The sequence below is a fragment of the Crassostrea angulata genome, chromosome 6, assembly GCF_025612915.1.
Source record: "Crassostrea angulata isolate pt1a10 chromosome 6, ASM2561291v2, whole genome shotgun sequence".
NCBI classification, from domain to species: domain Eukaryota; kingdom Metazoa; phylum Mollusca; class Bivalvia; order Ostreida; family Ostreidae; genus Magallana; species Magallana angulata.
In genome coordinates, this window is record NC_069116.1 from 4,214,522 (window position 1) to 4,286,610 (window position 72,089).

General features: G+C 34.0%; 4 protein-coding genes across 5 annotated transcripts; 2 read left to right on the forward strand and 2 right to left on the reverse strand.

Annotated features, from left to right (window-relative positions):
* Positions 1-3,031: 3,031 nt before the first annotated feature.
* LOC128186897 (uncharacterized) lies at positions 3,032-6,410 on the reverse strand. Its single transcript, XM_052856862.1, has 3 exons — positions 6,140-6,410; positions 5,262-5,966; positions 3,032-3,534 (listed from the first exon to the last, which is right to left on the reverse strand). The coding sequence occupies exons 1-3, from the start codon at positions 6,171-6,173 to the stop codon at positions 3,125-3,127; spliced, it is 1,149 nt and encodes a 382-aa protein (XP_052712822.1). The 5' UTR covers positions 6,174-6,410; the 3' UTR covers positions 3,032-3,124.
* A 222-nt stretch (positions 6,411-6,632) lies between these two features.
* On the forward strand, positions 6,633-8,362 carry LOC128186898 (uncharacterized). The gene is made up of 4 exons (XM_052856863.1): positions 6,633-6,789; positions 7,477-7,619; positions 7,788-7,955; positions 8,247-8,362. Exons 1-4 carry the CDS (start codon positions 6,758-6,760, stop codon positions 8,336-8,338), a joined length of 435 nt encoding a protein of 144 aa, XP_052712823.1. The 5' UTR covers positions 6,633-6,757; the 3' UTR covers positions 8,339-8,362.
* A 6,868-nt stretch (positions 8,363-15,230) lies between these two features.
* LOC128189549 (probable cytochrome P450 49a1) lies at positions 15,231-26,044 on the forward strand. The gene is made up of 10 exons (XM_052861204.1): positions 15,231-15,369; positions 19,596-19,743; positions 21,273-21,498; positions 21,718-21,899; positions 22,105-22,292; positions 22,398-22,559; positions 22,988-23,151; positions 23,684-23,765; positions 24,035-24,241; positions 25,496-26,044. Exons 2-10 carry the CDS (start codon positions 19,596-19,598, stop codon positions 25,691-25,693), a joined length of 1,557 nt encoding a protein of 518 aa, XP_052717164.1. The 5' UTR covers positions 15,231-15,369; the 3' UTR covers positions 25,694-26,044.
* A 9,421-nt stretch (positions 26,045-35,465) lies between these two features.
* On the reverse strand, positions 35,466-41,745 carry LOC128190926 (iroquois-class homeodomain protein IRX-6-like). 2 transcript variants are annotated; one of them, XM_052863190.1, is made up of 6 exons: positions 41,467-41,740; positions 40,891-41,085; positions 39,918-40,036; positions 38,933-39,219; positions 36,135-36,722; positions 35,466-35,773 (listed from the first exon to the last, which is right to left on the reverse strand). In XM_052863190.1, the coding sequence occupies exons 1-6, from the start codon at positions 41,509-41,511 to the stop codon at positions 35,739-35,741; spliced, it is 1,269 nt and encodes a 422-aa protein (XP_052719150.1). In that variant the 5' UTR covers positions 41,512-41,740; the 3' UTR covers positions 35,466-35,738. The 2 variants fall into 2 exon arrangements, with proteins under 2 accessions (XP_052719150.1, XP_052719148.1); XM_052863188.1 differs by lacking the exon at positions 35,466-35,773 and having other exon boundaries at positions 35,824-36,722; positions 41,467-41,745.
* Between the last annotated feature and the right edge of the window lie 30,344 nt (positions 41,746-72,089).

Below are 72,089 nucleotides of genomic sequence, written 5' to 3' on the forward strand. Positions count from 1 at the left end.
TTACATCTCCGCTAGTTAAGGGTTTCCGATACACTACGCTTCTCATAAACATGGAGGTTTATTGATTTTAAACTTTATCTTCATTAATTGCTGGATAAAATGTGTTCTAGAAATAAATGTGACAATACAAAAAAATAGTTTGTGTCTGCTGTTGCAACAGTTAATATGCCTTAATAGAGATCCCTCATAGGATTAATTTTCGATCCGCGCCTGAACTAGTAATAGCATCAATAGTGCATCAATAGTGAAACAGACTATACTATTTATAATGCAGAATGTTCCTTGAAAATGGCTCGATATACTAAGTTTAAATTCAAAACAAATACCCATTCATTTTTTAAAAAAGCATTGGTAATGCATCAAACATGGCTATGATTCAGAACTTATATTTTCAACCACGTGTAGAGTGGTAAAGACGGACAATAACTCTGTTCTGAATATCATTTAAATGACATAAAGCAAAATTGCACAAAAATCAAATGAACACCTTCCAAATGTATGTTTCAAAATTGTTAAAATACGTTGTAACTTAATTTCTTTTTTAGCCTTGAGTATGATTATATATTTTTGATTCTAAAGACAATGGATTGAAATCAATTTTTACATATTAATATTAAGTCATTCTTTTCTGTTTTTGAGAAAATATTTCAAATAAATAATTTCAGGGGTGTTTCGTACTACTTTAAATGACAATGACATTCGTAGGGGTGGTTCAGCTTGGATAAAATGAAGTGAACGACAATGTCAACGGACATGCAAGTCTCATTTAATGTCTATTGTTGCTCAGTTATTTTCTTCATACGAGGGTTGTTCGGAAATTATTGAGACGTTTTCTCTTATTCTTTTAGTAAAAAAGATAAACTCTTGAAATTTCACCAACATTTAAATCAGGATAGAGATTATCAACGTGAAAAGTTTCTTGTCCATGGCTTGAATAGATCGTTCCTGGTAAACTGACCAACGTGCCTTTGTCCAGTGACCCGGCGCAACCGTAAACTTTTCGCAACGTCATTTTAACGCTTCTTATTGCTCCTGTGTTTTAAACACCTTACAAACGAACGGAAATAAGAATTATTCTTTATTTCTCATCTTTTGTTTTTATTTCAAGATGTCATCATTTATATTTTCTATAATTCTCTTGTTTTTTTAGGGTAAAAATCGAGTTATTTTTACCCGAAAGTCTAATTACTGTGAATGTCTCCTGCAGTCATTTTTTATATATTTTAGAACTGTTGACAACAGTTGGTGTGTTAAAAGTACTTGATAATTAATCCGTTTGGCCTGATTCTAGTTTAACAATCAGTGAAAAAAATGATGAGCTGAGGCTCTATACATTGTCTTGTCAAAGTATAGTTTTTAAGCAATTGCGTGGCCTTAAAAGGTCTTCTTCTGAGATTTCCACCAGTTTGACGGTTTTCAATGCGCCGCCTTGACGTCAAAATGTAATGTAAAGTCGTCGTCAGATTTCTATTGTTTGGTAAATATATATGTACCATATCCGTATTTCAACTCGAACATCAGTGAAACTTAATCAAAAGTTAGTCGCAAAGAATAGCAAAATGAACATATTTAAATTGATTTCTTTTATCATTAACTGTAATTCTACGGACACTTATAAAGTAGATGTTTAAGTCGTTAAATCTCCGAGTTTATGGCTGCGCCGGGTACCCCGACCACCGACTTGTTTATCTACCGTCGTAAACAAAATATTAAATATTCTTTTAATATTACTTTGTTTTATTATTTGTTGACGTTTCGTCAGTATCTATGCCAATTTTCACCAAAATTCGTCAAATAGAAAAGAAGATATTCGAGTTGTCTCAATAATTTCCGAACAACCCTCGTATTCTTTACTTTCTCGTAAACGCCATGAACCAATTGAGGAATAAAGACAAAATAGATGATGTGCACAAAAATGTACTAATTTGTTGTTATCTAAAATGAATGATAATCGGGTTTTTTTTAAAAAGACTTTCACCATTATAGAATTTAGACTAATATATTAATTATTTAACAAAAAATATGATCAAAGTGTAACGGACTGCTCATCACTATCCACAATGTTAACTTTTTGGAGTTTGCCTTACAACTTTATCTTATATAAAAGGCAGGTTAAAGCTAATTTAATTTGAAGTCATTAAATTAAGTTAAGGCCAATTTTGATTTAGTACCAGGTATCAATCATTCCAAGGTTCCTGGTGATGTACAAGTAATTTCGTTGATTCTTTTCTATGTATAACGAATAAAGCTTCCTAATTCGCCGTTGATGTTGTGGGCGAGTTGTATCCATGAAGTCGACGAAAATTAAGCCACCGCAAACTCCAAAGTAATTCTAAAAATGTGAATCAAATAGACGAGGTGATATTTCAAACAACATTTCGAGACCGAGGAGGTTATCCTGCAACATTCACGATAACAAGAACTTTATTTCTATTCTGCTACTAACAGCTCAGTATTTCTACAGATCATTTCTCCTATAGAGAGACGATCTAGGTCATTTTGACAGCTGTTCCGTGTAACCCCAATGGTTTTGTTAGTAATGTTTACATGTGTATCGATCAAAAGAATCACATGCAGACGACAGAATTTTTCTTTGGATTTTTAATACTCTTTACTTATTTATAAAATATCTTTGAATCATGTTCCTGATATTTTAAGGGCAATTTAATACGATAATTACTACTACACGTTATATATTTTATGTAAAAACACGCAGTGAAAATGTGCTAGGGAGGTCCTAGGAACAGCCGCATTGATCTCTTAAAAATGAACATTTGAGGCAATACACATCGTTTTGACTGGAACTAACACGTGAAATAGACATGGTTTTAAAAAATTCTACGGTTTGAAGTTGTACTTTCGTGATCAGTGCGAGACAAATAGGTATTTCTGATCTGATAATTTACTGATGACGTTCGTGGTATATTGGAGAATAATGTCCGCGGCATCTCTTTGATCTCGGCAATAACTGTAGTAGAATCTACCATAATTTTGAAATCAAATTTTGCACGCTCTAGAGCAGTGTAAAACTTAAACTTTGAAATGACAACAGAATAGAAATTCACTCACTCAGGTGACTGGTCAACTTCTGTTTTAATTTTAATAGATCAGTTATATAAATTCCCTAGTAAGTGACTCCCTTTTTTACAAAAAACTTGACGTTTGACTGCATAATCAACGGCACAGGAATGACGTCAAACAGCAGACATTTGTTAACATCAGAACCTGATGTCGTGAAAGCAAATGCCATGCACCCACCTACACGAATACAGAGGCGCGCACATGTTTTCAGATCCACAACTTTGACGTTGCCAATAGTAAGTGTCCCTGGTAATGGCGCCCTCTTGTTTTCAGTTAACCGAAAATATCCATCAGATTTCCCGCTTTGTTCCCACCGGAAGTGATCTTTGAGATCTCTCCAATTTTTTTCGTTCACCAAGTGGCTCATTGTTATGATCTTGTATTTTGAAGCTGAATCCGGATTCACAGTTTCACATCGAATTCTTGATTTCTCATTTTCCCGTACAAAATTGACTGAAAACATAAAAAGAGAATTTTTTAACAAACTGTATATTATACACTTCTTTGCTTTTAGAATTATCGTGTTCGTTGTATCTAACTAATTTTGTGTGATGTGAGGTACGGCCCTCAGTAAATTCACCAAAAAATTATATCGGAATGTTTATTTTATTATGCATGACTGTACTATTGATTTTTGTACTCTCATACATGTATAATCCCTTTTCATCCATTTGGAATATAAAACAACCAGATGGGAGTTGTCAATCATTATCTATGGTAAGCTTAGGGGTACATTTTCTAAAAGCAATTCCCGTGGACTTTTAGCCTCGCCCCACATTTCAAAGCATTTTAAAAAATACAAACGCTTAATTACATGTAGGTTCATTTTCTTCTTCACATGATAAATGCATTTCGTCAAAATGTATCTATAGGTGAAAGGAGAAAATTTACCTCAATGCGCCCATGTTTAACTGTATAAAAGAAGTTATAAACTGATGTGGTTTACATGGTGTGGACTCGATTAAAGCTGACATGAATTCATAAATACGCATTACTTCCCTTTTATCTCCGACTACCGCCATATTAGTTGTCGATTTCTATTGTTCTGCTCATCGCTACACACACCCTATATAAGGCCGAGAGCCCTCGTCATGCTTCACCCCATTCAGGAATTTCACACACCCGAAGACGTTACCTTGGACGAAAAAACTTGTAAAAACGCGTTTTGAACAAAAATAATATGACAACCACTTCACTGGCAAGATATATCCAATAAACGACGAAACAAGACAGACTGAAATCCAGGCGCAGATACTTCAGAATCCTCGATAATTGTAGACCGTTTTCCTGTGTATGTTATAACATCGCACATGCGCAAACCACACACTGTGGCAGATAGAGCAATGTCAATTATCGCATGGATTTTATAAACGGGGAGTTTTTGTAGGAACGGATAGAAACGTTGTTACTTTCTTGGATTTACTATCATTTATCTACTGTGTTGGATGTAGTGTCGCCGGGGTTTTCAAGAAGATGCAGACGTTATGCACTCTGTATGAACGACACACGTGTTCGATGTGCATGCGAAGTAAGGCAGCACTATCTGTGCAAAATAATACAGATACCTTGGATACCTTGGACATCAAAAAATAAATATACTTTGTATTTCATTGATTGTTGTTTTCTTTATTCTTTATTACTACATTTTACTACATGCACAATGTGTAGTTCATGCATTTAGAAGTCCGTGCAACGTGAATGTATATACCCCAGTGGCGGTAGAGGAGCGATCGAAACTAATATGGCGACCAAATGCTTTTATGAATTCATGTCAGCTTTAACCTTTCATAAAGTTACAAGTCTTCGCGTGTCATGTGACACCATTTGATAAGCGTGTTCGATGTGATTATATTTGCCATTAATCTTCATCCATGCGAATGCATTATTTGTACGTTTCGCGTTTTATTCTAACAGACGTTATTTCTGTTCGCTAAGTTTCCCTTCAATAGTGAGATTGAGGCGATAATTCTTTTTATTTGAAAAATATCAATATCAAGGTAGATTTTATTTCAACTTATAAAGGGCCGTTGACATATATTACGGGATCATCAAGATAATTTCTCATTCAAGCAAATAACTATTACTTAGTATTATTGATGACATACTTATAATACAAATCTTTTGATAATAGATTCCTGTGTCATAGAATTCCACTTGATACGTAATGTAGAAACTGTTACCTTGATATCCAAGGTTCCACTGCTCTGGAAGACAAAACTTCTGCGTGGCTATGATGTCTTTTGGATTAAGTGTGTGTGTAAATATCTGGAGACAAGAAATGAAGCCTTCAAACTGCTGGTCACCCTCGGAGTTCGGTGGGTCGGTGTTTCCTAGAAACAACTGACCGGTCGCCGGAAGTGAGACCTCGTCTTGAAATTCGTCGTCCTCGTCTACGACCCTCTCTCCATTAACGTAAACAGTGATCCGACCTGTCTTGTACGCTCTCTGAAAGATCACATGGGTCCACGTGTCGGGGACAGCAATCCCATCAGCCACCACGATCCCTGCCGGAATGTCGTACTCATCACGGAACGAAATGACCGCAAAACCCTCGAGTGGATCAAAGACGACTCGAATTTTCTCTGCAGAGTCTGAATTGTACTGAAGAATGGTTCCTTTTGGTTTGCCTGAGGATCTGATGTACATGGAAATTGCGAGGTCTCGAAATGAGTTTTGTTCGTTTAACAGTACCGACAGATGTGGGGTTGTAGGGCTTTCTATTCTTATAGCTTGATACGGAATGTTTACGTCATTGTCTCCGAAATGAAAACAGTGATTTCCCGGCTTCTGCATGCTAGGACCTTGCGAGAGAACTTCTAGCAATCCTGACTTGTCACCCAAAGGCCATTGAAACAACGGGCTGGGAGCTGTCTCTGCCACAATGCCTTCAATAAAAGTTTATATGAAAATAGTTACTGTATTGCTTTCATTATGAATTTACAAAATTGTATAAATGCACATACATGGACTAGTAAATGATAATTATTCCGTTTTACTCAAACCTTTGAAGTATATTAAGTAAACTTCTAACCTATATTATATATTTACTATTGCCTACCTAAAAGAGCAAAATAACAAATCCACCAGTGCATCCTGCAAAGTCTGTCCTTTGGTTTGGAGGAAGCTGAGTTTTGGATGAAGCTGAGCGTTCACTTTATTATAAAGCTTTGAACAACATATACATTGTAGCGTCAGTTTAGCAACATTCCTGCCAGCATTACCCAAAGAGGATTGGGACTCAAGGAGACAGGGAAACAGACCATTCCTCTCTGCCGCATTCTTAATGAATTATTTGATTGATGATAAACCGTGATTTGATCAATCGGAATAAAACAATAATGTACATTGTAGAATGTAAAGATTTTCTTTATATAAAAAAAAGAGAAACGTAAACTGTGTTGATTTGTAATTTCTAAAAAAACAAACAAACAAAAACCCAAAATGTGGCTCTAGTCTGTAAATAATATCTTTAATTTGAACCTCAGCTTGATGGTTCTTTCATACACTCACGATGTACGGTAGTTACATGTATTACTGAGTATTAGGCATTCGCTATCAGTACTGGTCTACTTACATTAGTACTGGTCTACTTACACGTACAATGTAGTTCCCAGAGCGACGCACTGGCCCATTCCTGGTTCTTATCTCTATAGTTGACAAACAGATTTCTATCACGATGGAATCCAGTCCTGTTTTTGTAGCCTGTGTGTAAGTTTTTTTTATCTTCTGAATGCGTTAAAAAGCATTTCAAATTGTATGCTGTCTGATCGACTTTTGTCATTAAAACTGGCCTGTATACATAGGTAGATCAGAAATACATAGGTTACATTATAAGTTTATACTTCATTCAAATTAATTGTAAGATTTTAAGTTTTACACTTATCTATTTTTAGAGGATTTTTTGGTCGCCCAACTCTAAAATATACATGTATTTGATGTTTTTGATAAGAATAGCTCTTAATTAAGATTAAGTAATTTAGGATAACATTGAAGTCAAATGTTTGAAACTTTCCTACACTAAATGACAGTTTATGGCTAAAAAATAACATATCAATTCAATATTTTTTAGTTTTATCCGATATAAAATGGTTTGGGGCAGTTCACGTTTATAATGAAGCGTAAATTGTTCCAAACCATTTTATATCGTAAACATCTTATAAATTAATTATTTGTAGATAAAAAAAAAAACTGATACGTTTTAGACGTTAGTCTTACTATGATGTTGGCAACATACCATACGATGGAAATTTTTTTTAACCAATCAGAAATCGCGTTACAACCAGAAATAAATTATAAGTATTTAAGTAGATATGATGGATAATTTGATGACCATACAACCTCCTTTATGTGACGCATCTGTGGACACTGCTATATCCTCTGGTTTTCTTTGTTCAGGCTGATCCTGTCCGCCCTAGGGGTCAGGTCGGACCACCATTGCCCCGCCCTGTTTGACGTTTATGACAGGGACCACCGGGACGGTCTCAGTTTTGACGAATTCAAGGGCATTTTTATACCCACATTTGATACCGAGTTTCCAGGTATAATAATGTCTAAGTTTGTTATAACTACGATATCATGGATAGAGACTCAATACGGTTCAAAAATTTTTAGTCCGGGAACGCTTAGTATTTCTGTATACCGTAATATTCGGTCTGTTTGTTGGAAATGTATTGTTCGAAGTGTAGTAGTGTAATTTTTGTCTTTAGCCGATGGACAAGTGTCACGTGACGAGATGATCAACGGCTGGAGAACCGGACACTGTGACATCCAGGACAGGACCGCCGGTCTGCTGATCTTCATGGAATCGGACGTTGACCGAGACATGGTTGTCACGGGTACCGACTTAAACAACATATTCCAGGAGTTTGATCACGGTGAGAACGGGTCCTCAGACTCATGTTTAAATTGATTACATACACCAGAAGACTGTCAGTTCTGAACATTGCGGAACTCTGTAAAAAAGCTGATTTTTCTTATGTTTTTGTTATCTTATTTGCATCTTAAACGCAATCATGCAATTCAAAGTTATATTTATAAGCATGTTGACTTCCTTAATTAATATTCCCACTAGTTATTTTGTTTTGTTTTTCATTTTTTATTCCTGTCAGGGGTTACTTGCGCAGTTTTAGAAGCATTTTAATTTTTCTGAAAACATTCTGTTACAGACAGGAATCAACACCTCTCCGCCAGCGAGTTTAGGAGTGGCTGGAGTAACAGATACGGCAGGCATTCATTGTATTCCGTCGCCCATCACTGATACAAATAAACTTCTTTTCTTTTATGAGATTTATTTTGGATTAGATATATGATATGATATATTTGCTCAGCAAAACACAACAAATATCAGTCTAGGAATTGAATTCCAGATGAAAAGATAAAATCGCTATTCATCCTTAATCTTGATTTTATTTCAAATAATGTCCATATTTTTACTTTTACAACATGTATCTTTGGTTTAATTCATTTAAGGTGGAATAACTCACCTGAAAAAATTAACTCAAATTAACAGCAAATTATTTGATTATAAAAGATATAATGGTAAATAAACTGTAAATATGTTAAATATTCGAAAAATTTGCAGTTTGGGGATAAAAAAAATATTTAAAAAATTCAATTCAGTAAGTAAAAACAAAAGCCCCTGCAGGATTCAAACTCGGATGTACGAATAACAAGGCTGACACGTTATCCACTCAGCTATGGAGTAAGTTATATGTTTCCGTCGATAAAATCCTTTTAATAAAACGAAAAGTCATTTTAATCAGAGGTCAGCCATTGTGTGATGATTTGTTATTCCACCTTAACTGAATAGTATGGTGTTCCGATGGGGCCACTTCGACCTTCGCACTTTCGCCTTTAGGTCGGAGTGCGAAGTTGCGAAGGCGAAGGTGCGACGGCGAAGGAGCGAAAGTGCGAAGATGCGACGGCGAAGCGCAAAGATGCGAAGGCGAAAGTGCGAAGTTGCGAAGGCGAAGAAGCGATACTACTATCGCACCTTCGCCATCGCAACTTCGCACTCTCGCCTTCGCATCTTCGCGTTTTCGCCTTCGCCTTTTTATAATTGTGGAGCTCTCTATCGTTTAAAGACAATTTTAGCTGTATGAAAGGACATAGTATGGTGTTCCGATGGGGCCACTTCGACCTTCGCACTTTCGCCTTTAGGTCGAAGAGGCGAGAGTGCGACGGCGAAGGGGCGAAAGTGCGAAGATGCGACGGCGAAGCGCAAAGATGCGATGGCGAAAGTCCGAAGGCGAAGGAGCGATACTGCTATCGCTCCTTCGCCTTCGCAACTTCGCACTCTCGCCTTCGCAACTTCGCACTTTCGCCTTCGCCTTTTTTGATAGCATTCAGAAAGTCTCGGTCGATTACATAGAATTCGATGTAGGCACCGTACTTGCCAAGGTTTTCCGATTAATCCATGATATAATTGGTACGCATGCGCTAGGCCATTGTGCTTACTATGAATGTTTATAAATATTTTAATGTGTATATGTGACATATATGTTTACCAGTGCTGACTATGCTTAATTATATACTCCACATAAAAATGTAATGTCCGCCATAATGTATACATATGCACTTCCAGACTCCTGTCACTTACCAGCTGTCTGTTTATCGTGGATCAAACACAGTACTGTAACATTCTGATTTCATTATGCGACACTCCTTGCTCATGTATGGATCTAGAGGGGGAGAGGGGGTACCCCCCCCCCGGAAAATTAAATATTAATAACTTCACACATGCAGTAAAGGGGGATAGAGGGTCCGGATCCCGTCCCCCCGGAAAATTTAATTCTATTAATTATACATAATAAAATCTCCAAAATATGTCTCGGAACCGACAAATATAATTATCCATCGACCCCCCCCCCCCCCCCCCCCCCCCCAACCCCTAGAAAAAGTTATGGATCTGCGCAGGTTGTTGAAAATAAATTCTAAAAAGTTCATCGTCTGCCTCAGATGTCCTTTTATACATCTAAAATAGTCTTTAAACGATAGAGAGCTCCACAATAATAAAGAGGCGAAGGCGAAGGCGAAAGCGCGAAGATACAAAGGCGAGAGTGCGAAGTTGCGAAGGCAAAGGAGCGATAGTAGTATCGCTCCTTCGCCTTCGGACCTTCGCATTTTCGCCATCGCATCTTCGCACTTCGCCGTCGCATCTTCGCACATTCGCTTCTTCGCTGTCGCATCTTCGCACTTTCGCCTTCGCAACTTTGCACTCTCGCGCCTCGACCTAAAGGCAAAAGTGCGAAGGTCGAAGTGGCCCCATCGGAACACCATACATCTGGGGCAGACGATGTACTTTTTAGAATTTATTTTCAACAGCCTGCGCAGATCCATAACTTTTTTTAGGGGTTGGGGGGGGGGGGGTCGATGAATAATTATATTTGTCGGGGGTGGGGTGGGGGGGGGTGTCACGAGACATATTTTGTAGATTTTATTATATATAATTAATAAAATAAAATTTTCCGGGGGGGGGGGTGGACCCGGACCCTCTCTCCCCCGTTTACTGCATGTGTGAAGTTATTAATTTTCCGGGGGGGGACCCCCTCTCCCCCTCTAGATCCATACATGAGCAAGGAGTGTCGCATAATGAAATTAGAATGTTACTGTGTTTGATCCACGGTAAACAGACAGCTGGTAAGTGACAGGAGTCTGGAACTGCATATGTATACATTATGGCGGACATTACATTTCATATGGAGTATATAATGATTAGGCATAGTCAGCCTGGTAAACATATATGTCACATAAACATATTAAAATATTTATTAACATTCATAGTAAACACAATGGTCTAGCGCATGCGTACCAATGATATCATGGATTAATCGGAAAACCTTGGCGAGTACGGTGCCTGCATCAAATTCTATGTAATCGACCGAGACTTTCTGAATGTTATAAAAAAGGCGAAGGCGAAAGTGCGAAGTTGCGAAGGCGAAGGAGCGATAGTGGTATCGCTCCTTCGCCTTCGCACTTTCGCCATCGCATCTTCGCACTTTCGCTCCTTCGCCGTCGCACTCTCGCACTCTCGCCTTCGCAACTTCGCACTCTCGCATCTTCGACCTAAAGGCGAACACCATACATCTGGGGCAGACGATGTACTTTTTAGAATTTATTTTCAACAGCCTGCGCAGATCCATAACTTTTTCTAGGGGTTGGGGGGGGGGGTCGATGGATAATTATATTTGTCGGGGGTGGGGTGGGGGGGGGGGGTGTCACGAGACATATTTTGTAGATTTTATTATATATAATTAATAAAATAAAATTTTCCGGGGGGGGGGGGTGGACCCGGACCCTCTCTCCCCCGTTTACTGCATGTGTGAAGTTATTAATTTTCCGGGGGGGGGACCCCCTCTCCCCCTCTAGATCCATACATGAGCAAGGAGTGTCGCATAATGAAATTAGAATGTTACTGTGTTTGATCCACGGTAAACAGACAGCTGGTAAGTGACAGGAGTCTGGAACTGCATATGTATACATTATGGCGGACATTACATTTCATATGGAGTATATAATGATTAGGCATAGTCAGCCTGGTAAACATATATGTCACATAAACATATTAAAATATTTATTAACATTCATAGTAAACACAATGGTATGTAATCGACCGAGACTTTCTGAATGTTATAAAAAAGGCGAAGGCGAAAGTGCGAAGTTGCGAAGGCGAAGGAGCGATAGTGGTATCGCTCCTTCGCCTTCGCACTTTCGCCATCGCATCTTCGCACTTTCGCTCCTTCGCCGTCGCACTCTCGCACTCTCGCCTTCGCAACTTCGCACTCTCGCATCTTCGACCTAAAGGCGAAAGTGCGAAGGTCGAAGTGGCCCCATCGGAACACTATAGAATAGTACATCTTTGAAAATTTGAAGTTTGCACGTCAAAACGTTTTATATTCGAATTAGACTTTGCATTAACGATATAATCTAAATAAGGGTTTGGATCTTTGTAAATTCAAGGGAAAAAAACATCAAATTTAAATTTTGCATTAACAATATGATCTAAATAAGGGGTTGGATCTTTGTAAATTCAGAAGGAAAACCTATCATTAACCATTAATAAACATAAAAAATCACAACTCACGTATAAGGGTTCTTCAAAAAGGCCATATACACTGTTGTAAAATACATACATGTTAAGTGTATTGAAATATTCATGATATAATTAAATATAAGGTATATCCAGGTCATTTCGTGATGATCTGATTTCGGAGTTTTTTCGCGATCACAGTGACATAGCAATATGCAGAAATTATATCCAGTATTGTTTTCTATTAGGAACTATTAAAATCACATATCTACCACATGTTCGCATATTTTATGCCACAAAAAAACCCCGGAAAATTATACATTATGAAGCTATTCTGAAAGGTAAAGATAAGTCAGTCGTTAATTTGGCCTCGTGCGCATTTTTTTGGACGTTTGTAACACTATCTTACTAGACTTGGTACAAACGATATTCTTTTAACTTTTGTAACACTATCTTATAAAACTAAGTACCAATGAAAGTAGTTTCATCAGTTTGAGATGATTAACGGTTTGTTATTGTCATTTTTTCATCAGTGCAACAACCTTAATATATTGGCCTGCATCATTTGATAAATGACGCAAGAAGAGCCTTGAGCAAACCATGAATGGTTGTACTTTTATAATGCAAAATATCCCTAAATTGCCCTAGTTTTGGTGTCCCATATTTAAATAAAGGTTTTTATTGTCTTACTAGGCCTTTTCCCTTCATTCCCTTCATTCAAATCTTGAAACCTATTTGAATTAATCTGTCTGGAATAGAAAACCAAACTTGTACTGTTCTGTGTATATTTAACGTTTCTTTTTTGTAAATAAACGATATAAAATCTAAATCAACATTTGTAACGTAAGGTCATGCATGGCTGAGGTTTATGCTACATTTATGCAATTTTCATTTAATTTTGATCATTATAAACCGCCCTGACAGGAAATTCATAGGTCTGTTTAATTGTTGTTTTTTAATGTAACTTTTCATTCGCGCAATGGACATAATTCTGCCTTGGAGACTATTTTGGATTATCCTCCATAAATCACACAGGCGTTGTTTCGTAACAAGGACAAGGGATTGTACTTGTTTGACAGGGTTCTTATATTCTACAGGGGATAGGCAAAATTCAAAGAAAAAAATATTATAAATCATTCAAAGGATTGTTATCTATTCACTTAATATGAAAGTTTATTATAATGTTGCATTTAAGAGAATCAAAGCGGGAAATAAATATAAACAGTAAATTCAGATGGTCCTTTGGTGATTCAAACGGCTATGAATTGAATTAAGTTACGCTACTTGCATTGCAGATACAATAATAATAACAATGCCAACATTATATGCTCCGTGACGTGAACATGGTTGGTGTGATACTATAGTATAATATAGAAACAGCAAGACTGAAATCTACACGCCCTGTTTATCGATTGGTAAAACCTACAGCGACCTAAGAAAAATGACGGACTGCACGAAATATTCCTGATGATGTCCGACTCATAGTCCCATGGGAGACAATTTGGCTGTTTCTTTCAGCTGATATACTGATTAACATTATATCAGTAATTTAGTGAATTCTACTAACTTTTTACAATCAATTTATTGATTTGTTTAAATAAGATGTAAATATAAACAATGAAATACTTTTTTGATTATTCTTGCGGGTTATGAAGGGGGCAAAATTGCAGAAAAAAAGTTGATTTTTTTCTTCAATGTCGCCACTTTCATATCCCGCAAGAATCACCATAGATAGCATTTTATTGTTTAAATAAGCTCGACTTGAGTCCCCACGAATGCAACTACAACAAGTACCCTGAGAGTATTGCATAAGCAATACACGTCCCCTACCAATCGCAACTTCTCGGGCCTTTCCGGCAAGCTCGGAAAAACACCTCGAATGTATTACCTTGGCGTCCATAACAGCCCCCCTTTTTGTAAAACTTGATATAAATAGAACACATTTTACGATCTGTTGAGATGTGAGCTATACTTCATTAAAGTAAACGATATACACTAAAATATAACACAGAAGCGACATACAAGACTGTGTAGCCGATACTTATTTTAATGGGAAGCGACTCCATTTTGTATAAAATTCTAACATCCGGTGATGTTAATACATTCGAGGTGTTTTTCCGAGCTTGCCGGAAAGGCCCGAGAAGTTGCGATTGGTCCCCTACCGGTTTGTGGAAATTGTGAAAACGATGCACTGTTATGCAGAATATCGAACCCGAACATTAAAAAATTGGAATATAAAAAATTAATTTTCTCGAATTAAAATATGTCAACCAGACGCTACAAATGTGTAAACTTGATCTGTAGTTTGACATTTTGAAGCTGTTCAGCAAATTTCATATTATTCCTCAAACGCATGAAGAAAAAAAGTGTGGAAAACTGAAGTGGGACAGACAGACGGACGGACAGACGGACTGACGAATGCAGAGGGAAGCTATAGTCCCCTCCGGTGAAAACCGGTAGGGGACTAATAACCTAGTCAGTTAGACGTTCCCATGCATTGACACGGGTACAAAACTACAACTTCTACAAGAGTATGCAAAATGCCAACTCTACAGTCTGTCCCAAGATATTTTTGCCGCATATTTCTTAAATCATTCGATATTTATAAATACCTCTTGGTTCAGACGATTTTCATTCAATAGTGTGAAAAAATCCCAAGATTTCACCTTTCAAACGCCCCCTCTAGCTAGTCGGGTATCAATACACGGCTAAAAATAAAAAGTCTACTGGAATGTTCCATTGCTAAGGAGATGAAGACGCCCAGATGATAGCGTTGAAAAATTGCGCAAGGCGTCCCGATTACTTCCGAATGGAGAAAAAATATCAACATTCCCCATTATAAATCTCCGTAGGAAATCTCTTTTTCGTTCCTGTGAATTTTTACGAGGAAAAAATGATAATGTGTGAATGAAGTTATCTTGGAAGTTTTCCCTTTCATCGATTTCAATTGCACTCCTGTCACAGATATGTGTAGTTTTATAACAAAAATTGTTCAAATATGCAGCATAAATATCTTGGGACAGACTAGCAGGAAATGACGCCCATTTACGCAAATACAAACAACTGTGACAGTCATTCATAATTATGATTGTAACCAATGTATTTGACGTTTATTAATGCAGAAGATACACGCCTTATTCAATCGCAGAGTCCTTCTGCCATTGGCCGAGGAGTCTGGATATTAAACATGCCGTTAATTAGCCGAGATGAAATAACCAGGGGATCAGTCGGTCTCTCTGAAGAACACGTTGTGGTATAAGGTAAGTGGTGGTTTTTTTTATCTGTATATTTTTTTTTAGTTTAGAGATTTAATCATAATTAAGCATATCCTAACACCATTAATTGATAAAAATGAAATTTTAAATGTGATGTACACGTAATGGACCCAATTTATTTGGAAATTTCTTTGAATGAGAAAATGTTATCAAAAGTACAAGAACATGACATTAAAAATAAATACAAGTAGTAGAATACATGTATAATTTAAAAAAAATTGATAAACGCTATTCATTTAATTTAAAAGCATTGCTATTATGTATTGTTACGTCAATATTTCTGGATTTTTGGTCATTTTAACAAAGTGTATTTAATAAGGATTAAAACAGTGATATCTAATATGTACCCGTAATTTTATATATACAGCATTAAATAATGAATAAAAAAACGACTAATGTTCTTAATTGATCTCAAAGGGAAATTCCAATTAAGTAAGCCAGCATAACATATAACATGACTTTTTATATTATTTGCCTTAATTTTTTTTAAATACTACAATTCAAACATAAGCAGTCGGCACATCACGTATCAGGAGAGCAAATGCAGGTTTTTTGGTGTTGTTTTTTTTTCACATAATAATATAGGACCTTTTGTTTGCCGTACACAGGCCAATGTTTTATTTTACACTCATTGTAAGAGGGCGAATCTAAGTCTTGCTGAATAGAAAACAATTTTTCTTAAATGTGTTGATGAGAAAAATACTGTATGTATTTCTGAATGTGTCTGTGCGAATTCAAGACGGAGCGAAACCGTATGCAAGGGAAGAAACTCGAAAGATAAAAACAACGGGGAGAAAATGCCACAATATACAGTATTTTTTAATATATAATAATTTAAAAAAAAATAAACATGTACATAATAAATCTATTTTTAATTACTTTATTGTACCAGGCTTATGAACCTTAACAACTTGTTAAAACAAATATGTATAGTACAGAAAACACGCTATATCACAACAAAACATGGTATAATAGCACAACAAACATGGTATAATAGTACAACAAAACATGGTATGATAGCACAACAAACATGGTATACTAGTACAACAAAACATGGTATAATAGTACAACAAAACATAGTATAATAGTACAACAAAACATGATATATTAGTACAACAAAACATGGTATAATAGTACAGCAAAACATGCTATAGAACAGCAAAACATGGTATAGCACAGCAAAACATGGTATAGCACAGCAAACATGGTATAATAGCACAGCAAAACATGGTATAATAATACAACAAAACATGGTATAATAGCACAGCAAAACATGGTATAATAGCACAGCAAAACATGGTATAATAGTACAACAAAACATGCTATAGAACAGCAAAACATGGTATAGCACAGCAAAGACTGGTATAGTACAACAAAACATGGTTTGATAGTTCCGCAATACATGGTAAAATAGTACAACAAAACATGGTATAGCACAACAAAACATGGTATTATAGTACATCAAAACATGGTATAATAGTACAACAAAACATAGTATAATAGTACAACAAAACATGGTATAATAGTACAACAAAACATGATATAGTACAACAAAATATAGTATAATAGTACAACAAAACATGATATAATAGTACAACAAAACATGGTATAATAGCACAACAAAACATGATATAGTACAACAAAACATAGTATAATAGTACAACAAAATATGATATAATAGTACAACAAAACATGGTATAGTACAACAAAACATGGTATAATACAACAAAACATGATATATTAGTACAACAATACATGATATAATAGTACAACAAAAAATGATATAGTACAACAAAACATTGTAAAATAGTAAAACAAAACATAGTATCGTACAACAAAATATAATATAGTTCAACAAAACATGATAAAGTACATCATGACATGCTATAGTGCAGCAAAACATGGTAAAGTCCAACAAAATATAGTATAGTGGAACAAAAATAGTATAAAGCAGCAAAACTTAGTATAGTTTAACGAACACGGTACAGAAAAGTATTGTATATAACTATAGCATATCATATTTATAGCATACCATACCATATCATACCGTAGTATATAGTATAGTATAATACAGGACAGTATATACAGGTGGTTGTATTGATTCAACAAACAATAAGAAAATAATAAGGTTGTACACGTGTGTCCTTTTTCATAGGTCAAAACTGCTAAACTAAGCCAAAAATTAACTTTTTTAATCATATATTATTCTGGCTCATATTCATTTCTTATTCAAATTTTGCAATATTTATAGATATTTGTGACAGATCCAATGATCGCATATCTATAAAGACTGATATATTAATAACAGTCAAAAATGATGATTTATTTTCTAATACAAACATTGGTAGTGAAGCATGTACTTTAAAGAAAAAAAAAAAAACAAAAGTTTAAAGTTATTACTAAGTTAAAATTTGAATCTGATGCCTAAATTCATGACATTCATATATCTATATCAAATTTTTCGTAAATTTATTTCCTTACAAATGTCTCATCATATTGATACATTATATTTTTTATTTTATAACGATACCAAAACAACATAGCATATAAGAAAGTAGTGGCTTAGTAAACAGTCTACCCCTGGCCAATTACATCGTGCACTGGCATATTTACAAGTTTATTCACAGATCCAACCACAGGTAGAAAACAGGTAGGATGCATGTAACCGAGGGTTGAATAACTTTACGGGTAGAGGTCAATGATCTGAAGTCTGGTATGTGAATTGATAAACAAGGGCATAGACTATCGACTTGCCGGTCTGGACGAAGCTTACGTATATACATTTAGGAATGATTAAACAAATACAAGTATGAATATGTACATCGTCTACGTACACATATAGCTAAATTTCAGCAACGAATAAAACTATTCACAGTATAATTTATTTCTATACAGCTTATCTAGGATGATTAAAATAGAATTGCAGAATATCTTATTTCAAATTTAAAGGTATATATGTGGCGTATTTGGAGTAAAAATTTTGACATGAGTTTGAGTAAAAATATACATCATGCTTCTTTTAATTAGACGTTTCACAAACGCTAGGCCCTTAAAACATGTTCTTTCTTTAGTTATTGTCTCTAAACTTTGCTACACATCTGATGAATATTAATGTGATCCGCCTTTTATAACGCCATTGCGCATGAGTGCGGGAAAACCTAGTATTGAGAACACGACGGAAGAAATTAGAATCACCTATTTCATGTCTTAAATTGGATAATTCTTATATCAGATGAGCATTAGTATTCCGATATTCATTCATGTAGAACGATATAAATTGTTTATTATTGTGTGATAGAAATGAAATACGATTTTAGGATCATCGAGACGGTAAACTGGGTAAATATCCCCTCTCCCTGGGGGATGCATGTACTGAGAGTGTTTATTTATGCTTTATTCAAAAATTCCTCTAAACGAAAATCCACTTGTGGTTTATAACTTATAAAGAAAAGACATGGAACACATGGAGCACGAACCTAACTAGCAAAACCCCTTTAATTCCTATTCCATCAATCTACATGGTCTCCGATGACAATCTTCACTTTGTCCCTATCCTTTTCAGTCTGTTTCGGGGTTTTTTTTTCGTTGCCAAATCTATCAGACTTAACGGTATTATCGTTCTCGTCGTCGTCACCAAATGAATGTCACGTGATTCATTTAAGGCGGGATAATTCAAATCTTTAGTATTTTTTACCGTGCCGGTAAAAATTAAAAAATATATTTTTATTTTTTGTGTATCTTTGTAATGCGATTGAATTATAAAGCGTAATTTGTGTGAAAGTTCTATCTTTTAGTATAGAAATGAAGCAAATAATCAGATCGTATCATTGCTTTTCACTACAATACGCCACATATACCTTTAACACTCTTATGATATTAGTCAAAATGTAATTGTACAGTACGCAAAAAACTAAATACTAGTAGTCAGTTGTATTAGTTATGCTATTTTTTTTGGTGTCCGCTGCTTTTTTCTATTGCCTTGGAACGCGTAATTTTATTATTTAAGTCCAACATTTAAACATATCTTTAACAAACGCCTCTCTACTAATTGAGTCATCTTATAAGATATCTACAGATATAGTTTTAAATACATTAGTTTCTTTTATTTATATAATTAATTGTATTTGATGTCGTTTTGAGAATATTTCTGCTAGGGTGAAACATCTTCAATTTTGTACTTTAAACATAACAAAGTCCGGTATTTCCTGCAGATGACCCTATTTACTCCACGACGAAGGATGTTTAACCACGCGTACCAGGTTGTTAAGGAGAAACCTAAATCATTTGATGCCATTCCCGGCCCCTCGGGTAGATATAGCCTGTCTTACATAGGGCATGTCTTTCACTTCAAACCTTTTGGTAAGTTTCTATTTTTTATCAAAATGGCCTGAAAAGAACAGAATCTAGTTGGACCAATTCATGGAGATTTTATACTTCATAATCATTGGTAAGTTAAAGATATACCATATAATTTTAACTGTTTTGTGTAAAGTATTCCTTGTTTTGGGTTTACGATCCCGGGTTTAACCTCACGAGACAAAGTCGAGTGAGGTTTCCCGGGTTCGTGAATCCCAAACCATGGTATAATTTACACAACACTACAAAACAGTTAAACTATCTTAAATGTATGAGATATCTGTTTTATCCTATGGTTAATATATTAAATCGCTAAACATTTGTCTTAAAGCACAAAAATATCCCACTGAGGGCCCCAATATCTACGTCACCATCATTGTATCTTTTTCAGAAAATGTGCAAATGTTTGTGTAAAAATGCGCAAATGTTTGTCATGTTGACCTAGCTGTAATTCATTAATTGCAGTCAAATTGACTATTTATAGTAAATCTACATGCATATCTGGGTTTTTATAAGTCCATCCTGTCACTTTGGCAATGGAAGCATCATATATATGTTAAAGAGACAGTACAGCTTAAAGGGACATGGTCAAGATTTTGGTCAAACTTTATTTTTCTGTTTTGATTATTTACAATACTTTAGGAATGCATTTCTAATGATCGAATGAAATTTGAGAGTCAAACGTTGAGATATAAGCAAGATACAGGGTTCACAGTTCTTTTTCATGGCTCACAGTTCTCATGTCCTGTTTTTGTTTATGTAGGTTCGATATACCAGTATAAAGTCTTTTTCAATCTTCTTATTTATTTCAAGCACCAATAACAAATTCTAACGTTTTAAACATTAACATAGGTCTAAAACTGGGATTTTTACTTCAATATTCATAATGTAAACAAGAGCTTTGTTTTCATAGCAAAGAATTGTAAGCTCTGAAATTAGCTTAAAACTCAACGAATGACACTCAAATTCTGGTTGCCTATTAAATAAGCCATACTGAAGCATTGTAAACATTAAAATCGAAAAATAATTTTGGCCAAAGTCGTGACCATGCCCCGTTAAAAACATGCTTGTTTTACTTCAGATATACCCATTGTATCTATAAGAAATAGGAAATAACGTTGATTGTGACAGTTCAAGTACAAAAAAATCCCATTCAAGAAATAAAAAAGACATTTTTCTATCAACAAACCCGTACAGGAGAATTTTTGCAAGCCCTACATGGGTTTTGTTTATAATAAATACGCATGCGTCATGGTATAGAAGGTGGAACCCCGTAACACGTTGCGATTTATATAATTATGGACCATAAATAATTCATTGAATTATAAGGAATGAACTCAATGTCTACCTAAGTTATACTCGTATAACCTGGGTTGGAGCAATACTCGTATAACCTGGGTAGACATTGAGTTCATTTATCAAATATAATTTGCTACGAAGTATGTGAATAGTTGCGTATTTCTTCCCTTATCTTTAGTTTATTAACTCATCATATGGTGAATAAGTACAAGTCATCTGATCACGTGTTGTAGGCCGGTTTTTACCGAGCACTTTCACCGAGCTCCTCCGATACCTCCGCCGCGAGCACGGTCCTGTGGTGAGACAGAGGCTTGGCCACCAGTGGATGGTTTTCCTGTTCAATCCGATGGACTTCCAGCGACTCCTGTTCCAGTACGAAAAGTACCCTATTCGACCGACCCCCTCACTCATGTGTGTTTACGCCCAGAGAAACAACGTCCCGTTAAGTATGGCGTTTCAGTAAGTTTACCTTTGACTTTGTCGACATAATTCTTGAAAGTAATGAAGTTGCAATAATTGAGTTAAGCCAAATATCTGATCTAAAGTTAATATTTCTTATCATACGACAGATATTTCAATAGCAAAAAACTGACATTTTATGTACAACAAAATCATATAACATAAGTATACAATATAGAAAAGAGACTGATATTGCATATTTTTTTTCCAATTGAAAAGAAACAATGAAAAATGGATAAAACTACGACAGCCCATCCAGGAACTTATGCTCAAGCCTAATGCTATTTCCAGACACTTCAGATGGATTGTTGAAATAGCGGATGATTTTATAAAATTCCGGATCGATGGAAGCAATCAACTCCGGGATACGCTGTCTGAGCTGACACGACTATCAGCGGAGAGTGAGTAACCGCCAGTCCCTCATTCCTCGTCATAAAGTGGGCCACTTTTTGATTCAAATTTTTGTGTATTTTTTTTTTTGAGATATTGTTTACTATAATACTAGACAGTATTTCTCAATCTTGATGATGGTGAAAAATTAACCTATTTAATCAATAAATAATGCTTACATTAAACAGACTTCAATTGTAAACAAATATTTTGCAGGTTCTGGAATGCTTTGTTACAACACAAGGCTGGGTTGTTTAACAAGGGATCACCAAGAACTACTCTCCAGTATTCGGGACGTCCACTACTTTCTGGGACAGTCGTTTGATCGATTCCCGTCCTACTGCTTTTACCCCACCAAATTCTACAGAGATTTTGAACAATTTTATGGCATTGTACGGAAAGCGGTGTGTATAGCTCCTCCAGTTATCTTTCTTTTTATACAACATGCATCCAGAAATGATTTCAGAAAGATAGATAACCCTCACTTGTATTGTTTTTACCACAGCTAGACTTCGGAATTCATGGACGACTGTCTACAGACGATTAACTACAAGCTTGCTCTATCTGTTAAAGACTTCACGTTTATGGAACAATTGCTATTGGATCCCAGAATGTCACGTGACGTCGTGGAGAGCGCCATCACGGATTTGTTTATTGCAGGGGTGGACATTGTAAGGAATCACTAAAATACCATAAAAATACTAAATAAACATTTTCTATTTATCTGGTATTCTTTTAAAAAATTCAAATAATATTTATGTACACTCGATTTGATTCTCTTCTTTGTGAATCAATAACCGTTATTATTATACCATTGCTCCAATATGTGATGAATTCTGTAACCTGTGAATTTAAAGTTATGTTTTTTTGGCGTTTTTCATTTTATGCCTTCTATAAATATTATTCTTGCATTTATTGTCATTATAAAACTTTCAAAAATCATTTATGAAAACATAATATAAACTTCATGTACATGTAAGCTCGAAATTAAGGCATTAAACTAAAAACATACTATTTTATTTATCGACACTATCTATGATATTGCTCGATACTTTACCCCTGTAAACTTTGGTGATATATTAAACTTACTCTTTTTTAGACGGCAAACGTCTTGTCGTTTGTCCTTTATGATTTGGCCAAGAATCCTACAGCCCAAGATAGACTACACACAGAAATAAGACAGAGGTGTGGAGATGGCGAGCTGAATGAGGCGATGTTTGCTAACATGCCGTACCTAAAAGCTTGTATCAAAGAGTCACTGCGGTAAGACTTACAGGCAATATCTCAACCTCCCGCAAAAATCTTAAAAATGGAGGATTTATTTTATGAACACTTTGTACTTATCAAAAAAGGGGGAAAGGAATGTCATGTATTCAGAATTTTTAAATGATTAATTCAAAGACAACGGTTGTTTCTTTAATTTATTTGATATACTCATTGGTAGTACATGTAAGTAACGATGTCTGATCAAAAGGACAGTCAAGTACAATTCTTTTGTATACAACTTTGGACATAATCTTACATGCATAAGCTAGAAATGTGTATTTTCTTAAGGTATACGGTCTTGTTGAGTGTTAAAAATGTGTGACCACTATATTAGTCAAACATGATTTATTTGTCAGCATCAAATTCAATATAGCATGATCAGAAAGTCATTAACAGTTTAGCATTGCTTGTATGACCAGTTAATTTTTTTTTCAAATCTTTAATACGGATCTGCGATAAAAACATAGTTGATGGTTGATCATGAACATCGATGATCATACTTGTATACATTTTGTTGACTTTGTTTCAGACTTGTGCCCCCTGTACGGGACGGTATTCGGAGAGAGGTTGAGAGGGATACAGTGGTGGCCGGATACTCCATCCCTAGTGGGGTAAGCGGATATAGGTGGTCTCGTGTCAAATCGTTAAATCTCAATTTTCTTGGTGGGTGTAAATACAAAATTCAATATATGACAACAGATCTCATAGAGTACATTTTGTACTTACATACAACCAACTGTAAAGTAAATTCAACATGTATAATATAAAGTTATTATAATTTTACAGTTATTTTGCCATAATCAAAAGATTTTATCAACCATACTAGTAGTATCTCATGTTGAGGAAGTACATGTAAAAATAATAGTACTTGTCCTTTTAGACGACTTTGGTATTGTGCAACAGTGTTATTTCGTCGGATGAGGACCATTTTCCTGACCCACTAGCCTACATCCCCGAGAGATGGTTACGGACCCCGGGGACACGGGCCACCATTCACCCATTCGCCGTACTCCCGTATGGTTTTGGGAGAAGGAACTGCGTGGGGAAAAGAATCGCGGAGCTACAAATGCATGTATTCATTGTTAAGGTATTAGTCATTATCGCCTTTGATAGCAACCTTAGACAAATTGTTGGTGTTTGTTCATAATATTGATTCTATTTCCCCACCTCAAACTGTAGGATGACATCGCAAAAAAGGAAACAACTGTGTCTAATCTTCAAATAAAAAATGGTGTGGATCGTAGTTACTTTACCAAAAAATAATGAGACGAAAAGAAAAATTAATTGCTTCTTAGAAAGATGTACGAAACTTAGTTATCCTGTACAGGTAACTTGTTTAATCAAACTTATTTTTAGATATAGGGTTTATTCAAGAATTAATTCAGTTCCACATTTAGATAGATAACAAACTAAAAGTATAAGATGATAATGATCCAAGCCCTGATACTTCATCTACATTTGTGCTTATAAAACTTATCATACAATTTTTGGAGTCCAGCACGATTCTGATTGTTGGCATATATTGCAGCATCAAGCTCTTACAACTTTTCATAGTACATGCTTATGTTAAATGTAGCTTTTTTAAATTGTAGAGAAATACTATTAATATTCGTAAATATTAGAATTTTTAAATGTCTTGTGTATTTTTTTACAAAACGTTCAGGTCAATATTTTTAAAATATGTTTTCCTATTTAAAAATATTTTATTCGATATACAGAATCTATGATTTGGCTTGTCAGATGAATTCTTATCTTATCATTTGCTTTCAGTAACTGATAATTTTCTGATCTATCTAATATGACGTGGTACTATGAATAAATGTACAGTGTAAATGAAATGTAAATAAAGGCTCCCTTAAAATGGATTTTATATCATTTTTATATAGAAATTAATTTTGCTGAAATTCTTTGTTTTATAACAGTTGATGTAATAGAATAAAACAGTAATATAATAATGGTGTTGTTCCTTCAACAAATCTTAAACAAACACGTTTTAAGATCAAATTCACTCATCAGACCATAACAACTTGAGAAATTTATCATTATCCATAATGGGAAAATGAATTTTTCAAATGGACATTACATTCTCTTGTATAAGCAAAATGTTTTAAACAGATCGCAAAAGAATTTTAATAAGGTATTTTGGTTAATTGTATCTTCCTAAGTTCTTCTTTGATTAAAATATTAAGTATATTTTGCATTACTAACTTACAGTGTTAATTTTCTATATGACAAATCTGTTTATGGGGGCTAATTTATGTTGAAAAGAATATTATACGTGCACCATTATTCTTTAATTAATGCAGCAACTCCTCTTGATTTTGACCACTGTTGATTTCAGCTTCTTCAGCGCTACTCTTTGAGTCTTGCGGACCCGGAAGAGGAACTGTCCTACCACTACATGTTGTTTGCCACGCCCTCTCGGAAGTTCTCGATCCTCCTACAGAACAGGCTCCAAAGCAGTGATGACGTAAACATCTCACGCCGGAAGAGACCCTGTCAGTACCAGCATCCAGAAAGTAGTCCTTTGTCGTTCTGACACTGAATAAATCAGTGAAAATTACCATGTGATATTCTGTAGTATTACTTAAATTCCCGGTAATTCCGTGCAGAACTCTTCTCATACTAGAATCAGAATTGGATTATCTTAAAATAGTTTGTTTACTGAAATGTACAATTTACATGTGTTAAGATAATGTGTGTTTGTTCGTTGCACTGAAGTGCACAATCTCAATTTTCATCGAGCGAAATGGTAATAAATAGTTGTGTGTGACGTTTTAATGAATTTAAATACAGTTATTGAGAACAAGAGTCTTACTGAATTTGTAGAAGATTTTAACTGAACTCAGTACAAAAGAGCGTTTACTTACTATGAGCGCTTTTCATAGTGTTGTGAGATCGAAACGTACTATATATGTGTGCCAATTTTTCATTGAGGATTTGAAGTAAAAAAAACATCAAAAAAATTTGTATGAGTTGAAGAATTACAATGTATGCATAAGTTCTCCCTACAGAAACACAGAGATACATGAAGAGATAGGCGAGTTTGTTTGGTGTGTCTGTCGCCGGAGTGGAGCGTCTACGCGGGCCGTAATGAAGTGACGACGACTGCTTTCTTTTAACTGGCTTCACATCCATCATCTACATAAAGCCCCTTACTAAGCACCCCATTCACAGCTAAACATTCATTTACGGATTATTGGATTTGACTAGATAACTTTTCTTGACGATTGATTTCCACATAACACAACTATACCAACATCAAACCCCTTCATAATTTATAAAGATTTTCATTTCTGATTCTCAGCGGGGAGCTGGGTTTAATATTCTTTTTATAAACTTGTCAATTCACTGGGATTCATTTTACTCTTGTCGCCTTACATTGAACTTCAATAACTCCCATTCTGCAGCATTTGTAAATTTACAAACCAGCGGTACGGACCGCAAATTCATGTCATTCAAGCGTTTGTAATTTGTGTAAAATATCCTTCATGAAAGAAGAGCTTATGAGACCGCGCCTGGATGCTGTCGTCATCATTGTGCGTGCTGCTCGAACTCTCGGCGTGACATGTCTGGGATTTCGTTGGGAGTCCGGTGAAGACGAGAGAGACCGAGGGGTGTGCGGAGGGGCAGGACCCCCACAGGCAGGGACTGGGTCGTCTACATGAGCTTTCCCACTTTTAAATATATTCAATGTTTTAACATAAATGTTTCCACAGAAAAAAAAACCCATAACGGTATCTTTTCAAGTGAACAAATACAAAATACCATCTATTTAGTTGAACATATAAAATAGGATCTGGTCCAGGTTGTGATTTCTAAAGTTATCCTTTTACAAACGCCTTTCTGTTGCAACTACGTGATACTAAGGTTAGTTGTGGACCAATTAATCAAAGTTGACAGCAAAACAATAAGTAATTAATCAAGGTGTATCAAGGGTTTTGTTACCCTTTCTTGATTATTTGTCTGCGCATGCTCATGGTACATATTTCACTCTGTATAATCGATACCTTTGGTTCTTGCTAGATTATGGAAACATCATAGTAACATTACAATGCTTCATAATTCAATCACAACTTTATTACAAACGTTATTTTTTCAGTTATAATTTCAATGATCTTTGGGTTGACTGACATTTGTCTGTTTAACCAAGGAAATGCAAGAAAGTATGACCTCGACTTTTTTATAGAAAAAATCATCATTATTAAAGATAACCCTCCCGCTTTCGATTGGTGAATATTGTTCAAACATAAATGTAAACCTTGCTTTATTGACAGATAGAGTAAGATGCGTTCGTGGTTGATTAGATTGATCTTGTGATGTTTTAATCTGCTTTTCTGGCCTCTTTATTTGGTACAGATATCAATTACCCCCGCCTTTGGTCTGTGATATATGTACGCCGTTTTCTTTCACTCTACAGCTCACTTCCTTTGAGTTACATTAGCTCACACTGTGTGCGTACAAATGACGAGGACAGCGCCGGCGCCAGCATCCAGACACGAGTGCGCCTTCCGAGGTAGAAACTATTGCTGGTCATTATTGAGTCTTGTTTACCTTGCCGAGAGCTTGCTAGGATAATCCGGAGATCTGAAGAAGGGGTATGAAGCTTATCAATGCCTTCATCAGGGACATTATGCCTGCTTCGCTAGAACTTCTGAAGGTTCAGTGTGTAGACCTACCTCTGGGTCTCGAGAATCTCCTAATACCAAATAACTTTAAAATGGTTTGTTAACTTTGGATTTTCAGTTAAATAATTTAATACATGTAGTCATATTAACTCCACAGTTCATGAAATTCGTGTGTTTAAGATTTTTAAGTAATGAAATAAATAATAGCTATATTACGTGTATGTATTCTACTAGACACTCGCTAATACCATAGGCCTTGTATATGTGAATAAATATTCCATTCTGTCATATACTTAGTGAAATGCAGTACATACGTAGTTACAAGTCATTTTCACATTCGTTTTCTAAAATTGAGTTTTACTGTTGCAGTTTTGCATTTATTTCATATCTACGATAATTATGATTAATGTAAATCTGTAAAAAGTATATTTCAACATGCTTCTAATGTGGACATTCAATAACGTCTTAGTCTTAATTAAAGTTAAATTTGAAATGACGATTTTTTGCATAAAAAGTGGCCATCTGTCGGCGTTAGAGACTACCTAGTGATGCTACTGCTCTGTCATCATAGTTATGGAAATTATGATGGCTGTCGTCTTCAAATGGCAGTGTCGGACAGAATTTCAAACGCTTTGACGGTCTCGCCATTTGTTGTTCACAGTGGGTCGCGTACAAAATGTAATAACGTCGAGCAAAACGCCATTATCTAAGATTCTGCAGACTCAGTCGTGTGCAATCCGCCGTCATGTAAACATTTGAGAAATTGCACATCCGTGAAAAAATTAACTTTAGTTTCAGGAGATTTGCGTTTCAGAAAGAGACGTCTAATCTGATTGGTCATTGGACAGACCCTAACTCTGTTTACACAGTCGTCTTTTCAGTTCCATCAACCGGAAGGGATCAACTAAAATCTGATCTTTAATTAGATCCAAAAAGCTCTTTTTATAGCCATTTTCCTCTTAAGCCCATAATTCTTGGTATGATGATGCTCTCCAAACTGAATTCAATTACATAATAATGCATTAATAACATTGGCTATTAATAATATTCATAAAAAGCCAACGTTTAGATTTTAAAAATCGCAGGTGCTGCTGTTAAAAAAGAATTATGTTTCAAAATCCTCTTCAGTGTACGAATTATTTACTTCGATTTGATGACAATTCCCAACAGGTTGGGTCAGCAAGCTGCAGTGTATGATCTATAGAGAATGTAATACTTATTGACAGCTAAAGATTGGCTACTCTAGCCGTCACCGATGTACAGAAACCGACACCGCCATATCGAATAATTATACAACGTTTTGACGTCGTTTATCTTTGTAAATAATAATTCAATTACCAGATAACGACTAGTCTTTGTTACCTGAAACAATCACCTGTGCTTAGAAAACTGTTAGATAGCGGACCGACACCTGAGCCGCCACTTAATGATAACAATTTGTATTGCTTAAACCATTAATCTTGGGCCACGGATTCATTAGTTCCCACTGCACGCTGAATACCTGTAATGTTGGAGGCTGACCATGGCTCGGGTTGCTTTTAGACGTTCAATTGTTCGGCGTAGGTGTTAAATCTCAGTCTGATCCTTTAACATCTAGTTAAATGTAACCAAATAATGGAAACATGTTACTTCTCCCGATAAGATCGAACACTATTGACGATTTATATCACTGTTAGACAACGCGGCTTTGAACCGATGTCATTTTGAGGTTTCGATTTACTAAGGGGCGTGAAGTGTGCTTTGGCAATTAATTCACAGCAGGTAATACAGACAGGTAACGGGAGATAATATCGAATCCTGGAACAGTTTATGAATTATCATGGCCAGCAAACACGGCCATTTCCTTTCTGGAATCTGGTATCCGAGAAAAACAAAGTGGAAAAGCATGTCTTCTCCCGTGTTTTGCATTGATTTTGGTTTCATGGAACAGGACCGTGATGCGGCAATGGAGATCTAGAGATCAGGATAACACCTTGTACTTACATTACATGTACCTATATTCTGTCCATGTTTTGGTCATTGATTAATGGTATAACAACATAAAGCATATCACGCGATTTTTATTCATTTTGCACAAGTCTGCGACCTCATATTCAAAGACCAGTGAAAAGGGTCTTTCATTTAAACATTTTGCCAGAGAAAATTTTACGTTTCGGTAAGACGATATGCCTATAACCAGTTATTTTAATCTTTATACATTCTTAAAGAATATAGATTTATTTAAATATAAATCAGTGACCAATAAAATTCTAGTTCGAACATAAAAACCCCCCAGAAATCCACATACAGTAACTGATATTTTGTGTAAGGAAAATATGTATTAGGACAGCTTTTAGCTTAAAAGCAAATAGCTATTTAAATTAACATTTAATACTCCTTTCTTTTCATAGAATTTAACGTTAAGTAAACAGACACAAACAATTCACCTCTAATCTGCAATAAATACATGTAATAAGTTGTAATATATGAGTATGTCTCGGAAATACATAAATACAGCATTCAATATTAGAATTTTTTAAAAATTAATTTTCAGAGGGAAGTAATAAAAATTAAGAATCAATGGCTTTTAAATATAAACCAATGTAGATTTACTTTTTAGTCAAGAACATTTAGATATTATATTTTGGCCAATACTAGTAATACAAAAATTTCATAACTTACTTACATGTAGTGTAGATATTAATATATTTTAAATGAATGATTTTCTTTCGCCAAATAGTTATTTGCGGGAAAAAATAACTTTGTTTAATTGGTCAGCTCCCAGGCAGGCATGTTGCAACGAAGAAGGGGGGATCGAGGTCCCTCTCCACAGAATTATGTTACAATAAATGTAAATGTACCCCCCCCCCCCACCTCCGGGATTAGGAAATTGGGGTTCGTTGGAAATGCTGGAACTGTAGAAAAGGTTGCCTTATTCTACATGTCTTAAGACAGTCCCAAAATCCCCTCCCAACAAAAAATTATGATTTTACAGGATGGTCTAAGGACAAGATAAGTGATGCCTCAATGTTAGGACAAAGTTATAGCGATTCATAAAGTTAGGAGAGCTTTGAGAAACAGACTGAAGACTTGGTGTGAAAAAATTTCCAAAAGCAATATTCTATACTAAGTGACAAAGAAGCGTCCTATTCGTTAAACTAAACATAGCAAAGCAATTTATATAGGAAAAAAAATATTTATTTATTCATTTATTTATTTATTTATTTATTTATTTATTCATTTATTTATTTATTTATTTATTTATTTATTTATTTATTTATTTATTTATTTATTTATTTATTTATTTATTTATTTATTTCGATTGGTTATTTAAGAAATATGATATGTTTATAGAAAATTGTTTTGTTATTTTCTATTTGTATATTTTAGAGATGTCCTTTGTTTTACGGTCTGGTTTTACAGTCTATGTACACATGGTATACCCCCTCTCTCTCTCTCCCTCAGTCTGTTTATTGGCCGTACACACGGTATACCTACCTTCTTTCTCCCCCCAGTGTATACTTCCATGTACAGCCCCCTCCGTCCGAGAGAGAGTATCACACACACCACCTCTCCACCCACCCTCGCTACCTGCTACCTGTATACCAGGTGTCACAAGGTGTGAGGAGTACCCCCCGCTGCTGTCCTTTACACCTAGAGCCTATAGATACAATGATACATGTATATACATATTGTTAAAAAATTATGTTAGTACACTATTTTTTCTCTCTAGAAATTATCTTAATTAGAAATTTGTTGAATGAAATTAACACTCCTTTTCAAAAAATACTATGAACGTTTGTTATGAAGAAACATCGGTAGTCATGATATCATTTACATACAATATCGGAACATATTGACGTTTCTCTAGTGATCGTTTCAATATTTATGAAACATGTCAAGAATGATGTTCTTTATAATTATCTTTAAATAACTTTTATTATAATTAAACATTTTAAACACAAATATCGTAACATTAAGATTTCCAAGATTTTTATGCATTAACCGTTTCTATATCTATTACAATGTTTTAAAGTCTGTATGATTATCTTCATACCTTTTTAAAGTTTAAACTTTTTAAACATTTGACATGTATATGTTTTAAAATTAAAGTTTTTATTTAAGATTTTTGTGTAACAAATGTTTCTATATTATCACAAATGTACTTGTAAATGTGTGCTCAGTGTAATTTTATGATGATCATCTTTACCATAATTTTATATAAACATTCCTGCTCAGTGTAAATATATCTATTAGTAAATGCAGTCTATCACACCCAATCCCATATCAACACATTGCTCTAGCTGATCAGCTAATTTAATATTTGGAATCAGTTGAAATAATGGCTGAAAGGTGTTAATTTTTTAAACATATCTTTATTCATTCTGTCTTTATTTCCTAACATAGGAGATTGCATGAAGAATAACATTTTAACACAAATTAAAAATACAGCACATGAGTGACAAAGTTTATAGAAGTTATAGTGAAGAAAAAGGAATATAATGAAATATGTACAAGACATGTACATGTATGTTAAGATTTTTTCAAACGATTTGGGATTATTTAAAAAAATTGAGAATATCAAATCATAATTAAACTGCAAACCAAAACCTGGAGTTGTTATATAGATAAATGATTCAGAATAATATTCTGACTTTTTCCATTATTGATTGGATTCACATTGTAGTGGATTGCATATTTAAAAAACTAATTAATATGAGAAATATTTAATTGATGTTAACACTTATTAAGTTTGAATTCTTATGACTTCCTCGGAGAATAATTAAATATTACATTAAATAACCTGTCTACATGTATGTTTGTCAAAGCTTAAGAAAATAATTTAATTTGCATTTCTGTTATTTTTTTCCTCATTAAATACTGATATGGTTCGAGAGAAATGACTAAATAAATTATTGATTTCCTCATTCTGAGAGGCACAGATTCAACTGAGAAATAGCGGCATCTTTTCTAAAGATGTGGTTGGCCCTGAAAAGGGCCGTGTATAGATATGGATGTTCTGTAGATCAGAACTCCTCGCTCATCTCGCTCTCCTCTTCCTGCTCTAGACCAAGTTGTACAAGCTGCCCCAACTCCAGTGATTTTCTTTGGACGAACTTGGCGTAGAACTTGGCGACCCCCAGGTAGACCTGTAGCCTCAGACAGAGGCTCCGCCGGAGGGTGGTGGAGGTCCCCAGCCGCTTCATTCGGTGGTCCGTGGCGCTAACTTTGTCGTGAAGGATACGACAGTTCTCGCAGGCTTTTATTATTTCCTGTCTCAGATGCAGGATTTCTTTGAGGACAGAGTTCCCGGAAGCTCGGGCTCGGCTCCGTGGGGGAGAGGGGTAGTGTCTGGATCTGGTCCGCATGGTTGTTTAGTATTAATACTAATGAATATGCCTCGCAGGAGTCAGTCTTAAATAGGCAGTAATCACGTGACACCCCCCCCCCCCCCCCGCACACACAAGCATGAAAAAGTCACGTGAAAACCCCCCCCCCCCCCCCTTGTACAGGAGCTGACAAGTATTCCTTTTAAAGGGATGATCGGCATACATGTAATATCATTGGTCAGCTCTGTTTATGTAATGCTAGGCATTACGCTACATGCAATAAACTATATATCTTATATACTCTGCTATGGCAGAAAATCAGCTTCCCAACAATGCTTTCTGATTCTGTTTGTATGTTACATGTATACGATCATCTCATTTTAATGCTAAAACCAAGATACGTGTTCAATTTGTTAGGTATTAATGAGAAGTTTATTCTTTATTTCATGGTTGATAGTATAAGAAAAAAATGAATTAATATACATTTGAAAATGTTTATATTAACTGTTCATTTCTTTTCATTGGATTACAATTTATTTATCTATTAACTCATATTTTCTCTCCTAATCTGAAATTGTTTAAATTTTTCATTCATTCCTGGAATAAAATTTATTTATTAATCGCTTTTTATGTTCTAACCTTCTTTAGTTACTAAGTTTAGTTAGCATTTATACATTTAATCTTCCTACTACTGGTCGGAAAAAATCAGTAGGTTTAAAAGAAGTAAGAGAGCAACCCACGAAAGGCCTTTGGAGTTTGGGCTCTGATTCAGTGTAACAGGAATAAACTTGTAAGGGAGTCGTGAATTCCTCCAACTATTTGTCTGCATTTAATAGGCACACAAACCCCGCGTCTGATAATGAATTCATTACGATGTTCTATAGCTCTTTTTAAGAAAGATGTAATAAACGGGAAGAAAGAATCTCCATCCTCGGTTTAATTTCGTTTGTTATAATTTCAGTGTCCACATAAAAGGACAGTCTCCGACCGACAGAACACGTGTAATACAATTTGTTTGTGTGTCCAGAGGACACCTGAGCTTATTTAAACAGGTGGCTCAGACCACGCATCAGGTCGCCATAGTCCGAGCCCGATCCTATTTAGACATGTAATAGATTTTTAGTTGTTAATCAGAGGAATTCTTTGAGGTGTGTATTGTTAATCTATTTAGTAAGGAAAAGATGTATGCAGGTTTTAGTGTTCAACAAGGGTTTAAATGTGCTTCTTATTCCAAGTCATGCTTTTATCTTGTTTGAATTCCGCCGGTCTCCCGAAAGCTGTGTGTTGACAATAAGAAGAATCTTTCTCGTAAACAGCGGGTGATCTTTTAGGATTTTATTGTGCAGTTAAAGATCAATTATCGCTGTATAGAAGCATTGACTATATGTTCAAACGCAGACCCTGGGGATAAATTACTGAATAGTTTACTTATACCGTTCGCAATACTATTTACTTTGAAATGCAAACGCATAATTAAATATCAACTGTATTCGTTAGAGTTTATCGCTACTATTTTGAAACAGAGTATACTGAATTTTTAAAAACATATCCATGTATCATTTTTCCATTTTTTTTTTTTTTTTTTGGTTTGAAATTAATTTTATTCTGTTGTTGGTTTTGCTTGTTATTGACTGTAATAAGCTCTCAAAAATGAAAAAAATGATGGTATTTTATATTTATACCTAAAGTCACGCAGAAGCTTTTAACAAAAAAATTGATGAATTTTACATCAAACATATGTTTTCAACATTTATTTTAAACTCCTCCTCAAAATATCCTTCAACCATCTTTTGATGTCAGAGAGGGTTTCGGAACTTTTCGTTTCATTTTACTCATCAACATGCTAAGTTACAATATTTATATTTGCACTAAAATGATTTAATACCTGAATAAAATGCGAATGATTTGTGATTTTATTTAGAATTTTCAACGTGTATATATACAACTTGTATGTAAATAAATCATTAGAAATAATATCGATTACGTCAGATTTTTTTTTTTCATGAAATTTTGTATGAGATTAAAAAAAATTCAACCATCCTTCCGTAAGGTTAAATAATATTTGAGAGGCTACTGTACATTGTAAGTCAACACAATGTTAACATATCCCAAAAATTCAGGCCGAAAGAACTAAAAAGAAAATTTTTTACCTAAGTAATATTTTTCCAAAGGGTACCTCAGTGGTGAATTTTTAGACATACACACTTACAACGGAAATTTTAATTAATATTTAAAATTATCATTTATCCAAGATATATCCTTTAAAAACTATTTTTTAAATTTCATCTTAGATTCCTTGGAGAAATATATCAATAACAAAGAGTAGGGAGGATATGTTCATACCTAAACACATGCACGAGAATTAAAAAAACGATTTTTTTTTTCATTCTTTATTAACCTTTGGGTCAAACATACAAAAATAATCAGCGCACTATAGTACATAATAACTGATAAATATTACAATAACATTAAAGTTTGATTAAATTAAGAGGGGACCTCATCAAAGAACCCACGACCTTTTGCTGGATGCTGAGCACTACGATACAACTCTCTGGGGGAACCAGTCTACGGATCACTGGAAGCGGGGCACCAGTTTAAGGATGACAGGAGACTGACCACCAGTTAAATGGTATTGGACACCCACTGGTCATTCTCGCTCGGAGTCGCTGGAAGCGGAGGTCACTACAAAGAAATAAAGATAGGAATCGTGAAGGTTTTCCGTAATGTGAGAATTTCTGCGAGGTTTTGTCATAAATGGATAAAGTGACACAAAAACAGTGGTAAACTGATAACCCGAATACAACAACAAACATCGACCTCGGCAGTGTGTGAAATGTTTGTACGATACATGTCAAACAAGCTATCTAGTCACGAAAACTTTCTTACAAACAGTAAACTGTCAATGAGTTCATCATCTAGATAATGTTATTCTAATTAAAATCTCTTCACACACAATTTGATCCCTAAATTACAGTTAGAGAAACGTTTGCAAACATGGGGATTGCTTTGACCAAACAAAGCTTTATTGACACGCTGATCCTACCTGTAGCGGATGGTTTGGATGCCGGTCCGGTTCGTGCTGTGTTTAATCCATCCTTATCACTAATTGCCAGGTTCAATGCCGTCTCCGAGTTTGATTTCCGGTAAGGTAATTGTTTCAAAGTATCACTGTAACGTTTTAGCTGTTCTTGATTTTTGGGTTCTTGTGATGTAGCCCTTTCGTTTCGTAATTGCGAGTGGTACGCATTAAGAGACTGCAGCAGGGGATTGAACTGGGAAGGAACTCTTGAATGTTCACTAATTGTTTTGTCTTTATTCATTATTTCATCAATCGACCAAATCTTTGGTCTCAAATTTGATTGCGATGAGTTATTTGAATCACGTGATGTTGATTGGCCAATGGGGGCGTTTGGAAGTCTGAAACCAGCAACTGCAGCAGCATTTTCATTTTGATTGGTTTGTGACTGCGAGTGGATGGGGCTGAGGCGTTCTTTCCTTTCCCTACTTTCGTCGTCCTCCTCGTCTGAGAAATCAGAGATGTCTGATGTCACCTTCACGTCTGCGTCTTCGTCATTCTCACTGTCCAGCTTGGCTATAAAGCTCGAGGACGCCGAACCTATTCTGGTTTTCTCTGTAAAAGAAATTGAATCCACTACTTTCAAAATCTGGCCAATCTTCACAAATTATCTTTTAATTAATTATGCAAAAATCTCCAAAAACTGGAAGCGGCTAGGGCAAACAAAAAATTAAGAGTTGATTTAAGGACAGGTATCAAGGCTTATTTTAAAATCAAGTAATCAGCGGCATTCATCAAAATATGCAGATGTCCCGGAATCAATCACTGTCACTATCTGGTCTCTATGTTTAATGTACCCGAATTGGCGCCAATGCAGATCAGATTTAAAGTGATGCAATATATTTCCATTAAATTATGATTGAATTTGATATAGGCATGTTGTACATTCAGTTTTTATTCAAAGGAACGCGTTCGGTCGAGGAGAATCTGGTGTTGTCCTTTGTCCTTAGAATGGTATGACACGAACATTATTAAACGGCATCAAGTGATATCAAAAAGAGGGGGTGAACTCGCGTAATCTTATATTTCTGTACGAGCTATCTGATGTAAAATACGAAACCTAATCCGGTGAAAACCGAGACCCGGCAATTTCGCTCATTTGTACGACCGCCGTTCCATTTCCAGATTTTATCTTCCTTTGGTCCATACAATGCGGTTATTAAAGTTTCGTTTTAGAAGATGAAATGTGTTAAATGGGATATAAAAAGGATCACTTTAACTACACAAGGAAAACAGACCAGTTGATTAGCCGGAGCATATTTATTCTTTTTGGCGACGAGACGTGATATTTCCCTGAGGTGATAGAAGAGCGTTAATGAACAATCAGCGATCTCGGATAATTACTGCTGACATAAAAGAATAAGAGCGTTCATACAGCGCCGTGTCACGTGGTTCTGACACAGAAAGACGCGCGGTTTTTGGAGGGCGTATATGAATGCATTATGTAACTATATGACAAGACATATATTTCATATCCAAAGAATTCAAAAAGGAATAGGACACCAGATATCACCCCCTAATCCAATTCTGGCCTCGACAATTCTCAAATATCCAATTAACATCAGTCAAGACGAGAAACCTTCTATCATATCAGCATTAATAGCCCGAGATTAGCTTCTTCAATGCTTATGTGAAAAGTTCATATTTTACATGAAAAGGTTTGTGTAAGCGGTTTAGATTTTCTTATTTTAACAACAATTTAGATTTGAATACAAAAAATCTCCTTGGAGGGCGGAACGCAAACAGCAATCTGATTCTGAAGGATGGGAGAGTGTTAAATGTTAGATTTACTTCAATAAGTAATGAGCTCTTGATAAAAAACTGACAGCTGAAATGACAATGTCTACCGATTTTATGCACAGGTATAACCTTAAAAGATTGTTATCGCATAATTTGTTGAAATATCATCCCCCGTAAGATTAATACAGGCAATAAAATGGCGGTAAATTGTGAGGCCGGGGAAGTCGAGTTGCAACATCTCTTGTACAATAATGTCTGTTTTGAGGAGCGATAGCATCTTTTGTCAGGCCAGTTTAGTGGTTGTATAAACCATGCAGGCCTGCTCACACTAAGCTATTGTATCATATTTCATCCTCAGACATGTTTGGGATGTATATTAAATTAATCTAGATTTATTGGGGTTCATCACAAGGCAGCTAACCACAGAGTACCTGCTTTGTTCACGCTGACGAATTTCTGTCTAAGGTATTCAATACAATTTAGAGGCGATGCATTAACACCAATTCCTTTCCAAACAATGAAACCTTAAGCTACCTTTATTTCAATCAAAAATGCAAAGAACACACAAGAAGAAATTTGCTCTCAAAATTTAGAGTTAATCATTACAGAATTTACTCTGTGGTTGCTTCAAAAACTATTTTATTGATAATAAAATAACATTTAGTTATGTTTCAGAAAAGAGAAAAACTGCCATAAATTGAAAATATTTAAAGACGATAATAAATTTATTTGGGGGGTTTCCCCGTTGTTTAATCGAACAACTAAATCTTGCATTGAGATACAGGTAAGGTATTTTTTTTGGCCCATTTCAGATATTTTTATCCTCATTTTCTTTTCTTTTTAATACAAATTAAGCAGTGCGAGAGCTTACAAAATTACCATGCTTTTGAATTAAAATAAAATATAAAAATTTATATTATTTAAAGTTTGCCCTTATTCTAAAATTAATTTCAATAAGACGAATTTTAACAAAAAATAATGTTTCCACAAAGAAACTTCATGTAACTAAAATGAATAACACTCACCATCATCCGTTTCCGCCGGAGACCCAATAGATTCTACGTCACTTCCGTCGATATCCCGTTCTTTGTATCCCAGCTTGCTTTCCTTCTTCAGCCTCCTTCTGGCGTTAGCAAACCAGGTGGAGACCTGGGTCAGCGTCATTTTAGTGATGATGGCCAGCATGATCTTCTCGCCCTTCGTGGGGTAGGGATTTTTCCGGTGTTCGTACAGCCAGGCCTTCAAGGCACTGGTTGTCTCCCTTGTGGCATTCTTACGACGGGCAGCATTGTTTAAGTCAAGTCCACCATAGCTATAAAAAATGAATAAATAAATTATGTAATTTTTTTTTTATAGATTTATCTCAATTTATTCAGTTTTATTTCAGAGTTGTGTGATATGACTGACAAGGTGGAGATATAAAACCTTTCGCGAAATCTTTTTAACAGAATTATAGAATAAATGTATATAATTATTTTGTGCATTTACATTTATCATTTTTTAGCAAAAAAACATTTCTTTATCAGGTGTTCAAAGCACACGTACAAATATAAAATTCATGGAATATATTTCTTAAAATGCACGATGAATCACAAAAAAAAAAAATGTGTTAAAAGATCTTCTTTATTTTTTTTTTCAAATTCAAATTTAGTAATATGAAAAATTTTGTTGAAAATAAAGTCACTATTTTCAAGTTATTTTTATTGAAATATAAAATAGTTTATTATATTTTCTTCTCAACAGAATGAATTTTGTATAGTGAAAGAAAAGTTCAACCATTAATTAGTTTGGTAATTTTGATCTTTTATTCCCGTTTATCTCCTTATTTTTTTTTGCTACGTTTAATAAATAGATATTGATAAATCAAGAGAACATTTTGTTCAATCGTTAACATTTTTAGAATACATTTACTTTTTAAGAAATTTTCCTGATCATGCTTTCTAGAGCATGTACACAAAGTTTACCATATTTTTAATTTCTAAAAAATGTAGAGGGCTCTAAGAAACTTACAATGCGCCGTAGGGATGCATCCCAATCATGGGGTCCATCGGATAAACCAAGGAGGGGTGCTGGAGGTTTTTCCAGAATTCCGGTGATCGGTCCAATCCCAGGGCAGGGGAAGCTCCGGACTATATCAAAGAAAGTAAATGAAATAGTTGATGTAAAGGTAGACTTAAAATAGTTGATAAATAGCTGACTTAAAATATTTACTATTAACAATTCGTAACCTAATATCAACAAATCATTAAAAAAAAAACTATGACGCTAACAAATTTTAAAGGTTAATTTGTTTGGATGAAAAAGTGAATAAATAATTCAAAGTATATAATTTTGCGTTAAGAAATTCAATATTTAGAAATGTGAACGGAAATGTAAAACTGTTGAAAATGTATGTATTTTTTATTTTTGAACATGTTCGCTTTTTTTTAAACTAAGGATGCAACACTTACTTAGTTCTCAGGTATTTGAAATATAATGGTAGAGTATTGTAAGTTTTATGGTGATTATAGAAACCTTACAACTGTCATTTAAAGGAAGTTGATGATTATTTCAGAATAATTACCGGCCTTTTTTGACACAGACAATATGCGCTTCTCGAAATATTTGAGAAAAAAAAGCTGGTCAAATGGTGTAATTGAGAATTTTGTTTTTTGAAAAGCGGCAATTTGTTGAAAGTTTGGAAAGAAACAAGTATTTTGATCTACCTTTGAACAATGTAATCACCAGCTTCAACTCAGTGGGAACATGAAAGACGATATTTGATACTGGGGTTTTACATGAAAAAAATCGGACGAAACATATCACCCTGCACGACCGAAAAAAGTGAAAAATCCCGAAGATTAGCAGACACAAAGAGTGATAAATCAGACCCTCTCATAATTGAATATCTCCCAATCTTTTCAACAGAATCTGAGTCCACACGGGGACCCATAATCTGATACCATTGAAATTTAATTTTGTAAGTGTGAAAATTGAAACTGACCAGCGGGTAAAAAGCCGAGGGTTCCACACCTAATGCGTTCGGGGTCACCGGGCTAGTAGCATACAAAGACTCTCCTAGGTTTCCGATTCGAGCGAGGTACGGGATCGCCATTCCTGTGGGGAAGGGACTGTCGTGGAGGATAGCCCGACTAGCATCCGTGCAGGCCGAAAGAGAGGTTTTAGGGGGAATGTTCAACTAGAACGTACAAAATATAAACCATAAATGATAAAAAAAAAAATACATAAATATGTAAACCGTAAATGAGTGACTAGAATATAAAGAAAATATGACCATCACATCAAATCAATTACATGTTCTTTACATGTTCTATTCTTTATCTGTAATCAATTTTAAAATTCACTTTTAATTTAACAATTTCACAGATCATCAAAAATTTTGCAAAGGGCTTCAACAATGCTGCAGATTATACATACTTTTTATTTCATTATACTTGAAAAAAATTAATGAAAAAAATTGCAATATCAAAACGTATTTTTGAAACAATTTATATCACTGAGTTGATTTTAAGAAATATCTTAGTATAAAAGTAAAACAAAATAAATAAATTGAAATTACCTTGGAGGCTGGTAATGCGGACATTTGAGGTGATAAATGCGACATCTTAACACAGATAGATAAACGTTTGTAAATTTCTAAATCTCTTCCTACAAACTAGTGTCACCAACTTGTACACTGTAGCATTTCAAATTCCGGGTTATGTCTTCACAGAGTGGGCACCTTTCACCTTTCGTGCACCTACCAATTATGGTCGGACAGATTTTGTTAAACTGCCACTAACAGAAGAACTTTGTCTATTAAGTATCAACACATCGGACAAACAAAATAAATATTATCCCGGTAAAGGTACCATTGATAACGGTTGTCTTGTGAAGTCGCTGACAGCTGGCCCCGCCCACCTATACGGAACGGGTGGAGGTAGTCCAAACGATGGGCCGTAAAACTTGGTCTAGCGGAACAGCGAAAATCCGCGGAAAGACTGACAGATTTAGGGTCGTTAGACCGTTTAAAATGTTGGATGAAATTAACAGCTGTCTTTTTGTATGGGTATGGGGTAGATATTGGCATATTATTAATCAATTATATCCCTGAGCCAATCATGCTTTTCTAATTGAAATCGGTGTAACCTGTACCTGAGATTGGATATTCTAGTTATCACCGTTGTATATCAAATGTAGCCCTGCAGCATCGCCGTGTCAAACCCGAGTAACAAAAAACTAAGGGTGGGACCAATCGGGTGGAACCGATACCCCTCATAATTCTAGATTAGCAATGACCAGTTACATCTGATTAACACAGTGACCACTGGGCCCAATGCAACGACAATCATACTGGCAGATCTATAAATAATGACTTAATTTTGTCTTACGCATGTAAATTGAATGGATGGTGTTAGAGATGTAATGAAAGGCGTTCCCGGACCAAAAACAGTTGATGTAACCCTGATAAGGGTGACCGGCCGAGCGCTGATGAATGACCTGTCCGTTCAGGACGATCAGATGTATTACTTGTTTCCAATCGGACTCAATTATTTAAAGTTTGACACGTGCAATAAAGTAAATTAAAAATGTTAGACACTTTCGCCCAACTTAAGTAAAATTACATGCCAATCTTTTTATTTTGAAATTATTTATTGATAGCTTTTCTTGACATTGAAATACCAGGAACTGGACAACCGTCTTGAATTAATTGAACGGATAGTGTACAAACAATGTCAACGAGCAAAGGACTGAAATAAAAAAGAATAAAATAAGTTTTTTAATGTTTTACCTGATGATGGTAAATTTTTCTTCAAATTTTTAGTGGTGTACAAAATCTTTAAGAAGTTTACAGGAAAAAAGCATAGTAAAAAATAAATGAGTTCTGTTTGCGTTTCTTTCTTTGATTATAAATAAATGATAAACATAAATCGATATTAATGTAGAAAAATATCTGTAAATTGCTAATGTCGATCTCAATATTTGAAAAAATAGTTAATAATATGATTATATCTGTACTTATTATAATACTAAGTATACTAAAGTTACTACATTTAACTATGGTTTATGTACATTTTTAATCCCCACCTGAGATGTTTGTCTCAAGGAATAAAGAACTGAACTGACTAGAACTGAAATAATTATTTACGGATGCGTGTAAAATTTCATTTAGATTTCCCAAGGAAATAATTTTATTGGAGTCAATGGACATGATTATTTAATGTCTGTTGCTGACCATTACCGGACGATTGTACAGTTAAGGGATTATCGGAATCTGCCAAACAAGCCATAAATCCAAAATAAATCTCTGCTTTCCTGTTGACACCACTATGTTGATTTGTTGATAAAACTGTCTCCAAACACGAAAACTCACTAACTTTTATCATCAGGGACATTTTTCGTCGTAGTTTTGTTTCATAGTTTTATTTATTTATTTATTTATTTATTTATTTATTTATTTATTTATTTATCTATCTTTTTAATCATTACTCTTAAATTACAATTTGTACATATGCCTTTGGATGTAATATGTCAAAATTATGGGTTTTTTTAAGTTAGGCCATTTGTAGAAGTCAAGTTTTTTATTTACATTTTCGGCATTTTATAAAAAAATATTTGAACTATTTTGCTTCTGTTAAACAAATATTGTACAATTTTATACAATCATATAATACAGCACACAAAGTAACAAAAGTCCACTTATCAAAATGCAAATCAAGGATGATTTAATTTTTATTTTGATTAAGGTATATTTGAAAACAACAATAACGTTTCTTTTTTTCAAAATGACATTTTTAAAGTTGTTTCTTAAATAAAGAAAAATTAAAGGTTACTTTATGCCGTATATATCAAAGTTCTTACGAGAATAGTAAGAGTAGATTTTATAGAATACATGTATAAAGAAAAATGAATAAGATTTGAGGAAACGGAATTACATTTGTATTTAATTTTGCTCAATTCATCACTCAGGAATTATCAGTATAATTGTTTTGGTATATACACTTCTGCAAATATCTTTGTCATAATCACTTAAAACGTCTAAGATAACCATATTTATTCTATTTTCATCACTAAGTTTAACTTTACATGTTTCTTAAATTTTCCTGAGGTATGTCTTGGAACTTTCTAAATAAGAATTTGAAAAAAAAATTCTTAATCTTCCCCGGCAAGTAAAGAATAATTGTAAGTCATTGTGATTAAACAAGTTTAAAATTGGATACAGGTGCTATGCATTTATGTATCAATTTAAACCTCAATAGTTTACATGAAACTATCCCCGATAATTTCCAATCAGTTAGGGTGTATGACTTGTAAGGAAACCCTTTCATGTCTCGCAGATGAGGGATTATCTTTGTTTCGGTTGTTTTTCTTCGGCGCGTTTCTTCCCTTCAACTCTAAAAGTAAATATTGTGAAACCAAAACGGATTTAACACCAAAACACATTCGTTTTGAAAGTTTATCAATTCCATCAATTCCATCAAAACTTAAATCGCCATTGCAGACCCGTTGGTCTCTAATTAATTCTCTTGAATTGGAATGTTCTTCAGGTAATCATTTGGCTTGCAAACAAAATGGTCTCCGTGTAGAGTCGTATTTACACGAGTAACTGTAATAGTGGTAATTGTATGGCGGCTTTGGCAGGGCCTTTCTCGACTGGATCTTCTGCAGCACATTTCAAATGCTTCAGAAATACAAACTTGCTTGTCAGCGGCCAATTAATCATTTAAACTGTCTAAACATCCCACAAAGTTTGGAGCTGGATATTAGTCGGGGGCGACCTAGGCCTGTTAACGCTTGTACCTACGGAGTAGCTCAGTCCACTTCTTATCATCCAGAAGTTGTACATCCGGGGACATTGTCAAGTCACAGGCTTTTCTGACCACTTGACATAAAATAGATGTCCCTTTTTGAAAGGGGTTTCTGAATGTTTGGTTACTTACTTGTTCTTTAAGATATGAACCAAGGCTCTGACTTGAAAAAAAAATGACTACATTGTGTTTAACTATTGTGAGGTGTTTGCTCTGATTTTCGTTGTAAAAATTGTTTTCACAAATCACAAAACCGAATATCGACAGTTCTAAAATATTTGAAACAGCCACTATCAGTACTGTGTTCAATTATTCAAAGATACATATTGTTTTCATTGTGTAGAACAAACTGAATTAAAGACTTTAAATTGACAAAGACCGATCTATTACTTCAGCAGAGGAATAAGGACGGAGATCATATGGTTCTAATTGAGGACTTGGTGTTTCTGCCAGAAACGTTGAGGTCTTCGATCAAAGCTCTACACTTTAGTATTAAGGTTCTTGTCAGAGGACAGTGTATCGCGGCCCGCCTTGTTTTTAATGGATGAACATTGTTATGCGTGTTACGAACAACTCGTTTGGATTAAAACATATTATTACAAGAATCACCGTATCTATCATTTCAGTCGACGGCAAAAAATAACCGTCTTTGATTCACATTTAAAATTATGTAAATTGCCCGTTCTTCTGGCATACGGAAAACCGAAACACAATGTCACAATGCGACAAAACGCCCCAGAAAGCAGTGTCTACGCAAGTTTTATTTCAATCGCAACATAATTTTAAATGCTAATTTCAGAAATTGGATACATATTAGCCATCATAATGACACCGTGTAGGGAACCTGTTATAATGGATGTCTGTTTGGGTACATCCTTCTCTATAATTACACGTTAGCTCTTCAATTTCACATAATTATCATTCACATTCTTAACACGAGTAGCCAAATTTTAAACAAACAAGAAGCCAATGTCTTTAAATTCTGTTCCCCTCTCCCCCGGCTTCTATTTTACGGGTGTCTTTATGTTTTATTTCGCGCTCCCAGCTCTATCGCGAATTAAATTACCCTCATGAAACAATAACCTTATAGTCTATCGAAGGTGGTCTAGGACTATTGTCAAAAAGGTAAACTGTCGTTAATATTAAATTTCAATATCATAGCATATGAGATTTCTGTTCACATTATTTGTACGGTGAATCTTCTATCTTATCGGGGGATCATCGTATATTAGAGTCGTATTAGCACATCATAAACTTTCCGGTTGGTGATTGAGCACAAAAGACACTAGCGGGCATTTGTTACCTTCATTAATCTTTATACACACCGATCTACAAAGATAAGCTTCGTAAACACATGTCGACACCAGGCCCCGCCCACCCCAGGATTAAACTCAGACCGACCGTTTTACAATTACGCAGAATATAAATATATTTTTTTTATTTTAATTTTTTTTTCATATACAGGGGTTAAATTCCTAAAAGATCGAGTAACCGAAGAAAAACTAATTGTTCATTCTGATACTGTGCCGAGATCAGTTTGCCAGATAAGGTTAAACTCACAACACTGTCAGCCTTCGAATTGCAAAACACTAGTCGAAAAGCAGAGGAGTTTTTACAATGATCTTACAAGTTTTAAAGGCGTCAAAACATTGAATTTGAGTAAATATGTCAGTCTCAATATTTCTGAATTAAAATACCAGTATTCAGATTTCGAGTTGGACTTGGGTGATACATGTAGATAATGTTTTTTTACCAGCGTTAAATCATAAATATATTTTGCAAAGTATTGATTTATTAAACGCCATATTCTTATGTTTATGAATGTTATTATCTATACAAGTTAGGATAAGTATATATATATATTTTTAATTTCAGATAAATTAAACAAAACCAAAAAATCACCTAACATAACATTCGAACTCTTATAACTGTAAAGAGTAAACAGGAAATTATCAGAGATACAAAACCAAAAAAAGGATTTTTAATGTTTAGATATTTTAACATTAGCTTCTTCCTTCAATTCTATGACCTTCTTCTCCGCCTTTATTAAATAAAGAAAATGATGTAGTTTTTTTTCCCTATTCAGACAATGTATGCTGAACCCGAGCCGAGTGGAAACCGTAGTTCCGGATCGCATTACAGCATCGCTACACGGAGACTTATTGTACGCTATGTAAACTAGCCAAAACCCTGTTATTTATTTCTCGGGTTCGTGAGAAGAGGATACTGATACCTTTGTCAAGATCTCTGCCTAATTTGACACCTTTTTACATATAAAATAAAATACATAGTCCAAGCATGCTCGCCACAATTAACTAAACCATTTTAACGCCGTGCTCTATATCTGTTAAACATGTATCTACATGGCTAAGTGTAGTGTCGAAATCTAAGCCTTATATCTTTAGGGTGGTATACCGTTTGTTTTGTACAATGAATAATCAATGAAGTCTGTTATGAATTAACTAACATACATTTGTAGGAACATATTTTAGAACATGATGTTCCCCAATTTTAGTTCGTGACTGCAATGAGAAATAACTCGAGCAATTGTCTCACTTTTATGTAAAACCAGTCCCAGCTTTCACGCACTTCATTCACAAAGTGACATGAGAAACCGACTCAGCAAAAAGGTGTGTATGTATATCAAAATGTAACGTTCCCAAATGTGACGCAATGCTAGAATAGATAGAACTCGGTCGACGGTCATTGTATATTCGAGTCACCTTTCTTCTTGTTTTGTTGCAATCTAAATGAAGTATCGACAGTGAAACTTGTTTTTTGCTTTAATGCAGTCTTTCTTGTCGCTACCTTTGTCGAGTTATAAGAAGTAAATTAAATTATAAATCAAAATTGATATAATTATATCAAAAATGAGAAACTAAATAGAATAGAGTAAAACGTTTTTAGTTCATTAAATCTAAGCACACACGCATACGCAATCGCGATTTGTATTTATAAACACCGTCACAAAAAGATTCCCATTTTTTTCCTTTTGTGTATAACATAAGACATACTGAGAAATATTCGCCCCGGTTTATTTCCGTGCCTTTCGCCCTCGTTGTCAGAGGACGAATTTAAAACTGGGTGAATTTCAATGTTTCAAATTACCTTTTCAACACAAATGTATCTGGGCGAACTCAGGACGGGGCGAAACTGCATGCAAGGGAAGAAGTACGAAAATTATATGGAGCGAAAAATAACGATACATTATATATAAATGTGCAGAAAAATCACTGGGATGTGGATTTTGATATTTAAGATGCACATCTTTTAGTTTGTGACCATGGCAAGCAATGTCGGTAGAGAGAAATACATGTAATGGAATTAATTAATGTTGCTTGCAACAAAATTATTTATGAATCATCTAAGAACTTATTTTTGATCCTGTCATTTTCTAAAATACAGTGCTTTATACATAGTTGTATACTCATTTTTTTTACCTTTTTGAAAGTTCACAATGAGAAACATGCTAGCTTATTCGGCCTTTAAAAAAAGCAACCTAAGATAAATAATCGTAAAAGACGTAGAATACCCCCAAATACATGATGACGACACAAATGGAATATGCTACAGTCACTGAAATGTTACTCTTAAGAATGTATTCAAAAGCTGAACCAGTCCACAGTTACCTAACGAACATTGAGCAAAATGAGCGGGAATATAATGCAAACCAGTTCCTGACACATCATACAAGATTTCTCTTCCCTCTTCTAACTCTAGACAAGATATTAACGCAAGCACTCAGAATATTCATCACAGCGCTTTAATGAAGAAAAGAAATTCCAGCAGAAACACAAACACTATAATATCAGAAGTAGTCCGGTTTTGATAGAACCAGGTCGTGTGTCCATTTCTAAAGGGGTCTCTGTAAATGTTTTATATAGCAAACTTCAGATGGACATGTTTTACGTTAATTTGTGTATGACACATACGAGTGTTTTGACAGACACGGGGATAACTTTGTTGACGCACACAGGCATTGAAACGTTCACATTACAAACCAAACGGGACAAACTCGGAACACGGATTTTGATCCTGGTAGTGGACATTTTGATACTTGTTTCAAATGTTCTAATTTTTTGTCTGGTAGTGGACATTTTGATACTTGTTTCAACTGTTCTAATTATTTGTCTGGTAGTGGACATTTTGACACCTGTTCCAACCGTTCAACTTATTTGTCTGGTAGTGGACATTTTGATACTTGTTTCAAATGTTCTAATTATTTGTCTGGTAGTGGACATTTTGACACCTGTTCCAACCGTTCAACTTATTTGTCTGGTAGTGGACATTTTGATATATACTTGTTTCAAATGTTCTAATTATTTGTCTGGTAGTGGACATTTCGATACCTGTTCCAACTGTTCTAATTATTTGTCTGGTAGTGGACATTTTGATACCTGTTCCAACCGTTCTATTTATTTTTATGTGCCCTAGTGTTTCTGCACTCCATACCCTAAGTTCAAAGAGCAATTATACATTTTGTTCAGAATTGATGTTTTCTACTTCATTGTGACACAAATCTCTCTCTTTCTCTCTCTAATATTTTGACTACATAATTAATATTATATATTTAAATGAAAGGAAAAAATGAATCATTAGCTTTCTAAATATGAAAGTTTTCGTTAATTCAAACATCGGAACATCTAATTTATACATTAACATTTTTATGTAAAAAATGAAAAATGAACATTAAATGTTATCTTGCTTGTAGAATTTGAGTTTTCGTAACGTTGGTCTTTTATAGCAATAATTATGTTTTCAAATTCAAATAATTTATCAATAAAAAAAAAAGACCAACCATATACTTTAAAGTTAAAAATGCTATTTGCGCTATATACTTATATAGTGGCAAATGTTTCGATTACAGTCAAATCTGGACGTGAAGAAAGTACTACAATCAAATACCAAGTCTGAACACCTGTCCCTGTGAACGTTTGAATCAAGGGCAGACGTTTTTTAACATGGTAATTTGAAATTAAACATGTTTTTTTTTCATACCAATTCAAGCTATTAGACCCTCTACAAATGGTATATCAAATTCAAAGCAATCGGATTCTACAACAATTCCGTCCAAACTTCCACAAATTTATGGACACCCTAAACATGGAAACCGCCGAACATATTGTCGACTCGAGCGGATCCCAGTGTAAGACAACACGCTTGCTGGAACTCGCTTCATTAAAGAAACATAACTTCTCTACAATTACAAACGGCAATTTTCGAGGTATATACAAATCTATCTGGCCTCTACCGCTGTTTGAGCTCTAGATTTTTTTGTCAAACCGCCTTGTACAACTTGTGAAATCAGTCATTTGTATAATAACACGTTTCTTGAAGCAGATGATCTGCGGATGAATTTTTAATGACATTTCTTGGGTTGATATTCGATATTTCTACAAACCATATATCACAGACCCCAGGAAATTCAACCGTAGGATGTAACCCCAATCCCATAATTATCAAGTAGTGCGCATAATATACTGCCGAGGACCCTCCCGGGGGCGCGAGAGGGGACACGGACGTGCCGGAAGGTCCCCGGAACAATCAGGGACAGCGAAATAGAATCGGTATGTCACAGGAAACTTGGATTCGTATTGCAGATTATAAGAACAGAGAAACCAACAACACCCAACGTCAGGAATAACATCTTAAAAATTTGGCCCCAATTAGAATTTTTAAAATGTTTAATCATTTCCATCTATTTACATGGCAGAGTTAACGAATACATATGGTATCAAATTCACTTACGTAATTTATAAAAATAAAAAAAAATTCAGAATAAGCCCAAAGACCCAATTTGAATTTCGCCAATAAAGAAATAAAAATTATATCATAAATGTCGGATGCAGAAAATCATTTTTATTTTAAATTTGAAATGTCAGGTATCAATGATAGCCATTAAAAACAAACACTATCTCGATGCAATTTATTTGAATTCATTTTTGCCCCATGAAGTAAACAATCTTACTTTCCAACTGCGTCATAACGGCAGTTATTCTACGAGATGTTGAATGAAAACATCGACTTTAAATTCTTTTGAAAGTTAAAATAAATTAATTATTCATTTCTTTTGAAAGGTAAAATATATTAATTATTCATTATTAAATACAATCAGAGAAACATTTAGTCTCGCTGCTGTATATTTGCAAGAAGACCACACATAAACATGTAAATTTCTGTGATCCAAGCAAGTATATCGTCTTCTTTCTAAAATCTAAAATTTAGCTAGTTTAGATCAATATGATCTGTATGGTACTTTTTACCAGCATTGAATTTCCAATACGCTTGAGGTTGTACAACAAATTGCTATGTCCGGTCCACCGACATGTAGCGATCACCCTCATCGTTATGTTTATACATGTACAATGAACTGGACGGAACACTAAGACCAACAATATGCAACAGTCCACGAGGTTCATCGTTAGTAAATCCCCGGTATGTCCGTGTTCTCAACTTGTCCGAAATAATATAAAGAACTGATATGCAATCTAGAAAAAAAGAATATATATAATTAAAATATATTCAGAATTTTTATTTGATATGCATCATTACTCGTGAATGTTTGTACCTTTGATTCATGAAGTTAACATTCTGTATGCAATGTGTTTATGAATGAGATGTACCGGTGTTTGTCTGTTGGTTGAATAAACATTTAACTATCAATATAAATTACTCTTGTTGTTTGTGTAGACAGTAATATATTCTAATATTGTTTTTTCTAATGGTTTATAATTCATATTATTTTGTAACACTGTCCGTGAGGATATTATAACAAGAAAAGTAAATTTTATATAAATTCAAATTGTCTATCAAATTCAGCCGATTAAAAATATACTAATCTCTCTTTTCTAAAACAAACATCATAGAAGACGATGTACACGAAATGTTTGTTTACTGAAAGAGTAATAATACTGTATGTACAATTATCTAGTAACGGCTTGTAGAAAATAACACTGTGCCGGATAATTATGCCAGTGCCAAGGTGGCATATTTGCACCCGCTTAAGCTGCATATATCGAAATTTCAAATATGCCATATGATAGACCATTGCTTAAAGAGTTAAAAGCCACCTTTTTTATGATTGTATCTCACCTGTCAGGTGAGATATTTACCTTTCAAAATTAAATTCCTATAGGAAAATCATCTTTCCCATAGGAAAAAAAATATTCCTATAGGTAATTTGAAATTTCCTATCGGAATACAAGAACTTCCTATAGAAATTTCAAATCCGATAGGATAAAATAAAATCCGATAGGAAAACTTAATATCCTATAGGAAAACTACATGTCTGAATCAAACTCCTACAGGAAATACCATTCTCCTATAGGAAATATAATTTCTATTGGACTTTATAAAAATCCTATAGGACTGCCAACATTTCCTGTAGGAGAATCAATTCTCCTATGGGAATTATCATTTTCCGATGGGATATTAATTTTTAAAGGTAAATATCTCATATGTCAGGTGAAACACACTAAAAACAAAAGTTGTTATATACTCTCTAGACAATGGTCTATCATTTGGTATATATGGATTTTTCCGAAACTGCATCTTAAGCGGATGCAAAAATGCCACCTTGGCACTGGCATAATTATCCGGCACAGTGTTAAATGCGAAACATGCAGGTATTGAGACAGCAACCTGTCTATTCAAAGAAATGTTTACATGCACCTATAAAAACATACTGACGCGTATTTTATTGTAAAGGTTATGATACAAAGTACCTTGAAAAGTATACGCATCCTAATTCAAACTCCTCTTTTTAAAGGTATTAAGGGAAAACAAGGCTATGTTTAAAAAGTTAATAATATCACATTGTATACAGGTATCATAAGCATGCTCAATTTATTTTAACAACTTCAACAAAAGAATTTCAAACCTTGTAAATGTCTCATAACGTGTTCTTTCTTTCTAATTTAATCTTGATTAAGTATAAAATATTTTCAAAACTAGTTTTTATTGAAATGTACATTGGCAAAATGCACTCACGCCATTTAAATTGTCTTAAATTAATAATAATATTTCAAAACACACATTTATTAAAAATTGGACACAGATATGTAGAGACAAGTGCCAGCAAGCATTTCAAATAAAAGACAAAGATTCTGACATGGATTTCTCTTTGCAATGGAACCCTTGCTTTCAGTGAATGATGGATTATATAATCTGGTACGGGTCTGTTTATTCTGTGTGGAAAGAAATTCTCCGGTATTCCTGAATCCTCTTCACTGTCTGAAGAGCAGGAAATCCACGTGGATTACTGTAGAAATTTAGAAATTAAGTTTTTCATTCTGTGTTCTCACGGAATTTTAATTTGTGAGAGCTGGTGTAACAAAAGAAACAAATATGACAGGGGTACGTGTTAGCGATCTGAGCAGATGTTCGGGAATAGTTCCCGGGCTGGTTGGTTGACCGTTTCTGGATAACAAGAAAGCTATTCGTCAACACGCGGATTTACTGTTCCCTAGGTTGTATACTATTAAACATCAATCATCGGCGAATAGAACTCGGCCGTTAGTGAATAAGGGATTCGTGGGTTGAAATTGTCGAAATGTCAATACATTAGAAAAAATATCAAACAGAACTCCTTTTACACGGTTACCACCACCCGTGCTTGTATCCAATAAAGTGGCCACAGAAATGCAGATGCAGAAACACGATCGGAGAGAAATACCTGTTTTCTTTCATTGAATGCTTTGTTGAGAACTTTCTGATTTTGCTTCCTATCGTGTTACTATGCCCCTAGTGTTTGTTTCTGCTCCACGAGTTTATATTTCTTGCATGCTTGTTTGCTCAATGTTGTATTGGATATGATAAATTGCCATGCATATTTTAAAGTCACAGTTTAAACATTACAAATGATTGGCAGATACGTGTAATTGACAATTCTATTTTTTACTATTTTAACCGTTACCAGATACATAATCTATCTCGTGTTCCTACGAATGCCCATTTATTTTGTTCTTGGACTAGATCGGACCTGGCAGGGGGGCTGGGCTGTTAAGCTGTACAAATTTTCTTGTTTAAGTTTGGGAATCAATTTTGACACTAGAGTACATCCGAGGAAGCGCCTCTCCAACACGCTCTTGTTCTGGTAAGACACTGGTTGTCGGAATCACCAACACGATCTTGACCCGTGTTGTGCGACAAAAACTTGAAGACAAACACAGATAAACATGTAACTCTGCCACCCGACTAGACTGCCATAGAACGGCCAATCTCCCTTCAGAAGCCTTGGCGTTACAATGGGAGATCCCAGCGCCCTGGAAGCATCCAGTCATTATTTCCAGGTGGCTGGGGTCATTTCCAAATATGAGAAAAATGAAGATATTTGAAAAATTAAAGTTTACGTCCCGGCAGAAGCCTCGATAAGGGTGCCCATGCAATGTTGGATAGGCGAGATTAAGACGGGTATAAACGATTACCTCTTGGCCTGCCAATGTGACACTTGGGCACATCAAGAGATGATTCAAACACGAGCTATTTAAAATTTATGATTAAAAGGTCGAACAGACAACGATAGAACATGCAACATAATTTCTAACTTCCAACCAATATTAAATTTTCTAAACGACTAATGATAGGTCTTTCTAATTGGTATCTAGAGTGTGAGGTAATTACGGTGCTACACCGCAAACTTCTCGATTTAAGTAACCCACAATTTTTTTGACAGAGCCTTTTTTCTTCAACAACTCTTCATAACTCAAAACAATCTGAAATATGTTGTGTGTCAGATATGATTCACCTCCTGAAAAACATCCCTATTCCTGGTAGCAGAAATATTGCTGTCTCAGTGATCTTATGGTGTTAATCCACACCAAACAGTCAACAAACTGACTCTGTTAAACTAACGTTTCTTGAAAACGTGTACTTCAAAATTTAAAAAAAAATACTTTGCCGACATAAACGAGATAGTAGTTTTCAATTGTAAAATATATTGATGAGTTCAAAATCAAATATTTCAAAATTGAAACCAAACCCATATAACATTTTGTTCAGAATATTTCGTACGTCGATAAGTCGTTTAAGGTGAAAAATACAGCCATAATAACCATTTATAATGCCGCCCTGATTATATCAATTCGTTTGTGACTAATTTTCCACCTTCTATTTTTTTCAAACTAAAGACTATTTATAAATGCAGAGAAACTCCAGCCCATTTAACAAAACATGCTTGCTAGAGAGTTTAAATTTGGGACTGCTACGTGATTTAGCATTGTAGCTTTAATGCATCGGCATGTCCAGCTACCCAGTGGACACAGCGATTAATGTTTGTTTCTGTAATTATTGAATGATTAAGCATTATAGCAAGGATACAGGTGCGCGCTACAGTATTCTATTACCAACGGTTCCGTTCCTTAAAATAACAATGGGACATGTTTTGAATAATTGAATTAGAACTCCCGGACAATATCAATCAAATCTCTGACATATAGTTGTAAATTAGTGTTAATCTGCCGTTGAATAGGTAGGCATCACGTGTGGGCACATCGAGGAATTGTTTGAATTTTCTCATTTAATTTTGAGAGGCCATGTATTAAATTCTAACATCAAAGAACACGTTCCACGATAATGTCGCTACATTTGTACAGTGCTTACAATTTCCCATTTCTAACCGTAGAGTAAGCGCAGGGTGCTTGATAAACGATACAGGTAAGAAAAAGGTGAATCTATTACGTCATCATGAACACATTAAGGGTGGTCACTTCCCAGCTTGAATATATCCAAAAAGGCACCTTGATAGGTTTCCCTACACATATGAGGTCGTTCACCTCCATGTGAGAGAGAGTTATAAAGTATTCAATATATTTCCTCTCAGGTCCTGTTCTGTACTATAATAAAGTACTCGATGTATTGCCTCTTCCAGTCCTTTTCTATTGCCCCTCCGTGTCCTTTTTTATATATTATTAAGTACTCGATACCCTAACTCTGTTTTATTCTTTACTATAATAAAGTACCCCCAAGGCCCCTGTCCTTTTCTGTACTATAATAAAGTACCCTCCTGGCCCCTGTCCTTTTCTGTACTATAATGAAGTACTCGATATACCGCTTCTCTCGTATAAAGTCTAGTTCTCCACGCCTTTTTCCGTTCTGTAATAAAAAATTTAATATATAGTATGCCCTTTTCTCTATAACGATAGTGTACACAAGTAATTGATAGACATGACAATTTAATGAGAGCTATTTATTTTATTATTTATTATATTATTATAATATTACTGTATACAATGTTGGTAAACCAAGAACACTAAAATCTTAAGGCTAATTCAAATATAAAAACAGAACACAAATCTGGAAATATCGAACACTTATGCAGACTAGAATTTAAAATATTTTAAATTAAGTTAAAAGTTTGTATAATTAATAATAAAAAGAGGGGCCAAGTGGCCACATCGATCATCTGAGCAACAATTGCCAACTAGTTATCTACCCTCAACTATTCAATTATGGAATGTTTTACCACTTCATATTACAAGTCTTCCATCTGCATCTTCTTTTTCAAATGTTTTAAAGACACTTAATAAAAAAAACCCGGCAAAAATTACAAATCGTAAGCGTGCATGACAACATCATTGCTATTTATGGACATTAAAATATCAATAAAAGGTCTTTTGATTTGCGAACATTTAAGACAGGATAAAAATATTACTGTTAACATCAAACATCTCATAAAATCTAGTACAATATCAACTTCAATCCTTTTACAATGAACAAATTGCACTTGTTTAAATGTATATAAACATAATTATATTGTTGGACATTTTAAGTGAATTTTCAAAAAATAAAACCTTGGCAATAGCATTGAGTATAATAATAGATTATTTTGTTCCACTTTTTTACGGAATGATAGAATATATCTTGTGTAGTTGTTTGCACTTAATTTTAATATTTGTTTTCTATCTCGACTCAGTAAAAAATTAATGATAGATTGCTTCAACTCCAATCAAGTTTCAATAAAGTACATTGATAAATCTGTATGAATGTTCTGAATATCATTCAAACCACTGTAGTTGTTAAGCTTTGTATTCTCAGTGTACAGAATTTTAAAGCAAAGTTAATTCTAAGATTTGAGATAGTAGCGAAGCCTCATGTATCGAGAATGTTTCAATTTATCAGTTGTGTTGTTATTTTGCGAGTTTATTTGTCAGCAACCTCCTTGGTGATTTTATTTAGTTTGATAAATATTGGTTCAATCTTTGTACACAACAAAAGTAAATGTAGAACAAAAGCATCTTCGTTATATATTTTTTTTTTTATTTTAAACAAAGAAAATATTGATATTTAGTTTATGATAAATTTCACTCTGTAATATTTATTATGTTATTTTTAGATTAAAAAAAACTATAATATTAATAAGCATTACCTCACAACTAATACCAAAATATTGAACAATATTTTTTCTGTTTTTAGCTCCTTTTTTTTTTGGTTGCATATTTTGCTTACTGATTTTCACTTGATAATAAAGGAACCAAATAAGTATATATCAGTAACATTAGTTAAATAATTTCAAAACTGGATTAAACCTGTTAGAAATGCATGTATATGTATAAATGTTCTTATAATAAAAACAAGTATATTAAGATTTCATAAATACATACAACGAGATGAATAAAAATCTAATACTTTCACAAATCATGGAAAGTGAAAACAACCTTTATTAGGACTTTCTATGAAAAAATGGTGTTGGCATTATTTCAATAGAAAAGTGTCCTTGCAATGCAAAATGATACTTCGTTATGTCGATATTTTTGGAACGCCATGGTGTTCAATAATTAGAAGACTAATTCTCCAATATACTTGGTATGAAATTCAAAGAACGACAACTCAATAATACTGTCTTAAAAGTTGAAAATTGTCGGTGTCGAGTCTTAATAGGTTTAATGTAGTTAAGTATAGAATAATGTCTTTTATGTATCAGAAACAATGTTTTGTACAAAAGAAAAATAGTTGGTATGATGCCTATAAAACTGCAGCAATTGCAAAATTTTAGGAAGATGCAACACATTCTTTTAACTTGTCATGGGACGGATGGTGGTACTGATTTTGGTTAAACTTTGGGAATTCAAGTTTCTAAAAGTTCCTTGGAATTCTTAAGTATCCACGTCAGATTTACATTTTTATTTCTAAAAAAATTTGAAGCTATTAAGAAAATCTTTAAACAATCTGTTTTGGCATATATATGGTACGAAAACTTAATAAACATGCTCTAATTAAAATATAAAGTAAACAATATTTTATTAGACCAATGTAAGCAATAATATTATAGCGAGGTACAAAATTCACCAAAGGTTAAAATTATAAATTGTTTTTTTTTATCACTGGATTTTGAAAAATTTGTATTGAGTTTGCTAACAAAATTATGTTAATTACCAATTCAGACATGTATATAGTTTAATATTCCTATAAATAACAGAATTTGTAAATTGCGTGCTTGCCATGAAATTTGGGATGAATTTACCCATGTATATAATCATATAAAATTCAAGGGTTATGAGATTACCGAAATATTTCATAACATTCCTTTTTGTAAACTTTGAAACACTGTCACTAACAATAAAGCCAACTTATCAATATTTGTAAACTATGAGATACTATATTAGAGAGAGTTAGCTCTCTTGATTAACTTGAACCTACTCTCTGTCATCACTTTATCATGCCTGTACCAATAATTTTCATCTATTGTATTGTAGTTTGTACATTCTGTACATTAGTATTTTCTCTACTCTGTGAATTCAGTATTTAGATTAAAATTAATTGTCATTGTAATTGTTAAGACCTTAACCAATTTTTATCAAGTCAAGATGATTGCTATCATTCTATAGTATTCTATTCAACCATTTAAACGTACAAAAAAATGCAATTCGTCAATTTTAAGATAACTTAAAAGAGAAAAGGCTTTAATTTTTATTACTTTTATTAATAGGATTGGACGCGAGTCAACCATTATTCAAGTCACTTGGGCCGTCGCTGGGAAATATAAAGACAACAATTTATTATATGCAAACCTTAATAATATGGTGGTTCAAAAAATATTAACCGCTTCTGGTGACAATAGGATATGACGACAAAAGCTCTGATGTATTAAATCCGTCCGTAAAAAGGACAGTAATATTGTATAACTCTTTAAACAAACTAAAGATAAATCGAAGATATTTAGATTTTTGTTCTCGAGTTGAGTGGTTACAACTTCGTTAGGTAGTACCTTCGGAGGTAAGAGGCTTTGGCACAGATCTTTCTTAAAATTACACACTAAAATTGAATTGAATACACTACGACCCCCCCCCCCCCCCCCCCCCCGGGAATTAGAACTTTAACAATTTTGGAAATTCTTTTTTATTTTGCTTGTCAGTAGTTTCTTTGGATGACTCTGCCCCCTCCCTTTTCACTTTCAAAAACGATGCTTCTTGGTTTGTTCGTTCAATTCAATGTAAATTCATCAAAAACAAGAATTGAAATAAAATGACGATTCATTTGATGACGAATTGTGCCCATATGCACTTGATTAAATTTGTAAGTACAAAATATTAAATGAATATTCCTTATCAAATTTAAGTTAGGAACAAAGAATATTTCTTGCCCAGTCTAATTAGAACGATTCCATAATTGTCGATTTCTTATATACTTGGAGGTGATACATACTTTAGAATGATATCAATCATCTTGCCTTGATGAAAATTGGTTGAGGTTTCAACATGACAATGACAATTAACTTCTTATAATTGAATTGACAGTGTAGAGAAAATACTTACGTACAGTATGTACAAGCTACAATATATTAGATGGAAATCATTGGTATATGCATGATGAAGGAATGGCAGAGAATAGATTCGAGTTAACCAAGAGAGCTTACTCTCTCAAATTTAAAATAGTTTTCAAATATGGGTAAGTTGGTTTATGTTAATGACATTAAACAGTGTTTCAAATTTTACAACATTTGGATTTGTTATGAAATATTTTGGTAAACATGTTACTATTGAGTTGGATATATATACATCAGAACAATTGAAAAGATAGTTTAAAATTAATTCAGCCCCAATTCCATTGCAGGCACAATGTGTTCTCTAGGAATATAAAACCATCCACCTATCTCAGTAGGTATTTTAGCATTATCCGTTTTAAAATTACTATATTTCTGACATAATTTGTTAGCAAAATCAAGAAATACTTTTCAAAATCCAGAGACCTTTTTAAAATTCTATAATTTAAACTTTTTGGAGAATTTTGTACCTCGCTATAACATCATTGCTTAAATTGGTCTAATAAAATACTGTATACTCTAAATTTTAATCAGGGTATGTTTATTGTGTTTTCATACTCTCTCTCTCTCTCTCTCTCTCTCTCTCTCTCTCTCTCTCTCTCTCTCTCTCTCTGTGTGTGTGTGTGTGTGTGTGTGTGTGTGTGTGTGTGTGTGTGTTAATCTACATTGATTTATGATTTTCTTCATAGCTTCGCATCATGGGTTATTAAAATTCTTCAATACATTAAAAAAATTTGCTGACGGTTCTCAGTTCTGGAAATTAAGTATTTACCCCAGAAGAAAATCACTCTAACTTAAACATTTAATTGTTAACGGGTATCTTCCAAGTTCCCCACATACCATAAGGTTTGGTGTTGTGGCTCTAAAGTGCAATATATGTTTACAAAATTTCAAACATAATTTCCCGGGGAGATTAGTGTTATGAAAACCCCAAACTTCGCATCCATATACTAATATTGGTTTGATAATTTTATCGAACATGTTTGTTTTACAGTCAAATGTTAAATTATGGATTCTGCACTTCCCAATAACACCGTACATTGCTCTTGTAGCTTTGTCAAACAGTTCTTTAACATTAAGATTAAAAGGCTTGCTTTTACAAAATGTAACACCTGGGTATTTAAAGCTGTTAACTATTTCTAATTGGGAACCTTCAAAAATAAAACAGCCGGTTCGTTTACCTCTACCAAATATTACAACTTTAGGTTTTTTTTATTGTTAACCTTAAGACGCCACTCTTCACAATATCTAGAAAAAAACATAGAGTTAGTGTTGAAAATCAGGATTTTCTGACAATAAGATGGTATCATCTGCAACAATAAATCAAAAAGATTTAAATAAGATTTATTAGATAAATTCTACTGATATGTTTTCAAGTATAGTGTTTATTAGTTCATTGTCTAATGATTTTTACAAAAGCTTCTTCATCTTCTATAGAACTATGATATAATTTACATTTTTCAGGAATACGTTTTTTAGTGTTAGCTTTTGTTGATAAATGGATTCAGTGCTATGCTTACTTTCAAGTGCAAATAGTATCTCTATAGGGTTATATATGAACATCAGATAAATCAAAGTACTGAAAGTACTGGAAAGCGCTAAGCCGGAAAGAGAGTGTTAAAATATACCGAATGTTATGAAAATACATGTGAACTGGTTTGTTATTGTAAAAAATGACGTACTTAGAATTCTGAAATGATTTGGAATTTGGATATGCCTTAGTTATAGAATACTTCAATCTGTATTTATGCATGCAACCGTGTTACAGTGAAAACAGAATGCTGATGACGTTAAAAAAAATCATAACCACAGTATTTAATTAATGTAATGCAGTTAATAAAAGTGTTTCTTTATTTTTGAAGCATAAAATGTTTTATCAATTTGACTGTAAATTAAAGTTTCCAATTTACAAATTATAATAATCTGCCTTAAAGCATGTTTACAAAGATCATGATTGATTTTAAAATTTTAGCAATTTTTGGAAATCGAGAAAATTTGTAGATATTTTATAATGATATTGCTAGTTAGTTAAACAGATTTTGCTAATGTGCAGCAGAGCTCATCTTCGGTGGCAAATGTTTTCTGATCCGCACCGCTTCTCACAAACCCTTGGCATATCGTGCTATCCAAGTCGGGAATTTTTTTGTTCACGTAATCTCCTATCCTATTTTTAAAATCAGCCAAATGATGAAAGATGCCGTACTTTAACGTACCTGATACAGTTATGGCAGCCACTATAGATATTGACAAGTTAGAAGTACGTTTTAATGGCCAGTGTATCCAATGAATAGGAATGATGTGAAATGTTCCATTAAATTCGAATTGATTCGAAGGGTGTAAGACTGGGAGAGGTAAGTTCTCAGTCTACAAGAGCATATTTCTGTTGATTCACAATCAGGTGTTCTTATATAGTATTGCACCATTGAATGATACATGCATCATGAAGACTCAAACAGAAAGACTATAGAAATAAAGGTTTTGAGCTATTCGTGTTAGAGACACTAGTGAATAAACAGTACGAGAACATTTTCGATTAAATCAGATGTTTTGCATCTTTTGATTGGTCGAACTGTTTCAGTAAACCCCAATCAAAATCCAAAATAAATGCCGACTTTTGATAGCACGATATGCCAAGTATTAGTGAGAAGCGGCGCGGATCAGAAAACCTTGGCTAGCGAAGATGAGCAGAGCTACACTGCACATGCTTCTTGTGAAGAAAAAGTAAAATAAGATTGTCGCAAATACAAAAATCAGACTATGATTAATATTTATTTACGTTTTTTTGATAATCTTCATCTCTGTGTTATTACATCTGACAACTTGCAAACAAAAAACATGACGAACACTAAAAAATACAGTGGCAAATTACGATACCAATTGCAAAATAAAAAGCAATAAAGTTTTGACAAGGTAACTCAAGATAATACTGATCGCATTACAAATCTGCCCTGTAGGAAATGCTCCTTATTCTTCTAAATTTTAGCTTTGGTATTCGAACAACCTTAAATATTTCCAGCCTTTTGCTACAATACCTCATGCAAAGACCATTAATGTATTAACATTATTGGATGTTAGAATATTAAATATCATACAAAATGGAGCCGTTTCTAATCAACTTAAGTATCAACTAGACAGTCTCTTCTACGGTATATTTTAAGGTATATCATTGTATTTAATGAAGTCTAGCTCACATCTCATCATAAGTAAAAAAGGAGCGTGTTTTAACAAGTTTATTTTAAAGGGTGTTGTCATGGACACCGATTCAGATGTCACAACAGTATTTCACTGTAGGTTCACGTTAAAACAGGGCTGAGGGAAAATAATTTCCGAATTTTCTTTCAAAATTGGGCCGTTTCCGCCTGCGACAAGGGCTAACCTTTTATTTAATGAAAAAAAAATATGTGTAAGGTGACTGACTATCCAAGTTTTGTAATAATGCAAGATCATTTGAATTTTTTATGCGTGTTGTTTTTTTGAGGGGAAGATGGATGAAAATTCTTGACTTGTGGTCTTGTGTTTTTCAAGCACAGTCACGTGTAACTTCGACGTAACAAACTCTCACGCCTTGATGGATGCACATGTGTTTTGCTACTTAATTGTAAAAACAAGTTTTGTTTAAAAACATTTCAAAAGGATTTTCCCAGAAGTTTGTTTTGAATTTATTACTTGTATCCAGATATGTGCATTTATGGTAGGGATAAATAGTAAACTTTAATACTGTAATGACTTCTGCAATACATACGAGTTCTGCCGATTAGATGGAAAACTGTTAAATCATTAATAAAATCATAGTTGCACACGATGAAACGTCGTCTACGCAATTTAAACGAGGTATCACTTTATAACGATTATTACATATATTTACTGTAGTATTTTAAGTAACTCAACAGTTAACTTTTTATGAATTATATTTAAATCATTTATGTTAGATCATCATCAAATTGAATATCAATGCAAACTGATAGAAAATAATTTGTGAAATATTGCATACAAGAAAACGAAGCTTAAAATTGAATTGATAAAAAAGAACAGCACAAATTAGTGTGGAAAAGGTGTTAATCGAAATATTTTCTATAAAAATATTAATTCTGCATTTTTATATAAAACATGGTGTTCATAACTGTAACATATTACATGTAGCTCGACATATTATGCGTAAACGAGGGTCTATTGCTCCATGCCGATAATGAATTTTAAGCAATTCACCGGCACCAAATAACACTCAGGTGAATGCATTGTTTGAAAGGGATTAGGCTAGATGTTTTTACAATAAATAACCTTTTAATAAGATAAAGAAAGCAATTTTGTCTCTTCTGACATTTAAATTGCTCCGTCCGGATAGAAGTAGCAATAAAAATAGTTTATATAAAGAAACGTTTGGTTCGCCGGGCGAGAATTTTCAACTTTGAGACTATACCGTTTAAAAACACTCAAAACATATTCATAACACAGCGTTATTCCAATTACTAAATAACACCTAATATACATCCCAATGCATATAACACCCATTTTTTTTTTCTTCAAAATTATAATTGGAAAGAAATCATCATCGTGAATGTGATATCTTTTGGAGCACACATATTCTATATATAATAATATTCATTAAATGAAATTTATTGCCAATTTAATCCTGATAGAACAAATGTTTTACCTACTGCATAATTATGAGTTCTCCCGAGTACGACCTCTCCAGAGTACGACTTCTCTAGCATCCGCCAGTAGGTGGCGGTTTTCGGAAATGCGAAAACGAAAGTGGAAGTATGATTAGAAATCTGGCGACAAAAAAGCGCCGCAGCTCTGCTTAGCGCTTTAAAAATGAAGTAAAATTAAAGGTAATATTCTAATATTGTGTATATATCTTTAAAAAGATATAAACTACAGCACTTGATTCTTTATATGTAAACTCGCAATTTGGTCACCTTTGGATCTAGCATTAAGTATTATAATGTTTCAATGTTTACAAACATCAATACGTTTTTTTCTATAGCAATTTACAATGTTATCTTTAGATTTCCTTTCTATAGAAAACTATATTTTTCAATTGCTTCAAACTTATTTCATCAACAGCCCCATTAAAATTACTGTTATTCTCAGCAATGTTACAAAGTTGTGATAGAGAATCGTCAACATCAATAAACTCTCTCAATGTTGATACTCTACTATTAAAGTCACCTAGTAAACAATCATTTTCTTTGGACAAATTAAAATTTCGTTCTCAATATCGTCAAAAAATTCAACTGATGAAAATCAAGAGTTAGATGGCGGTAAATAACTGTTCCCATGTAGACTACAATACTACCAGACTTCCGAAATGACAGATTTAATCTATATTTGCAGAACACACTGAAGTTTGGAATATCAATTATATATATCAGCTTTTAACATTTTTTTTGTTTCTGTGAGGCAGATTAAGTCATATTTATTAATAACATCAACCAACTCATAATATTGGAGCTCAGACGCTAAGCCTCTAACATTGATGGAAAGAATTCTTACAGAAGTTTCAGTTACAGTCGGTGGTTGCCCGACGTCAGGCATATCTGAGGTTTGAAAGTTGCCTTCTCCGAAACAGTGCAGGCAACAGGAGCAAGCAATATCAAGATTTTTCATTAAAAAAAAAAAAAGAAAAACCGACGCAAGTTTAATGTGTCAATATTTAAACTTACAATTGATGGAAATGTAATTTGGGTTATAATGAGCAATAGCGAGCAAGAGTTTTCAGTGAAAGGAATGTTCGCCATGCATGTGCGTAATCCTGATTTAATAGATTTGCCATATTTGAACTGTCGACGTCGAAAGCGGGCGGGGTGGACATCGCAACAAGGTGTTATATGCTGTTTACGGTACAATGTAAGTATTAATTGGTGTTGGTATACTGATAACCACGACAAGGTTTCGTTCAGTTTATTTATTGTTCACTTGTACATCAGTATGCTTGAGTAAAAAGCTGTATTGAATAAATAACAGAGTTATAAATCTGAAAATTCCTAACATTGTTAAAATCAATACATGACAAATAACTGAAAAAAATATATTTTGACTTTTCCACATAAAAACACAATGGCACCTAAATTAACTTAATTTCTATGAACAAAGGTTTCGTCATTTATAAGATCTTTGTTATTTATATGCATTAAACACATTGTAGTTTAATGAAATTTATCTTACAGTTTACCTTACGTGTATACATATAACATCATGCACGAGCGATTTTAGCACCAACATGGCTAAGTTCTGTCATACATTGTTTCAATTTCATAAACATCCTAAACTGAACATTTTTAATATTATAATAATAAAAAACACACAATTACTTACACCGTTGGACTACATCATCAGCTCCATTGGTACGCTTGTACAAATATAGCTTAAACCATCTGCGGCATGTGTGCACGTCTCTCTGCACAACTCAGGAATACATTGAAGTATACAAAAAGGGAAATAACTCTTGATATAAAAAGCAAGTCGTACCAAGAATATTCGTGTAACACAACACTCCCCACCTAATATCACCAAGATATTACTTATATGAAAAAATAAACATTACTGAAATATGTTTACCCAATCATATAAATATAGATTACATACCATGTTCATCGAGAATATTACACTAACTTCACAAATACTAATATGTATAAGAATAACATATATTAGTTCACTAGTAAATACAGTACAGAAACTAATCTACTAATAGCACAAGTTCATTTATTGATCTTACAAATGTCGCACGTTTTCCATCTTCGGCAACACGAATCTCTACAGTCCTTACTTTGCCGTCACTTTCACTTGGAAAAACTCTGGTAACTAGACCAGGATGCCACTGGCCGCGATTAACTGTCAGCTCGCGCATGAGGACAATATCACCAACTTTGAAATCAGGTTGATTATTCTGCCACTTTCGTCGACTCTGCAAAACCTGTAAGTATTCATCTCTCCATCGTTTCCAAAATAGGTTAGCGAGATATTGTACATGTTTCCATTGTGAGAAATAAATTTCTTTAATGTCACTAGAGTCAACACACGGCATGTCTTCTTTGAAGTCCTTCTGTGTCGACAACATTGATGGACTAACAATCACTGGATCCTCTGGATCTGTAGAAAAAGGGCATAATGGTCTTGAACTCGTGATAGCAGTTATCTTGCACATAAACGTACACAACACTTCATGAGTAAGTTCCTTGGTTTTGGTGTTGAGTAGAATAACATTAAGAATTTTCCATTCTCTCCCATGATCCGGCCATGTGGGATGCATTGGGTGGATGGAAGGTCCATTTGGTTCTATTAGCGGAGAGAAAGTTCTTGACAGGTCCAGACTCAACAAAAACAGCATCAACGTTAATGCTGTCTAATGCACCTATGAAGTTTGTCCCACGGTCAGACCAAAATTCCCTCACAGATCCTCGAATAGGTACAAATCTTGCAGGACCATTGGTAAATAATGAACTACTTATATCTTTGATGAACTCGATATGACCTGCTCTAGATGTGAGACAGCTAAATAATACAACCCATCTCTTGGAGTGTGCTAATCCTCCCCTTGCTCTGCGTGCCACTACATTCCAAGGGCCAAAGACATCTACTCCTACGAGTCTACGACTGTAAACGGAGGTGATGCAACGGCTCTGTCTGCAGGTAGGTCGGCCATGATTTGTTGGGCGGAGGGTTTACGGAGTTTCCTGCAAATTACACACTTGTGAATCACAGAGTTAACCCCTGCGAGATGAAATTCATGATTTTAAGAACTTTAATGAACCGTTCATGAAGTTTCATGATGTATTCATGACTGGTTCATAACTGGTTCATAAAGGTGGTTCATGAATTTTATTCATGAATATATTCTTAAAATGTAATTCATGAACAAATTATGAATATACAAGAATACAGGAAATTGACCTGGTATTCAATAGTTCTAGGTATTGAACATTCATGAATTTTCATGAAGTTCTAATTTACGAAATATATAATTAATTTCAAATACTTTTATAAATAACATAGTTTACTCTAATATTCAGAACACTATCTTTTTTAAAAAAAATTATACATCTTAAAATATTAATATTAAAACACAGTCTTCATGAACATTCATGAATATTCATGCAAACACCTATATAAATGTGGCATCTTTAATTTTGAAAAAGAAAAATGTGATATATTATAGTTACTTTATTTATTCAATTCTAAGAAACATGTAAATTCATTGACAACAGCGAAGGTCTCAGACATCATGATCAAATGGTCATTACTAGATCCTAAATTTGACGCTTAATTTCTTCATTGTTCAATTTATTTTTTTTTTTAAAAAAATGACATGATTTATTAGTGAATAATCAGTCTTTGCAGATGATACATTATGGCAATTTTATGTTGCTAAAAATCTTGTAAACTAAGCTGAAAAAGTGAAATAAATTAAAACTTTGCATATTTCTTTGGAAAAAAGATTTAGTATACGTTGAATTCTAACTTGTTTGAAGTACATTGTATATCAAGTTTATTAAAGACGTTGTAGGTTGTCAGTCTATCATAGAAGCATAAATACACACAAGACGAAGTGCGTCTGTTCCTGGGAGAACGACAGAGAAAATGTTCCGAGCACATTCGGTTGAAATTTGGACCCCGTCGAGTTTAGAACCTTTGCGGTTTCTTTGTAAAAGACATTACTGTTGCACACATTTGAAAGCGATTCATTCTAAGAAGTTACAAATCCGTTATGTAAATATTCCGTTGAGAACTTCCAACAATTCATTTATGATTAGCTGTTTAAACTCAGACAACTACCGTTTTTTTTTACACTCTGAGTTTCGAAGAGTCCGCCATTGTTTATGAGGTGTCATGTCGATTCGCCTCCGTTACAAAAACACACTGAACTTCAATTTGTCAATTAACTTAATGATAAGCAATAATGAAAATATTACTTTAAAACATTAATGCAAATTATAGAAATATAGTATGAAAGAATATTTAATTGAGTGTAAATTATTTTTTAAGTTCCAAAACCTTGAGGGTTCAAAAACGAAGGGGGTTGAAGTTTAACAGACAAAACTTGTGTAAACCGAACGGTATTAAATCGTACGTTTCTTCAATCTCTGAAAATATAATAATGAAAACTGAAGCATTTTATAATTAGTTTCATTTAAAGATATTTTTTGATTAATATTAACATATGTTAAAAAAATTATTTAACTAAATGAAAGAGTCTCAGAATACACAGTCAGCGAGTTGTTTTGATTCTATTAGGTTACGTCACTTCCGCCCAGTGATTACGCGTTTTGAATGAAAGCAGACGGATCTTCAACATGAGCGATGGATTAATTAAGCATGGAACATGCAAGAAGATAATGCAGCAGATGTAGTTCAAAGTAATGGTATTAAAGGTAATATAGTATGTATACATGTATATTGAAATAACTTTTATGAGGGAGTCAAAACGTAAGATTAAGTTTTGTTCATTTTTTCAAACATTTCAAAATGGCGGTTTTTAATTTGTAGTGAAATTCTTTTTTGACTAACTTATAAGTTTTAACTACATAATTGATAATAAATTACATATTTGATATACCTAAATCGGTGCAATTACAAGGCTAAGTTATATGCTGATGTCATTTTAGTTAATACAAATTTTTTTTACTCTAGAATTATGCAGTGAAACCAGAATATTGGACAGCTCTAAAAAAAGTGATAATTGAACATAAATTTCAGTAAGTAATAAATAAATGCTATTGCAAATAATTGTAAATTTCTAATAGAATGGCCAGTATCATTTACAAATTTGAAAACAGTTATAGTTTCATCGTAATAAGTTAAAGAAGTATTTTATTCGAATATATAGATACATTGAAATGGATTGAACAGCAGGCATAATGCCTATTTATGTTTTCTCCTGAATTTTTCATCTTGTTTCATCTTGAGTTGTTTTATTTTTCTGCGATATCACTTTTTCTAGGGTAGGCACTCTCATTCTTAAGCTCTAGTGCAATTTCAGCATTATCATGTGATAAAAATATTTGAAATAAGAATTAAATGAGATTATTGAATGATTAGTTGATGTTCCAAATGTTTTAAACGACATGTCATAAATATACTGCAATTTATCATATTATTTTTGTACAGTACAGAGGTACAACTCTTCTGTCACCGAAGGGGCTATATGTGAAGCCTGAAGAATTGCCACCAAGAAGTATTGTCACCAAGACACTCTGGGTTTGTAGAAAATAATCATTTAAAGGATGGAGCATTTTACCTACCATGCAGTAAATGCACATTGCAATATATGGAATACAAGTGAAACCAACATGAGCAGAGGCAAGGAAGATGCAACAAAGGAAGATTTCATAAAGAACATATTGATAGTTATCAACTAGTAATCATATTTTAATGTCGCTTATATTTCAAATCATTGCATATTGGTTTGTCAATTCTAATATTGGAACATTCCTTTAAAGCTAATGGGTTAGAATTGATATCATTACCTGTTGTTTTTTAAAACAACTTTATCAAACTTGCTGATTATTTAAAGTGATAGTCAGTACATAAGAATTATGTGATCCTTAAGATATTGTCTCATTAATTCTTCAATTTATTATAATAAAGTATGTTATATTTGATTTTTAGGATATTTTACCTTTTTATATACAAAATGTAGAAGGAAAGAATTTTCATGAATAGTTCATGAATTTTATTTATGAATTATTCATGAATAAAATTCATAATGATATTCATGAACAGTTCATGAAGATTCATTAAACTTATTCATGAACAGTTCATGAAGATCCGATGAACTTATTATTGGACATTCATCAAATGATGAAGCTTCATGAATATAACTGTTCATGAATTATTCATGAAAAATTATATTCATGAATATTCATCAACATTTTTTCATGAACAAAAATTCATGACTTTAAAATGTCCAATAATAAGTTAAAGGGATCCTCATGAACTGTTCATGAACATTTCATGAATATAATTCATGAATCATTCAAGGGAAAATCATGAATTGTTCATGATCATCTCGCAGGGGAATTATCCTTTTGACTCCTATAATCCAGAAACCATGCGATCGTATAGCACCTTCTGTAAATACTCTTCCGTGGTGTTGCACGTTCTCATGAAATCTTCTCACAAGTAGGACAGCAATATGTGATTTTCTTTCAATGATGATGGGGTGTCTTTGGTCTGCAGAAAAAGGGGATTGGCTGAGACTTCCACCGACGCAAAGAATTCCATCCTTGTTTGGTAAAGGGTTGAGTTGTAATAATGCACTTTTGCGAGGTAGAGATTTACAGTCATGTAAGCATTCTATTTTTTCTTTGAATGGGAGTCTCTGAGAACTCCGTAGAACAAACAATTCAGTTTCACAAGTCTCTTCAACACTTTCTGGAAGAAAAGTCACATTTTTGTCTTTAATCTGGAAGCATACTCTTCTCTGGAGTCTAAACGCACAAATCAGTTTGTTCCATGTCGAGAACTTTACAAATCCGTTGGCGTTAAATTGTTCTACAGAAGTTTTCTTAACCACAGATTTGATCTCTTTGTCGCTATCAGGGTTAATCAATGAAAAATCAGAATTTTCTCTGTCTGCACTAGACTGTGGTTGACTTGGTCCAGAAACCCACTTTTCCATCACATCAGCTACAGATTTCACAGATCTGGTTCCAATATCTGCTGGATTATTTTCAGTCAAGACAAAATTCCACTGTTCAGGCTTTGATCGTTGATGGATAATGTTCACACGATTACTGACATAATTGTAGAAACGTCTTGAGGGATTGTTCAAATATCACAACACAACTTTGGAGTCGGTGAAGAATTTGACAGAATCATAAGGTAAGACCAAGTTAACTGTTATCTTTTCGCTCAACTCTGTGGCTAACACAGCACCACACAGCTTTAGCCGTGGAGTAGTATGTCCTGAAGACGGTGCTACTTTGGACTTTCCCATAACGAATCCAACGTCGACCTCATCTTGTTTGCTAACTGTGTAGAGGTAAGCGACAGCTGAAATAGCTTTTTCAGAGGCGCATAATATATGTGCACTTCACAGGATTTAGCCTCACTATATTAAATTTTTGTAAACATCCGTGGTATATAAATGTCACTAAGTTAATTCAATTATTCCTTCCACTGAAGCCATAGAGGTTCTTTGTCACTCGAAAGCGGTTGTTCCTAATCACTGGTAAGTTTGCAGAAATCTTGCATGAGTAGTCGTCCATGGATAACAATTGAAGCTATGAATCAAAGGATCAAAGGATCAAATACACTGTTCACAATAAACAAAACTCCTTGTTTGATAAAAGGTTTATCTTGAAACCTTGAACTAAAGGTAAAATAGTCACGGTTCAAATCCTAGGCTATACCGAAGCTTTGCTGCATTGGTAATTCATCCATCCCAATGCTTATTGAATTTATTTATTATTAATTATTATTTATTGAAAATCATTTATATTAGGAACCCCTAATTCAATTTATTTGGGTATAATTTTCTCTTTTGATCAAATCTTACATATACAGGAAAAGATGTCTACAGGAAAACTTATCAATCCATGAAAATCTGATTGATCTCAAAACCCATATAACTACACTTAAATACACTGCAACAAAACAAGGCAAATATAATAATTTCTTAAAACAATGGACTGA

What these genes read in the sequence shown, in the direction of transcription:
- LOC128186897 (XM_052856862.1), bottom strand. Translation starts at nt 6,173, where the DNA reads ATGCACTGGTGGATTTGTTATTTTGCTCTTTTAG. An exon ending in TTGTTATTTTGCTCTTTTAG is followed by an intron (nt 5,967 to 6,139) that starts GTAGGCAATAGT and finishes CTTTTATTGAAG; the next exon opens with GCATTGTGGCAGAGACAGCT. An exon ending in GTGGAACCTTGGATATCAAG is followed by an intron (nt 3,535 to 5,261) that starts GTAACAGTTTCT and finishes TTATGTTTTCAG; the next exon opens with TCAATTTTGTACGGGAAAAT.
- LOC128186898 (XM_052856863.1), top strand. Translation starts at nt 6,758, where the DNA reads ATGGAATCCAGTCCTGTTTTTGTAGCCTGTGT. An exon ending in CCTGTTTTTGTAGCCTGTGT is followed by an intron (nt 6,790 to 7,476) that starts GTAAGTTTTTTT and finishes TTCTTTGTTCAG; the next exon opens with GCTGATCCTGTCCGCCCTAG. An exon ending in ATTCCAGGAGTTTGATCACG is followed by an intron (nt 7,956 to 8,246) that starts GTGAGAACGGGT and finishes ATTCTGTTACAG; the next exon opens with ACAGGAATCAACACCTCTCC.
- LOC128189549 (XM_052861204.1), top strand. Translation starts at nt 19,596, where the DNA reads ATGACCCTATTTACTCCACGACGAAGGATGTTTAACCACGCGTACCAG. An exon ending in ATGGCATTGTACGGAAAGCG is followed by an intron (nt 22,293 to 22,397) that starts GTGTGTATAGCT and finishes TACCACAGCTAG; the next exon opens with ACTTCGGAATTCATGGACGA. An exon ending in TGCATGTATTCATTGTTAAG is followed by an intron (nt 24,242 to 25,495) that starts GTATTAGTCATT and finishes TGTTGATTTCAG; the next exon opens with CTTCTTCAGCGCTACTCTTT.
- LOC128190926 (XM_052863188.1), bottom strand. Translation starts at nt 41,511, where the DNA reads ATGTCGCATTTATCACCTCAAATGTCCGCATTACCAGCCTCCAAG. An exon ending in CCGCATTACCAGCCTCCAAG is followed by an intron (nt 41,086 to 41,466) that starts GTAATTTCAATT and finishes TGTACGTTCTAG; the next exon opens with TTGAACATTCCCCCTAAAAC. An exon ending in TCCGGCGGAAACGGATGATG is followed by an intron (nt 36,723 to 38,932) that starts GTGAGTGTTATT and finishes TTTCTTTTACAG; the next exon opens with AGAAAACCAGAATAGGTTCG.